Genomic DNA, 72,089 nt, shown 5'->3' with positions numbered 1-72,089 from the left:
CGGTTTTCAGCCTGCGCGTGACTAAGTTTGTCATGTCCGAATAGGTGGCCGTCATCGCGTGTCAAGGCACGTCCTCGTGATCCGTAGATTGATCTAGTATGTCCAACTTTATTGTTCAGGTTCTGCCGGAGGTCATACGTATGGCCGTGGGCTAATTTACCTCTACCTGTGCGATGAGGCAGGGCGGGCTGGTGTTCGGCGTGAGTTGCCGTTTTGTCCCGACTACATGGTGGTCGGTCAGTCGCATTGTACAATGGTGGTATGTATTCCGACGCCTCCTCGTCAAACTGAGGTAGCAATTTGCGCTTTGGGTAGCTTTTGGTTGGGCGCTTGAGGCCGTATTCTTCGGCTGCTAGGACATCAGTCCATTTATCATTGAGCAGATCTTGGTCAGCTTGAAGCTGCTGCTGCTTATTTTTCAGGCTCCTTGCAGTGGCTATTAGCTGGCGTTTGAAGCGCTCCTGCTCAAGAGGTTCCTCGGGCATGATGAAATCGTCGGTGCCGAGGCTCACCTCATCCTCGGAGAGCGAAAGATAACTTCCGTCCTCCGAATCTTCGTGTGTGGCCTGTTTACCAGGGCTAACCTGCCCATCTTCCCGTTCATCTTGTTCATTAGTTGTTTCAACGGGGTCTTCGTTGTCTTCGATACCTTCTAGAGTGTTATATTCGCCTGTGCGGGTGTTCTGTCTTTACTGCGGTGTGACTTAGAGCGGCGCCGCTGACGCTGGCGCTTGGATTGTATTTCAGAAGGTTTAACCTCAGCTGGATCTTCCTTGTCATCGCCGCTGTTCTCCTTTGGTGCATCAACCATGTATACATCATACGACGAAGTGGCCGTCCAGCGTCCGGTGAACGGCAGATTTTGGGCCTCTTCTTCTCCAGCATCGTTGTCCATACCGTCGATGTCCTCGGAGTCATAATCAAGTGTGTCGGTCAAATCCTCGACTGTGGCTATGAGGTGTGTGGCGGGTGGGAAGAAAAATTCTCCACCGTCAGCCCCTAGTTCGGACCGGATAGAGTTCGGCTGTGAGTCCTCCGTCAAGGACAGGTTTTTAATGAGTTTAGCATGTCGCCCAAAGGCGTATGCTGAAAGATGTCTGCGGCGCTGAATTCGAAGATCGATAAACAATCAAGTTCGGCGTCCGCGGGCTCACATGGTTCGGAACTTACGGTCAGAGACGAGTCCGGAGTTCCGGTGGCACAGGTATCGTGTGAGATCAAGTCTATGTGCGGCTCCAACATCGGGGAATCTGTGGCCTCCGTGGTGGGGTTCAGCTTCCCGTCCTTGGATGGCGCAGTCTGCTCCGGATCTAAGGCCAGAGCGGTTACGGGAGCTGTCTCCTAGATGCTGTCCGATGACATAATTAGGCCATGTCTCTCGGGGTGACTAGGAGTGGTAGCCGCTGTCTCGAATCTGGCGAAGATCAAGTCTCCACGGATGTCCACAACGTAGTTCAAGCTCCCAAATCTGACCTGATGGCCAGGGACGTAGCTTTCGATCTGCTCTAGATGGCCAAACCAATTGGCCCGCAGTGCGAAGCCGCCGAACACAAATATTTGTCCGGGGAGGAAAGTTTCTCCTTGGACAGCGTCATTATTGACGATTGAAGGGTCCATCAAACCTTTTGGCGACAGCACAGTGGAACTCTCAATGAAAGCACCAATGTCGGTGTCAAAACTGGCGGATCTCGGGTAGGGGCCCCCAACTGTGCGTCTAAGGTCGATGGTAACAGGAGACAGGGGACAAAATGTTTTACCCAGGTTCGTGCCCTCTCTATGGAGGTAATACCCTACGTCCTGCTTGATTGATCTTGATGAATATGAGTATTAAAAGAGTTGATATACCACGGGATCGTAATAGCTAAACCCTAGAGGTCTAGCTTCTATGGTATGGTAATGTATCTATCCTCCGGACTAAGTCCTCCGATTTATATAGACACCGGGAGAATCTAGGGTTACACAAGGTCGGTTACAAAGAAAGGAATCTACATATTTGGTCGCCAAGCTTGCCTTCCACGCCATGGAGAGTCCCATCCGGACACGGGTGCAGTCTTCAGTCTTCGTATCTTCACAACCCATCAGTCCGGCCCATGGGTAACAGGTCGGACGCCCGAGGACCCCTTAGTCCAGGACTCCCTCACACTCCTTGAACTCAACCTGAAGCTCCACTCGGATGAGGCCTGCCTGGAGTTCCATGATTCAATTCATGCACCTTTTTCTGCAGTTCACCTGAAATGAAGCAAATACTGCATCATTCGAAGTACTTCCTCTCGTGAGCCGGCAGGTTCTTCTTTAGTAGTTGCACTAAAATTGAGGAACATTATGGTTGGCTGTTTGGCTCGTGTAAGGTGCAACTATAATTTGCTTATCCTTTTGTGCAATTCCACTAAAATAAAGTGACATTGTGGGGACAGTGACGGCTCATCTTGCAAAGGCTAGTAAAATGTTGCACGAGATTACCAATAGAATTTAACAGAGATTTTGGAAACTCCAATCACCATTTTGTGCAGTTCCACCAAAATTGAAGATGTTGCCCACGTGACATTTTAGTTGAACTGCACAAGACACTCATTCCAAAAAAAAGTGTTTTGTGCAGTTCACCAAAAGGTCACAATAGCAACAAGGTGAAATGGATATCCCTATCTGCACAAAAAGATATAAAGTAAACACTTGCTGGTCAATAAGAATATACGAAACATACATGAAATGAAAAGAAGCATCTTAATTATGTTCATGGCAATCACGCAAGGACAGTAGTAATTTTAAAACGTCAGCAATGCTTCGTGTTGCCGGAAGCATTACAATCAACAATGACATTGGGATTACTTTAATGGTGCCCTTGCTTGTTTACCAGATACAGTAAATCAACAGCAGCTAAAGAGTTAGTTTAAGGGCATGGGACCGTGGGGACACCAGGACACTCAGCAACGTAAAGGAGTAACTTACTAATCATACTGGGGAAAACAGCAGGAGTACCATTTCTAACACAGTTTAATTGCATCATATCACTGGAGGCATTAGATTAACAATAACACTGGTTAGACATGTCCTTAAGTTAACAGTGTGATCGCTTCATTTTACATGCTCCCTTACATTAACAACAGCAAAAGGTTGGTATAAGGACATGCGACAGTGGACGCATCAGCACAATGTACCTACAAGGAGGCATAAAGTGGTGATGGCGAGTTTGTTCATGCTCTGTGAGGGCAACAAATCTAGTCCTGGAGACCTTTTACTATGTGAGGGCAGCAAATCTAATCCTAGAGACCTTTTACTATGTGAGGGCAGCAAATCTAATCCTGGAGACCTTTTACTATGTGAGGGCAGCAAATCTAATACTGGAGACCTTTTAATATGTGAGGGCAGCAAATCTAATCCTGGAGACCTTTTACTATGTGAGGGCAACAATTCTAATCCTGGAGACCTTTTACTATGCGAGGGTAGCAATTCTAATCCTGGAGACCTTTTACTATGTGAGAGCAACAAATCTAATCCTAGACATACTCTGTTGACTTGTCCACCACCCGCCACTTTCTTTCCTTTTTTCAACCAATAATAGATCTATTCCTTATCCAGTTTGTACCGTGTTTTCCAATTATTTCCCTTTTCAACCAAGAGACCGATTGGGTATCCAGTCTCTACTACTTTCACCATATTATTTCCTCTTTGAATCAAGTCCTAGATTCATGCTACAACTTTCACCCCTTTCTTCGTTGTTTGAACCAAGTCCTAGATTCGAATGCATGAAGTAGCTTTACCTCTAATAATACAAAAAATTTAGGTGGCTTTGGAAGAGCTGTTGGGAGTAGAAAAAGATGCACATGTAGACACATGCAGAGCTGGGGTAGTAGAGCAAGGCCGCTTTTGAAGAACTTATACCTGAGGGTCGTCAGGATGTCGGCGGCGGCAGGTCGGATCTGTGCACAATACGGCAGGGAGGAAGAAGGGTCGGAGGACCTCCCGAGCCGGCGCTGTGTCGGAGAGAACGACACGGGCATAGGATCAGGCCCCTTCGGCAGCTGTGGATTTCCTCCCTCGCCGGCGATGACCGCGTGAATGATGCACATAGTCCTCTACACACACCAGCCGAAGGGATCCGGCCGGATCTGAGACCAGCGGTGAGCAGAGAGAAAATCTCGCTACCGCCGTCTTGTTTAGATCTGGAGAGGATGAGGGAATGAAGAGAGCAACCCTAGTAAAGAAAGCACTCAGGCCCCCGCCTACATATATAGTGGAGTGATTATCTTTTTCTCTCCACAACAAGTGTTTTAATTTGTGTACGTGGCAATCCATGGATACAGAATTAGTATATTGTACTATTTAAAAGTCGAGGGCGGGGCTTTTCCTATGCGGTAGGTGAGGGAGTCCTGGACTCGGGGGTCCTCGGGTGTCCAATCTATTGGATATGGGCCGGACTTATGGGCTGTAAGGATACAAAGACCGAAGACTCCACTCGTGTCCGGATAGGACTCTCCTTGGCGTGGAAGGCAAGCTTGGCGACAAACTATGAAGATTCCTTTCTCTGTAACCAACCTTGTGTAACTCTAGATCCCTCCCATGTCTATATACACCGGAGGGCTAGGTCCGTAGAGAGGGCGAATCCTCATAATCATAGCCAGACTAAACTTTTAGGGTTTAGTCATTACGATCTCGAGGTAGATCAACTCTTGTAATACTCATATTCATCAAAATCAATCAAGCATGGCGTAGGGGATTACCTCCATAGAGAGGGCCCGAACCTGGGTAAACATCGTGTCCCCTGTCTCCTATTACCATCGACCTTAGACGCACAATTCGGGACCCCCTACTCGAGATCCGCCGGTTTTGACACTGATATTGGTGCTTTCATTGAGAGTTCCACTGTGACGTCCTCAAAAGGTTTGATGGCCCCTTCAATCATCAACAATGATACTGTCCAAGGTGAGACCTTCCTCCATGGACAGATCTTCGTGTTTGGCAGCTTCGCACTACGGGCCAACTCGCTTGGCCATCTGGAGCAGATCGATATCTACGCCCCTGGCCACCAGGTCAGATTTGAGAGCTTGAACTATGTTGCGGACATCCGTGGAGGCTTGATCTTCGCTGGGTTTGAGACCGCGGCAACCACTCCTGGTCACCCCGATGGACATGACCTAAATCTGTCATCGGACCGCATCCAGGAGATAGCTCCTGTAACCACTTTGGCCTTAGATTCGGAGCATACTGCGCCATCCAAGGACCGGAGGCTCAACCCCACCACAGAGGCCACAGATTCCCCTGGCGTTGGAGCCGCACATAGACTTAACCTCACACGATATCTATGTCACCGAAACTCCGGACTCGTCTCCGGCAATAAGTTCCGAACCGTGTGAGTTCGCGGACGCCGAACTGGATCGTTTATCGATCTTTGAATTCAGCACCGCAGACATCTTCCAGCACTCTCCTTTGGGCGACGTGCTAAACTCATTAAAGAACCTGTCCTTGGCGGGGGACTCATAGCCAAACTATGTCCAGTTCGAACTAGAAGCTGATGACAGGGAATTCCGCTCCCCACCCGCCACCCACTTTATAGCCACTGTCGAAGACTTAACTGACATGCTCGATTACGGCTCCGATGACATCGACGGTATGGACGACGATGCCGGAGAAGAAGAGGCCCAGGACCCGCCGTTCACCAGACGTTGGACGGCCACTTCCTCGTACGATGTGTACATGGTGGATGCACCAAAGGAGAACAGTGGCGATGACAAAGAAGATCCAGTTGAGGATAAACATCCCGAGATACAATCGAAACGCCGGCGTCAGCGGGGCCGCTCTAAGTCATGCCGCAGTAAAGATAGCAACACCGACACAGGAGAAGATAACACTCCGGAAGGTGCCGAAGACAACGAAGACCCCGTTGACGCAACTACCGAACAGGATGACCGGGAAGATGGGCATGTTAGCCCTGGTAAACAGGCCACACACGAGGATTTGGAGGACAGAATTATCTTCCGCTCTCCGAGGATGAGGCGAGCCTCGGCACCGAGGATTTCATCGTGCCTCAGGAACCTCTTGAGCATGAGGGCTTCAAGCGCCAGCTAATAGCAACTGCAAGGAGCCTAAAAAAGAAGCAGCAGCAGCAGCTTCAAGCTGACCAAGATCTGCGCAATGATGAATGGACCGACGTCCTAGCAGCCGAAGAATACGGCCTTAAGCGCCCGGCCAAAAGCTACCAGAAGCGAAAATTACTACCTCAGTTAAATGACGAGGTGCCGGAACACATACCACCATCGCGCAATGCGGCTGACCGACCATCACGTGGCCGGGACAAAGCGGCAACTCAAGCCAAACACCAGCCCGCCCCGCCTCATCACAAAGGCAGACGTAATTTAGCTCACGGTCATACATATATGACCTTCGACATGACCTAAACAATAAAGCAGGACATACCAAATCAACCTACGCATCGCGAGTGAGGGAGTCCTGGATTAGGGGGTGTCCGGACGGCCAGACTATATCCTTTGGCCGGACTGTCGGACTATGAAGATACAAGATTGATGACTTCGTCCCGTGTCCGGATGGGACTCTCCTTGGCGTGGAAGGCAAGCTTAGCAATACGGATATGTAGATCTCCTTCCTTGTAACTGACTCTATGTAACCCTAGCCCCCTACGGTGTCTATATAAGCCGGAGGGTTTAGTCCGTAGAACGACAACAATCATACCATAGGCTAGCTTCTAGGGTTTAGCCTCTCTGATCTCATGGTAGATCAACTCTTGTAATACTCATATCATCAAGAAGAATCAAGCAGGACGTAGGGTTTTACCTCCATCAAGAGGGCCCGAACCTGGGTGAACATCGTGTCCCCTGCCTCCTGTTACCATCCGCCTTAGACGCACAGTTCGGGACCCCCTACCCGAGATCCGCCAGTTTTGACACCGACATTGGTGCTTTCATTGAGAGTTCCACTGTGCCGACGCCGTAAGGAAGGATGCCTCGTCTCGTTGTTAAAAACAACATTACCGCCGGAGGAGCCCTGGCTGTCGGCCAAACTCTCCGGCTAGGCAGTTTCATCATGACCGTCCGTTCAGCTGCTGCACTGACGATGACTTCTCGGGTCATCGAAAATAGCCTCCACGTCGGCTCGGAATTTGCCGAGCAGATAGATCCAATGGAGCTCTCATCCCTAAACGAGCTCTTGGATCGCATCGCCGCCTCGGGAGTCGCTACGGACTATGATCGGATTGGGCTTAAACCCGATCAAAGGGAGATTAACTCTCCACCGGTCACCCATCATATTGCGGTGGTGGAGGAACAATGCGGCGATTCTTCCTCTATCTTGAGGACTAACTATGTCCGGATTCCTGAGCTCTCCGAGCCGGATACCCGTTTGCAAGAGGACATCACCCAAGCCCTGAACCTAGAGTAAGGCGGCGGGCCAGACTTATTGGGCAACATCCCGGAACCCGAACTTCCAAGATTGGAAACTCCTCGGCCCCTGGATCTCAGATCGGGTAAGGGCTCGGACTCAAATCCACCCACCCACCCAAGCATAAACGATCTTTCCCACATCAGGCAAGCGCCCCAGGAAACAGTACATCATTATTGGGCCACATTCCTCCTTGTGATGAACAAGGTTAAGGACTGTCGCGAGGAAGACACAGTCTCATTTTTCCGCAATAATTTCACGGACAAGGGAATCCTTAACGCCATAAGTCGCCGTGACATATCACGCTTCGCTGACTTGGCATCCATAGTACGAAAGTACTGTGCAATGGAAAGCGCCTGGAAAACTGAAACGAAATTTTGGGATAATCCGGCTCCAAATATACACCCAGTCCGAAGTAAAAGGGTGCACTATCATAAGACACCCGAGTTAATTACAAAGAAGCAAAAACCCTCTACAGGGCGTGGAACCGTATCAGAGGGATGGCTCAACGGGCCCTGCAAAATTCATGGTACAGCGGATACCATACCAACACACAGCCTTAGAGCATGTTGGGTACTCCGGCAGGTGGCCAAAAGTGGTGAGGATCTTCTCATCCCAGATGCCACAGAGCACCATCCCGTGGATAACAATACGGTATTAACAGTCTTTGAGACCTTCGCATCAAATAATAGGCGCAAGTGAACACTCCACAGCCTTGCCGAAATCTGCCACGTGGCAGCAATAAACCCATGAAGTGACACAACTATTACCTTCAATGCCAATGACGAACCTAAATTCCGAACAGCCCGAGCACCAGCTGCACTGGTCCTCAGTCCAATTGTGGACGGCTTTCGACTCACCAAAGTACTCATGGACGGCGGCAGTGGATTAAACCTCATCTATGAGGAAACTCTTCAAAAAATGGAAATAGACTAGAACCGCATTGAGCAAAGCAGCACAACCTTCAGAGGAATCATCCCCAGTCGGGAAGCATGCTGTGCTGGGAAAATCACACTAGATGTGGTATTCGGCACGCTGGAGAACTATAGGTCCGAAGAAATTACATTCCAAGTGGCCCCGTTCAGTAGCGGATACCATGCCCTTTTAGGGTGGGAGGCGTTCACGATCTTCCAAGCCATACCCCATTACGGGTACATGAAGCTCAAAATGCCTGGGCCCAACGGAATCATCACTCTCGCTAGTGATCCGGACACAGCACTCCGCGCCGAAAATAAAACAGCCGCATTGGCCCTCGAGGGATTATCCAAAGCCCTCTCGGCCGAGGAATTAACTGTGCTACGCTCCAAAGTGGACAGGGACGATGTGATACTTGACAAGAGATCCAAGTCCACCTCTTTCAAACCAGCAGACGAAATAGTCAAATTCCAAGTCCACCTAACGGACCCTACAAAAACAGCCTCCATCGGGGCACAGTTAAACCCCGCCATGGATGCCTCACTACGAGAGTTCCTGTGCGAAAACTGGGACATATTCGCCTGGCACCCCTCAGACATGCCAGGAATCCCACGCAGGCTGGCCGAGCACAGCCTCAATATTCTAAAGGGATTCAAGCCGGTCAAGCAGACTCTTCGGCGTTTCTCCGAACCTAAGAGACAAGCTATGGGAGAGGAACTAGCCAAGTTATTGGAGGCCGGATTCATTAGAGAAATAAAACACCCGGACTGGCTAGCAAACCTGGTGATGGTACCAAAGAAGGACAAATCCTGGTGCCTATGTGTCGATTTCAAGGACCTCAACAAGGCCTGGCCAAAGGGTCCCTTCCCCCTCCCCCGCATCGATCAAATTATCGATGCTACCGCTGAACACGATTCATTGTGTTTCCTCGACGCATACTCCGGCTACCACCAAATCAAGATGGCGAGTCCTATCAAGCCGCAACGGCATTTATCACACCATACGGCACCTTCTGTTTCAACACAATGCCTTTTGGGCTGAAAAACGCCGGCGCAACATATGAGCGCATGATTCAGACATGTCTGGAGAAACAGATCAGCAAAACAGTAGAGGCATACGTAGATGATGTGGTCGTCAAAACCAAACACGTCGACTCTATAATAGACGACTTGAGGCTCACATTCGACAACCTCCGAACATACGACATCAAACTCAATCCGGAAAAGTGCGTTTTCGGTGTACCAGCCGGAAAGCTCCTGGGTTTCATTGTCTCCAGTAGAGGAATTGAAGCAAATCCGGCCAAAATCCGAGCTCTGTCACAGTTGGCTATCCCAATGGACCTCAAACAAATCCAGAAATTAACCGGATGTATGGCGGCTCTAAGCCGCTTTATCTCCCGCTTAGGAGAAAAGGCATTACCCCTTTATCGCCTCCTTCGGCGCACCGAGCACTTTGAGTGGACGGACGCTGCCACAGCCGGATTGGAAGAAATAAAAGCTATACTGGCAACCAACCCAATCATGGCCGCACCAAACATCGGCGAACCAATGTTGTTGTACACTGCGGCAACTCATCAGGTCGTAAGTGCAGTGCTCGTCGTCAAACGAGAAATGGACGGACATAAATTCCCCCTTCAAAAGCTAGTATATTATGTATCCACTGTCCTCACTCCATGCAAATCACGGTACCCACATTATCAAAAGATAGCCTATGCGGTATTCATGGCATCCCGGAAGCTGCGACACTACTTTCAAGAGTGTTCGATTACAGTAGCCTCGGAAGTGCCACTTAATGATATTATAAACAACCGCGACGCCATGGGCCGGATTGCCAAATGGGCCATTGTGTTCCTCCCGTTCGACATAACATACAAACCCCGGCGAGCCATTAAATCGCAAGTATTGGCCGACTTTGTCGCCGAATGGACGGAAGCCGAACTCCCTAAAGAGTACGAAACATACTCCAATTGGATCATGCACTTCAACGGCTCCAAAATGCTGGCTGGTCTGGGGGCTGGCATCGTCCTGACGTCCCCAACCGGAGATACAGTTCAATATGTACTACAGATACTGTATACAGACTCCAACAACGCAGCCGAATACGAAGCCCTGTTACATGGTCTTCAGATGGCAGTCTCCATGGGCATTCAACGCCTAGAGGTGCGTGGGGATTCGAACCTCGCAATATCCCAAATAAATGGAGACTTCGATGCCAAGGATCCGAAGATGGCGGCCTATCGCAACGCCATCCTAAAGATGTCAGCTCGGTTCGAGGGGCTCGAATTTCACCATGTGGCTCGGGAAAACAATCAGGCGGCGGATATCCTCGCCCGCATCGGTGCAAAACGCGATGCGGTCCCCCCCCAACATCTTTTTGGAGAGGTTGTTTAAGCCATCCGTGGTATGGGAAGGGGACACCGGTAACAATAGTCCGGACCCAGCCAAAATGCCCGATACCGAACACTCTGACATAATCGGAGGCTCTGCCACCGAAATAACACCTTCAGCCCACGTAATAATGGCCATCATCGCCCCGTGGACAGAACCATTCCTTGCCTACCTAACTAGGCAGGAACTTCCCGAGGACCAAAATGAGGCACGCTGCATAGTGTGGCGATCTAAAGCCTACATGGTCCACGAGGGAGAGCTATATAAAAAAAGTACTACCGGAGTCCTTCAAAGGTGCATCTCCGAAGAGGAAGGGTGGAAGCTTTTGGCAGAAATTCACGCCAGACTCGGCGGCCACCATGCCGCAGTCCGGGCCCTTGGAAGCAAGGCCTTCCGTACAGGTTTTTATTGGCCGACGGCCCGGGTAGATGCACAGGACTTGGTCCAACACTGCGTCGGCTGCCAGCTTTTCGCAAACCAAAGCCACATGCCACCCACCGCCCTCCAAACAATCCCCATTACCTGGCCCTTCGTGGTCTGGGGGCTTGACATGGTTGGACCCCGTAAAGGGGGAACCCATAAGAAAAAATAGTTACTGGTCATGGTGGATAAATTCACCAAATGGATAGAGGCCAAACCTGTTAAAACGGCCGAATCCGGACCGGTGATAGACTCCATATCCGGGGTTGTATACCGTTATGGCGTCCCCCACAACATCATCACTGAAAACGGCATGAACTTCACGGCCGACGAGGTAAAACTCTGGTGCAGCAACATGGGCATTAAGCTCGATTATGCCTCTGTCTATCACCCACAAACTAATGGCCAAGTTGAGCGAGCAAATGGTCTTATCATGAGCGGCATCAAACCCAGATTAGTGTGGTCCTTAAAGGAGTCTAACACACACTGGGTAGAGGATCTCGACTTCATACTCTGGGGGCTGCGGACCACACCGAATTGTACTACCGGATACACACCCTTCTTTATGGTGTACGGCGCAGAGGCGGTTCTGCCCTGCGAAATAATTCATGACTCACCTTGAGTGCGCATGTACGAAGAAAGAGAAGCCGAGCTCAATCGACAGGACAGTCTGGACACCCTGGAGGAGGAGCGCGACGTGGCAAAAGCCCGTTCCGCATTCTATCAGCAACAGGCTCGCAGATACCAAAGCAGAGAAGTACGGGCCAAAACTTATAACGTTGGCGAGCTAGTTCTACGCCTGCCGGAGAAGAAAAAGACCAAGCTCGAGCCCAAATGGGAAGGTCCCTTCATTATTGATCAAGTTCTGACCGGTTGAGCGTACCGTCTGCGAGATGCATCGAATAATCGACTTGAGCCGAATCCATGGAACACAGACAGGCTCCGAAGATTCTACGCCTAGTGCCAGACTCTATGTTCGTCTCCTTCCTCTGTCCATTTTTTGCATATACATTATCTGTCTTTTTTCTATCTTTCTTTCTTTTATTCTTTCTCAAGGCCTTCAAGGGCCAACTTGTGCCTTGCTTGCACACTATTGACGTGCTAACCACGCTCATTATACCTGGGGGCTTCTTATACAGAAGCTTAATTATTTATCTGGGCTTCATGCCCCGCACATGTGTTATTCTTCCGCATGTACCTTTTCTTCACCACTATATGCATCGATATGACTTAAGTTTTGGCCAAGCTGGGTTGCCTGGCTCTTGTATTTATCCCCTACGTTCCCGTTAATTCGGCTAGGGCATAAGGGGAGCACCTCTGTGATTGTTACTACTGGGTCAGCCGGATGTGTACCTCAGACTGGGTGAAGCCGAAAGCTGGCGTTCTTAAGGGAATATTCGGTCGGTGAACAAAAGATGATTTTTTTATTTTATTCTCCATATGTGCCCCTGGATGTTTTTGCCGGCGTCTCCTCTCGCAGTCCGGACATGCACTTTAGGGCATGCGTACCCAGGGAAAGGAACCCTTAACGGAACTATTCTCCCTGGAAGATGTTTCTTACTACCCATGTAATATAACATAACTAGTTGGGTACTTGTCTGTTCAAGCACTAATGACCCCTACGCCTGGTTTCCACGCATACCCCGGTTCTTATATAACCGAGCGGGTATTCGGATACACTCCGGACTATCGGGTCCCGAGGTTGAAGCGAAAAGGTTCGCCATGACAAATGATTTACAATCCGGCTAGAAGGCATTATACATGTCACTTTAATTACATACTCATGTAGACTGACTAAATTCCTCTTCTATACCATCCAACAGGCTGTCTAGCCTACAATCCTGTTGGGAATACTTTGCGGCTAATTCTACTTGCCCATACACTAAGCTAACGGGGATTTCTTTCCCATCGGGCCTCACGGGTCCGACCTCGGCCATGTGGTTTGGGTCAGCCTTGGTATATCGCGTCTTCACCATGGCCCAGGCTTCCCTGGCACCTTGACGGCATGCCGATATCTTCCATAATCAGAAGCGCCGCCGTGCTCCCTTGAGCTTCTCTACAAGCTCTCCAATGCCTGCTGGCAGGGAGACGGATGGCCATAAGGACTGGGCAATACCCTAGATCACCTGCCAAACTTGTTCGTGCAGTTGTGAGAGCTTGGGTAGAAGATCACCCGCAGACTCAGGCATCTCCTCCGCAGAACGACCCGTCAGCATACCTGCAGATATAACTCTGTTAGCCGGCTTCTCTGCCGCACCCTTTTAAGGGTTCGTTCAAGCACTTACTGAAAATGCCGCGTCGAAGCCGCTTATTCTCCTTTTTGGAGTCCGCAAGCTGGGCTCGAACATCTTTCAGTTCCACACTCAGCTTGGTATTGGCGTCTTGGATATTGTTTTTCTCCTGCCTGACCTTAGTCAGCACGCGTTCGCCAGCCTTTAGCTGTCTTACGACATGCTGGTCCTCCAGATTCTCTCCGGAGCCATCTGCAATATCTATTGTTAGATCTGCAGCCATGCCGCACACTATATGGTACCTATCATTCTTTGAAACAAATGTTACCAGCTGGGGACTTTTCAGGTTCCTTCAATGCGGCAACGGCGGCCCGAAGTTGGGTCTTGCATTCCTCCAGCTCCTGTGACAGTCGAGTATTCTTCTCTGTAAGAACCTGCACAATAAATGATCCTTAAATCAGTTGTGCCAACTGTTTCAAGTCTCAGGGGCTACTGATGTATATACTCATCAAATTTTCTTACCCATACATCCTTTACATACTGGTCCGTGGCTCTGGCTAAACCATTTTGAGCAGCACGGATGTACGCATCTCCTGAGTTGAACGCATCAAACGCCTCTCGGGAGAAACAAGTGTCACAGAGTACGGCTCGGCGACGCCTGTGATTCATGGCGCTCTCCACTTCGGAATTCGTAGCGGATATCTTATCCGCATCCTCTGTAGAAGGAGCATCCGGCGTGTACCTCGTGTTAGCTTCCGCCTCTGTGTCCGGCCCTGGAGCCCGACTGGTAGAGGCGTGATCGGCGACCTCTCCAGATGTTGTCCGGCGAGCGTTCTTCCTTATAGGAAACACGGGTGTTATTATGTTTTTGAAGACGACAACCAAGGAGTGAGATGTTGCATCATACCTCTGCACCGACGTCTCCATCCGGACCGCCTTCCTTTTTAGCCTGTCCGACTTTGAAACCCCTTGTTGGCGAGTCACCGCGGGCTCGGCATGGCGTCCTGAGGGCCTTCCCTATAAAACACCGTTTGTATACGGTAGGTGAAGTGCATAAAAGGAAATCATTTTCAAAGGTTGGGACTCCGGTCTCATTTACCTGCGAGGCTGGGAGTAGCCCAGGGTAGTCAGCTATAATGGCCACCATGGCGTCATCACAGCTTAGTTGATAGAAAATCCTATCAATCAGCTCCACGAATATGTCCGAATCCTCTTTCAGGACGGGGTCGAGGACCCGCTCAGGATCCTCCGGTTGTGGAGGTGGGCTATTGATCTCCCCTACCGCCTTACGCAGTTCCTGTGATGAAACGGCAAGGTAATATTTATCACAAAAACAAGGGTAGGATGGAAGTAAAAAGAGCGGAAGCTCACCCAGCTTCGAGTGTTGCTCATGGAGAATCCATCCCGTGGCTTGATGCGGAGGAACTCCTCTTCTTCCCCCTTATAGAGATCGGATAGAATTTTTGCTAGAGCAGCAACTGAGTCCGGTCCCTTGCGCCCGCAGCGAGTGGCATCATCTTCCCCGTTGAAGTGCCACATGGGGTGGCCTCGATATTGAAGTGGCTGCAGCCCCGCATAATGCATATTGCCATAACCTCGGTTATGGTCAGTCCTGATTTGGCCAGCAACTTTATCTGGCCCATCAGATAAATTACATCTCTATCATCTTCCTCCTGTGGGCTCCGTGGGCGCCAGCTTAGGCATTTCTTCAAAGGGGCGTTCTCGAACTCAGGAAGACCAATCCGTATAGGATCCGGTAGAGGGACATCCTCCATATAAAACCACTCCGAAGGCCAGTCCTCGGACGTCTTCTTCGGGGTACCGGATAGGTATCCCGTCCCGGCGATGCGCCATACTTCGGCTCCGCCCACTTGATATATTGACCCCCTCTGTGTACGGGGCACAAGGCAGAACAACTTCTTCCAGAGCGCGAAATGAGCTTCGCAACCTAGGAACAACTCGCAAAGGGCTACGTAACCAGTGATGTGCAGTATGGAGGCAGGGGTGAGGTCATGCAACTGGAGGCCGTAGAACTCCAGGAGCCCTCGGAGAAATGGATGGATTGGAAATCCGAGTCCCCTTAACAAATAAGGGACAAGGCATGCCCGCTCTCCCTTAGAGGGGATGGGAAAGCTCTCCGCTTGCTCCCCACCATTATAGGTGGCGAGCCCGGCTCGAACCGGGACCATATACGCTGGAGGGAGGAATCCCTGGGTCTGTAGCTTCACTAATTGGTTGTGCGGGACGGAACACTTCTCCCAGTCTCCGGGCTTGGGGCTGCGGGAGCGAGAGGAGGAGCTGCGCTGGCCGGCCATGTTGGGATGGATTTTTTTGGGCGCGCTCCAATGAATGCTCGCTGAGGGAGGATGGTGTCGTTCGGATCTGAGGATCCTCGTCTCTTTAATAGACAGTTCATTCATATAGATGGGGTGGTAAATGTAAAAACTCCCTGGCTCCTCACATTCGCTTGACACGTGGAAGATGGCCATTATTGGACGCAGAAGCCAAGAAGCACAACGTTTACGTGAAGCCGGACACTATTTAGCAGGTACTCAGAGTTTGAAGAAGAACCAATGCCGAAGACAATCTGCGCGCCGGACTCACCGTCATTGAAGCCTGGTTCGGGGTCTACTGAGGGAGTCCTGGATTAGGGGGTATCCGGACGGCCGGACTATATCCTTTGGCCAGACTGTCTGACTATGAAGATACAAGATTGACGACTTCGTCCCGTGTCCGGATGGGACTCTCCTTGGCGTGGAAGGCAAGCTTGGCAATACGGATATGTAGATCTCCTTCCTTGTAACCGACTCTGTGTAACCCTAGCCCCCTCTGGTGTCTATATAAACTGGAGGGTTTAGTCCGTAGAACGACAGCAATCATACCATAGGCTAGCTTCTAGGGTTTAGCCTCTCTGATCTCGTGGTAGATCAACTCTTGTAATACTCATATCATCAAGAACAATCAAGCACGACGTAGGGTTTTACCTCCATCAAGAGGGCCCGAACCTGGGTAAACATCGTGTCCCTTGCCTCCTGTTACCATCCGCCTTAGACGCACAGTTCGGGACCCCCTACCCGAGATCCGCCGGTTTTGACACCGACAGCGAGGACGTGCCCCGACACGCGACGACGACCACTTGTTTGGACATGACAAACCTAGTCATGCGCGGGCGGAAAGCCGCAGACGGACCCCATCAGAGCTACGTCGCGATACAACCCGATATAGAGGCGCCGCACACTCTCATTGCTTCACTGATGAAGTCATGGAACATGAATTCCCAGAAGGGTTCAAATCCGTGAATATAGAATCATATGATAGCACCACAGACCCCACGGTATGGATCGAAGACTTCATTCTCCACATTCATATGGCCCGCAGCGATGACCTTCATGCCATTAAGTACCTCCCCCTGAAACTCAAAGGACCAGCACGGCACTGGTTGAACGGCCTGCCTGAAAACTCCATCGGCAGCTGGGAGGACTTCGAAGAAGCCTTCCTGGATAACTTTCAAGGTACATACATTCGGCCTCCGGACGCCGATGACTTAAGCCATATAGTTCAACATTGTAACACCCACGATGCGGCTATATCTCCCACATGTCGGAGCACGACTTAGAGGCATAACCGCATGGTAGGCATGTCGCAAGAGGGGTAATCTTTACACATCCCATGTACTGAATAAGAAAGGGATAAAGAGTTGGCTTACAATCGCCACTTCACACAAATACATGTTAAACATAAATCATCCAGAATACAATCAAGGTCCGACTACGGAACCAAAATAAAGAAAGACCACCCCAAATGCTAGATCCCTGATCGACCCCAACTGGGCTCCGCTACTGATCAACTAGAAACGAAACAACACAACGAACACGATCTTCATCAAGCTCCCACTTGAGCTTAGTTTCGTCATCTGCACTGGTATCATCGGCACCTGCAACTGTTTGGAAGTATCTGTGAGCCACGAGGACTCAGCAATCTCACACCCGCGAGATCAAGACTATTTAAGCTTATGGGTAGGAAAGGGTAGTGAGGTGGAGCTGCAGCAAGCACTAAGCATATATGGTGGCTAACATACGCAAATAAGAGCGAGAAGGGAAGCAAAGCAGCGGTCGTGAACTAGAAGTGATCCTGAAACTACTTACATTCAAGCATAACACAAGAACCGTGTTCACTTCCCAGACTCTGCCGAGAAGAGACCATCACGGCTACACACACGGTTGATTCATTTTAATTAAGTTAAGTGTCAAGTTCTCTACAACCGGACATTAACAAATTCCCATCTACCCATAACCGCGGGCATGGCTTTCGAAAGTTCAAAACCCTGCAGGGGTGTCCCAACTTAGCCCATCACAAGCTCTCACGGTCAACGAAGGATATTCCTTCTCCCAGGAAGACCCGATCAGACTCGGAATCCCGGTTACAAGACATTTCGACAATGGTAAATTAAGACCGAAAAAGCCGCCCGGATGTGCCGACAAATCCCGATAGGAGTTGCACATATCTCGTTCTCAGGGCACACCGGTTGAGCCAGACGTCGGGTTGGCATAGACCCTGGTTGCCCAGGGGGCGCCGGACATCGCTCAGGTTGGACCAACACTTAGAGAAGCACTGGCCCAGGGGTTTAAAATAAAGATGAACCTTGAGTCTGCAGAACCCAAGGGAAAAAGGCTTAGGTGGCAAATGGTAAAACCAAGGTTGGGCCTTGCTGGAGGAGTTTTATTCAAAGCGAACTGTCAAGGGGTTCCCATAACACCCAACCGCGTAAGGAACGCAAAATAAAGGAACATAACACCGGTATGACGGAAACTAGGGCGGCAAGACTGGAACAAAACACCAGGAATAAGGTTGAGCCTTCCACCCTTTACCAAGTATATAGGCGCATTAATTAAATAAGAGATATTATGATATCCCACATAACCATGTTCCAACATGGAACTAACTTCATCTTCACCTGCAACTAACAACGCTATAAGAGGGGCTGAGCAAAAGCGGTAACATAGCCAAACAACGGTTTGCTAGGAAAGGTGGGTTAGAGGCTTGACATGGCAATATGGGAGGCATGATATAGCAAGTGGTAGGTATCGCGGCATAGCAATAGAGCGAGCAACTAGCAAGCAAAGATAGAAATGATTTCGAGGGTATGGTCATCTTGCCTGAGATCCCGCAAGGAAGAAGAACGAGTCCATGAAGAAGACAAACGGACGTAGTCAAACGGATCCTCACAACTCCGGAACAAAACCGAAGCTAACGAAGGAAGCAACCCGGAAAGAAGCAAACAACATAGTAAACAACCATCACATAACATGGCATGATGCGCAAACAATTATGATGCATGTCCGATTTAAAGAGGCATGACATGGCAAAGTGCACAAACAATACTACAAATTAAGTGGAGCTTAATATGCAACGAGTTGCGTATTGACGAAATACCACGTCAATTATTTAGTTCCTCTCGTTTATGTACCCAACAATGTTAAATGTTATTAAGCATGGCAAGAGGTAAAGCATAAACAAACTAACTATCTAAGCAATTTAAATGGGGCCGAATACAACAACCAACAAATCCGGGAAATCCCCATATGCATTAGCAATTTGGTGCAACAACAATTTTAAAACATTTTTGATGTTGTTATCATGATGCGGATGACATGTTCAAGTTTTATGCATTTTTTATGAAAAACATGTTGATAAGAGCATGTTACGAAGCATTCGTCATCGTGGCAAAAATGAAAGAGGTGCCACGATAATGATAACGGAAATGGTGCCACGCCAACATTTCGGTTCCGGTAGCTCAGGGAGATACCGGTGCAAAAGGAAAAGTGACGGGAGCGTGCCATGCAAGGATGGTGGGGTGCTCCCGGATACTAGGTTCCCACATGTCGGTGACAAGGCAAAAGAGGGGCACGTGCACCGACAATTCGGACTCGAGGCGGACAAGGGTGCTTCTCATACAACATGCATTCATTCGTTCACGGGCGTCGTCTCGGAGTTATACCTTCGAAGCGTGCAAAACGGGATGGTTCGGGTTCGGTGCAAGTAGAGGAAGTAGATGTTCTCAGGGCGTTGTGGGAAGAAGTGGTTCACGCGACGGTAGTAGAACTTGGCGCTTGCGTTACATGGGTCTTTTGTGACGGTAGTCGTACATGGTTCGGAGTCCTACTTGCGTCTTCGGACTTGCCGGTGTCGATTCTTGCGACGGTAGCGGTACATGTAGTCATAGTGTTCGGGTCATCGGTAGAGGTACTAAACGGATCATCGGGTGTAGTCATACACGAGGGTCTTGACGAATCTACGTAGTCGTACACGTTCAAGAAGAAATTTATGCGGCGTCGTGGCACTTGGCGCATGCACAGGGTACTTGACGATTTCGGAGACATCGAAAGACAAACTTGGCGGTCCTCCTTGACCTGGTACTTGGCGTGCATCAATCTGTTGACCAACGATGTAAATAGGCGACAGAGAAGTCTCTTGCAGTCTTCCGGTCATCGTGAACAGGAGGCTAAGGCAGGGCACAGCTACTGCAAGAGGAGCCAGGGTTCCTGCCTGCCATGACGGCTTTGCGAGAGGATGACGAAGCAGCGGTGGTCAACGCCCATGGCGGTTCAGGGCGCGGTGCAGGGCTGCAGGCCGACACTGCTGGCGATCTGGGGACGCTGGGACCCCAAGCAGAGGAGCAGGTGCTGCTCCGGCGACGCATCGGTGCAGGGAATGAAATGAAAAGCACGGGCAGGAGCAAGGCCATGGCAGACGAGGGGCTTGAGCAGCAGCAAGAGGAGAGGCGGATGCGAAGCAGGGAGGCGGAGCTCCTGCAAAACGGCGGCAGCGCGGCTGATTGCTGGTGGTGGAGAGCCCCGGCAACGATGAGCTGCAGGAGGCCGGCCTTGAAGCGCCGTTGCTCGAGGCGAGGAGCAGGGGACGATGCCGACGAAGGGGAGGCCGGAGGTGGCGCTGGCCCGCGGCAGCCGCAAGGCAACGATATTGGCGCGCCGGAGGTGGGGACGGGACCCTGACGGCGGTGTCCGACCGGGACCGGGCAAGGGCGGCGGAGGCGGCCTGAACTGGAGGTGTAGGTGAGCGAGACAGCGCGGCGGCGGCCTCGCGCAAGGAGGATGACGGCGGATCGAGAGGTCCTCCTGATCGGGACGAGGAGGAGGGGGCACATCGCGAGGAGGACGAGGGGGTCGAGGGAGAGAAGGGTGCTGCGAGGGAGGAAAGATGGGATCGAGGGAGATGGCTTCGGGCGTGGGCGCTCCTTTCGAGTGCGATGCGTGTGAGTGGCGGCGGTGTGGGAGGACGAGAGGGAGAGGATGAGATGGGATCGGGCATCCCCTTGGGCCGGCTAGGTTTAGGCAACGGACGGCTGGGCCTTGGCCTTGGGCCGCACTAGTCGTTGGGAGGCCCGGGTGGGCTGGCTCTCCTCTCTCCATTCTTTTCCTTTTTAAAACAAAACAGAGAGAGAGAAGGAAAAGAAAGAGAAGGTAGGGGCGGAATCTAGGCACAAGGACAATTTTCCCGGACTCATAAAAATATGAGGAATTTAAATAAAATGGTGAAAGGAATTTTAGAGAGAATAAAGTTCACACAAAGGAACATGTTTGAATTTAATTCAAACTTGCATGAATTTATAACCTAACCAAACTGAATCCAAATGGGCTTAAATTTTATCGGATGACCCTACATAATAAATATGATTTATGGCAAAAGATGAACATTTATTTGAGCAATTCTATTTGCAACTCAAATAAATAGAGAAAAGGGAAAGAAAGAAGTGGCATAGGGATTTGAAACTTGGGTGAAACCAAGTTGGAAGTGAGCATGGGGTTGATGGAAAGATCAAGAGAATAAAAGAAGTTGCAATGCACATGAGCAACTAAATTAAACAAACACAACAATGGTATGGAGAAGATGCATGATGCAATGCACATGATGCAATGATGAATGCAACAAACAAAACAAATCACACGACGAAACTCGAAAAACATGGAACGCGTTTGAAGCTCCGGTCTTGGGGCGTTACAACACTCCACCACTACAAGAGGATCTCGTCCCGAGATCTAGGATGGCACCGGAGGGAAAGCGGAAGAGGAAGAGAAGAGGTAAAACTAAGTTGCTTCTTTGACAAACGAGTGAAACCAAAGAACCTTGAAAGGTTAAACCATTTCGAGAAAAAATAAAACAACGGAGATGAACAAAGTTGAAAACACTCTATTAGAAAAGAGGAACAAGGAAGAACCAATTTGGACAGCACTCCGGTTGAAAAGTGATATGAAACTTGATAAGATGAAAAGAACTTGAAGAGATGACACTACACTTCGGTTAAATGGATAATCATGAAAAGAACATGATCTTTGACAAAACAAGATGATGGGTGAATATAGCAACAATACAATGTCTCCGGAACGAATGTAAGAATGGAATCAAAAGAACGGAGGGGGGAACAACATCTTCTGCCTCAAATGAGCTTGAAAACATCTTTAGGAGAAGGGTCGAACGGAGTTGTTGGAAAACCATCAACGAAAAGATTAAGCTTGTTGTGGGCTTATGGAAAACATCTCGAAATCTATGAGGTGAAATTTTGCCACCAAAAAGAATGATTGATAGGAAACAATGAAGAGATGAAAAGAATCCTTGACGAACCACCATGCGGAACCTCCATGAAGAACTCCGGTAATAAAAGAATGATCAAACGAAAGGGAAAGTAGAAAAGGACTCCAGGAGAAGCCTTGCAGTGATTAGAAGAAGCTTCACGATGATATAATTGAGAGATCTTGGAACTCCGGGGAAGAAAAGATGAAGCATATCGAACCGAGAAATGTGACATGTTGAACCACTCCTGAAAGAAGAAACTAGATCATTTGGGTGAAACAATAATAAGAATTACGTTATGTGTATCCTTCACCAATTAAATTGATGACAAGCAATGGATTGCATACAACTTATTCTCGTAGAAAGGATTAAGAGAGATATAGCGCAAACTTGCAAAGGTCTTCATGGAACCACCGGTAGGACTGAAACAACGAATAAATTAATATCATAAAGAAGGAAGAGAAAATATTGAATGAACCACTGTAAGAATTAAAAACGATCAAGGAAAAGATAGCGAAACACCGGGAAGAATTAGCACATGAACGAAGATGCTTGATTAGAGAATATTTGGATGATGCACCGGTATGATTTGGAGAACGAGAGCTGAAAGCTGGAATGAATAAATCTGAGATGATGGGCTCCGAATGATCAAACTGAAAAGACTCCTGAATTGCTCCGGATAGGTGGAAAGAATTCTCACAATCGGAAATAATTATGAGAGGATGGCACGAAGCTAGAGCCATGAATCTTGAAGAGAATGGAGCAAGATTGAGAGATAAAAATCTCCTTCGGTCTTTAGATCCGAGAATGACGACGAGAAACACCTTCATGAATTGTTGAGATACTCCGGGATGACAAATAGAAAGGTTGAGCCAACGATGAAAAGAATTTGAAAGCGATATTGGAGACGGCAATTGACTAATGACAAAACATTCTTATGTCAAACTTGGAAAAGAATTTGTGAATAGGTCCGAGGAAAAATTAGAAGAGTCAGGTAAGATCCTGGAAAAAGACCTGTGGGTTAGGGCCCACTCAAAACATACACCGTTGAACGATTTTAAAGATAGATTGCGCCGCTTGAGTTAAATGGCTTGAATGAGACAACATCCTCAAAAGAACTTGAACGAATGCAGAGTGGAAACACGAATCTTGGAGATATCCTCAGCACTCCGGAACAATTGAAAAGCAAGCGGGGAATGATTATGAGGTGCACCGGCATGGGAAAGCATTTGGAACGAGGAAAAGGATATTGTCGGTGTCAAAACCGGCGGATCTCGGGTAGGGGGTCCCGAACTGTGCGTCTAGGCCGGATGGTAACAGGAGGCAAGGGACACGAAGTTTTACCCAGGTTCGGGCCGTCTTGATGGAGGAAAAACCCTACGTCCTGCTTGATTAATATTGATGATATGGGTAGTACAAGAGTAGATCTACCACGAGATCGGAGAGGCTAAACCCTATAAGCTAGCCTAAGATATGATTGTTGTTCTATATGTTGTCCTACGGACTAAAACCCTCCGGTTTATATAGACACCGGAGAGGGTTAGAGTTACACAAAGTCGGTTACAATGGTAGGAGATCTATATATCAGTATCGCCAAGCTTTCCTTCCACGCCAAGGAAAGTCCCTTCCGGACACGGGACGAAGTCTTCAATCTTGTATCTTCATAGTCCAGGAGTCTGGCTGAAGGTATAGTCCGGCCATCCGGACACCCCCTAATCCAGGACTCCCTCAGTAGCCCCTGAACCAGGCTTCAATGACGACGAGTCCGGCGCGTAGTTTGTCTTCGGCATTGCAAGGCGGGTTCCTCCTCCAAGTACTTCATAGAAGATTTTGAACACAAAGATAGTGTCCGGCTCTGCAAAATAAGTTTCCACACATTGCCATAGAGAGAATAATATTTACACAAATCTAATCTGCTGACGTATTCCGTAGTGTGACGCACCACGGCCAAGTCTTTATTCGAATCGTTTTATTATCCCACCTCAGCGCGTCATGCGAGGCGGTTTCCTTGGCACGTCTTGTCGAAGCAGAGATCGTGTCCCCTTATTTCGGGATTCTCATCAATACGGGCGTGGGTAACCCAACCGCGCCATTGATTACGACGCTTGGGGATAAGCGAGTTTTACCAGGCTGGTGGGGACACATAGTTGCGTCACCCATATAAGGGGGTAAGGATCCACCTTTTCACCTACGCCTTCTTCCTCCTTTGCCTATCCATTCTTGCGCACTCGAGCTCCAGCGCCCAAGTCCGCACTCCCCACCTCAACCTTCTCCAGCCATGTCTGGAGCGGGAGGCAAGTGGATGGTCTCCTCCGTCACGGAGGGACACATCAAAAGACTAAGGAAGGCCGGATACTTGTCTAACGACATTGCGCACCGGCTTCCTGAAGAGGGGCAGCTCATCCCCACCCCTAGGCCCCATGAGAGGGTGGTGTTCCTCCCTCATTTCCTCCGCGGACTAGGCTTCCCTCTCCACCCATTTGTCCGGGGGCTCATGTTCTACTATGGCCTGGATTTCCACGATCTGGCCCCAAACTTTGTCCTCAACATCTCGGCGTTTATCGTCGTGTGCGAGGCTTTCCTCCGCATCCGCCCCCGTTTCGGCCTATGGCTCAAGACTTTCAATGTCAAGCCGAAGGTGGTGCACGGCAACCAGGCGGAGTGCGGAGGCGCCATGGTGGGCAAGATGCCCAACGTCTTATGGCTCTAGGGCTCCTTTGTGGAGACCCTGAAAGGGGTGGCAATCGGGGTGGTTTTACATCACCGAGCCGCGCGACCCTGAATGGGTCGCAACCCCCGAGTTCCGATCAGGACCCCCTACGCGGCTCACCTCCTGGAAGGAGACGGGCCTGTCGTGGGGTAAAAAAGGAGAGCTGACCGGACTCCAAACATGCGTCCAAACCCTGGTGGACAAGAAGCTCAAACTTGTCAACGTAGTCCAGATTATGCTCATCTGCCGGATCCTCCCGTGTCAACAACGGGCTTTCAACCTGTGGGAGTTTGACCCAGCGCGGCACCGAACTCTGAGCAGGCTCTTCGACACGACGTACGAAGATGCCTGGAAGGTGCTTTTCAAGGGCACCGAAGCCCCCGCATCCGCTATCGAGGATCGCAGATTCAGTACGCAGCGTCACGCTCATGCAGTAAGCTGTTTTTACCTTTTACAAGGTATCAGTTTTTCATAGTTTGACTCCATGCGGGATCTAAGCTCCCTTACCTTTTACAGGATTGGCAGGAGACGTCCGGACGGATCAACTGTCTGGCTCCTTTGCCCGAAGGCCCAGCGGACGCTCGTTTGGCGAAGCTGCTGGTTCCGGCACCCCATGTGGTGCCGGAGAAGAAGGCCAAGAAGAAGGCCACGGGGACTTGAAAGAGTGCCCGGCGCCTAGAGGTGTCGGATCCCTCATCCGACGACTCCAAGACGCACTCCTCCCATGAAGACGAGGAGGAGGAAGAAGAGACCCCTCCCCCTCCAGCGGGGGAAGGGAAGAAAAGGAAGGCCGCCCCAACTGGGGAGGCTGATGGGTCCAAGAAGGGGAAACCCCTTCCTCCGGACTACTCCACCGACGCCGACGACGGCGGAGAGGAGTGGCCGCTCAGGGCCAAGCCCCTAGCTAAATCGTAAGTATCCGGATACCAGAGTAATTCATAGTATTCCTTTATTGCACAGCTTTCCCTTATGTCGAATATGTTTATGCAGCCCACCCGAAGACCGGCTCGACGTGTCATCGAGCGGTTCACTGGGCTCATCGGATGTGAATTCGCTTCCGACGGCTTCCTCCCCCCGCCCTACGGACGACACCGAAGTGTTGTCCCGACAGGTTCCAAGCCGGGAGGAGGTGGTCCTGGAGGCGCCGCAAGGCGACCTCCCGGACTCCAGGATTAAAGGGGATAAAACCCCCCAGGGCTCCAAGTCCGGCCCAAGGCCGGACACCGCTCCGGAACCTTCAAAGGTTCCAGAGTCCGGCGGGCGACCTCCTTCCAAGAGGAGCAAGTCCACCGTGCCGGTGACCCCTGTCCAACCGGAGGCGCCGGACAATCTGTTGGAGGTGCTCAAAGGCGCCTCCATCGACGAGGAGCACCGCACCATTATGAGTGCGGTGGTCCAGAAGGTTCAGTCCGCCAAGAGCGAACTGACTGAAGCTTGTACTAGCCTTTTAACATGCTTTGAGGTAAGTAAAGAATGTGTAAATAATATTGCCGCATAGACAGTAGCCCCTGATGCTCTGTTTGGCGTTCGGGAAGAAAAGCCGAATAGAGGATCAAAATGAAATTCGCAAGAGTCTAACAAAAAGGAGTCAATATGCGTATGCAGGCTTCTCTGCTGGCGTCCGCCGTACTGACTGCGGAAGTGGACACGCTAAAGCAGAACCTCGAGCAGTCCGAGCAAGAGCTCGGGCGTGCCAAGAAGAAGCTCGAGGAGAAGGAAGGTAAGAAATACCTTGTTTTAAATATATATAAAAAAAGTGCAATTGCAAAAAATGACACGATCATCATGGCTATTGTAGGGGCCACATCTGAGGTGGCGACCCTTAAGCAAGCGCTGGTCGAGGCCGAGAAGAGGGCGGCCACGGAGCGCACCGAGCGGGAGAAGTATGAGGCCGAGGTTGGCAAGGTGCGGCAAGAGCTCCAGGCTCTCATGGAAAAACCTGAGAGTTTGGAGCTTGACTCAAAGACGCGAGCGTCCGAGCTCGCGGTGGCTATTGAAAATGCCAACTCTGCCAAGGCCGAATCCCAGAAGACCCTCCAGGAGTTGGATGAGGTGAAAAAGATAGCGGCGGGTAAGGCATTCTTTATGCAAAGCAAACACATAAACGTAAGTTACTTGTTACTTACCCGAATCCGGAGCTCTCCAGGAGCATTCGCAGATCTTCCCCGTAGCGTGTCCGATGCCGCCGCATTCTATCGAGCCGAGGAGGGCAGCTCGACGGAGAAGGTGTTCTGGTCTCAGTATGCTGAGGCCGGACACCCCGTGCCCCTGAGCGACCAGCTGAAGCAACTGGTCGAGCTCCACAAGGCGGCCGAACAGGCCATGAAGGGCCTCATAGTTCGGCTGTGGCATGGAGAGGCTCTGCCTGGGAGCTATTTCGGGCTGGTGCGGCGGCTGGTGGGGGCCTTTCCAAGGCTCGAAGTCATCAAGCGCTCCGTCTGCATTGAAGGTGCCCATAGGGCCCTTGCCCGTGCTAAGGTGCACTGGGGCAAGCTGGATGCTGAGAAGTTTGTGAAGGACGGGCCACCGCCGGGGAAGGAGCATCGCAAGCCCGAGAATTATTATAAGGATGTTCTGAAGGGTGCCTGCCTTATGGCGGATGAGTGTTCCAGGGATGTAAATTTTGAGTAAAACTCGCTCGTTTTGTCCTATGCGCTGAAAACTTGTTCATATGCGCTAAGCAATGCTGTTGGAATTTAAAATATTACCTTCTGTGCGGCTGTTTATCAATTCTGAGAGATGGCGAGTCGTCGGCTTCTGCCCCCATGCCGCTAGTGCTGGGGTGTTCGGGGATAAACCTGAGCGCTCCTTTTCCCATGTTTGGGTCCTTCGAGGGAGGCGCTCAGCACAACGAACAAGGTAGTCGGACTATAATGCTTGAACACTCTCACTTAGCCATAGAATTCTATAATTTTAAATTTCGGCGAAGCCCCTGGTATTCGGAAGACCGAGTTCGGGGCTCTATCCACGCCTTGGCCGGACAGAGCCGACTCCTCGCTCTAAGCGGCATAAGTCTTTAAGGACTCGAAGAACCTCTCGAACAGCGACCAGCTCTCGCTTCATCATGACAGTCAGTTTTAGCTTTCTCTACTGAGGTGCTCGACCCAGCTCAACTGGGGCACAATCGCAGTAGTTCTCCTAGTGCTACCTTAGCCGATATAGCGGAACATAAGGCACCAAAACATAGGAGCCGGGCAAACCCAACTATTGACCCAAGACATGATTCGGAGCCGATGCATATAGTGCTATAAGTTCGGGGTGCCGCACTTGTTAAAGTGTTCGGACTTCTCACACCATATTGATGGGTACTAAAGCCCCTGGCGTATTTTGGCCGTACCAAAGTGTACGGGTGCAACATGTCGTTAAGGAACATATATTTGTAAAAAAAGAGTAATGCAAAAATAGACAAAGGCTATGCATTGTTTATTAAAAAGGGCTGCGATCAAAGCAGAACGATACAAATAATGCGATAAGCAAAAGGTTGGACTATTTAACATGTCTGTTCCAGGGGTAGGCTGCGGAATGGTAAGCGAAACAGGTATACTGCTCATCATAGAGACCACCTGGGAGTTCCGTAATGTGGCATGGCTTGTCTGCTTCCTTGGTTCTTGCATCGTTTGTGCAGCAATTGAACTGCCGAACAGGCCTTCCGAAGACTAGAGTCCTGAAAGTAAGAGAAAATTAAAAAATCAGCAGCCCCTGGTACGGTTTAAGCCGTGTTTCGGGCGTGGCGTGATGGTGCCCCTCCCCCTGTACCCCTGGTATTTCTAGAGCGTAGTTATGTACGCGAAGTACTGGTGTCGCATTTTTGCGAGGGCTGGGGTTGGGGCCGCATTGCTACGCCTGCTCGAAACGTGCCAGGAGGTCTTGTTGTAGGTTACTCCGGGCGCGCTTGACGGTGTCCGGGCGTTTAATGGCCGGACTGGAGAACTGCCTGGAGAGGCTGCTTTGTACTTCCGCTGCAAGGGCCGCCGTGTGCTCCTCCGTTCGGAGGGAGTGCTCGGTGTTTCCATTGACCGTAATTACTCCTCGAGGGCCTGGCATCTTGAGCTTAAGGTATGCGTAGTGCGGTACCGCATTGAACTTGGCGAATGCGGTTCATCCGAGCAGTGCGTGATAGCCACTGCGGAATGGGACTACGTCGAAGATTAACTCCTCGCTTCGGAAATTATCCGGAGATCTGAAGACCACTTCAAGTGTGACTGAGCCTGTACAGTTGGCCTCTACACCTGGTATTACGCCTTTAAAGGTCGTTTTGGTGGGCTTAATCCTTGAGGGATCTATGTCCATTTTCCGCACTGTATCCTGGTAAAGTAGGTTCAAGCTACTGCCGCCGTCCATAAGGACTCTAGTGAGATGAAATCCGTCAATAATTGGGTCTAGAACCAATGCGGCGAATCCGCCATGACGGGTGCTAGTGGTATGGTCCCTTCGATCAAAGGTGATCGGGCAGGAGGACCATGGTTTGAACTTTGGGGCGACTGGCTCTATTGCGTATACGTCCCTTAATGCGCGCTTCCGCTCCCTCTTGGGGATGTGGGTTACGTAGTGGGTGTGCGGCGCCTCTGTACTGGGCTATATCACGATGTAGCTCCAATGAGCTTTGGCTACTGTGTTCGGCCCTACCGGATTTGTGTCCGGCGTGACAGTTACCGTCTCGAGTCATGTTTGCCTTGCCTTGTCCTCCAGCATATCTCGCAGGTCTGGCGCACTTTCCCGTGCCTTGGTACGGGGTGCGGCTTGAGTGGAGGGCCGAGAGGCCTCTCTGTCGCGGCCACAAGGTGGCCGGTCGGCCGTATCAAGTGCTGGTGATGTAGGTTTAAGTGCTTCCTCCTCTAATCGGGGTAGCAACCTGCGCTTTGGGTAGCTCTTGGAGGGGCGTTCGAGTTTATGCTCTTCGGCCACAAGGACTTCAGTCCATCTGTCGACTAGCAAATCTTGATCAGCTCTAAGCTATTGCTGTTTTTTCTTGAGGCTTCTTGCCGTGGCCATAAGCCTGCGTTGAAAACGCTCTTGCTCGGCGGGATCCTCTAGCACGACGAATTCGTCATCATCGAGGCTTGCCTCGTCTTCGGGGGAGGCGTATAATTATCGTCCTCGACCTCTCTGTCTGCCGCTCTCTCATGAGGGATGGCTTCTCCATCCTCCTGTGCTGAATCTTGCTGGAGGGGGTTTTCTTCGGCACTCTCTGGAGTATTATTATCTCCCGTGCTGGAGTCACCGTATTTGCTTTGGCGGGATTTTGAGCGGCGCCGCTGATGCCGGCGCTTAGGCTGTTTCTTGGAGGGGTCATCCTCCGCTGTTCCATCGCTATCTCCTTCTTTTGGGGTGTCCACCATGTATATGTCATACGACGAGGTGTCTTTCCAGGGCCTAATAGACGCTGGTTCTTCATCGTCTCCTGCATCGGTGTCCATACCGTCGATGTCTTCGGAGTCGAAGTCAAGCATGTCGGTTAAATCGTCGACAGTGGCTACAAAGTGGGTGGTGGGTGGGCTTTGAATTTCTTCATCGTCCGCATCCCAACCTTGCTGGCCGTAGTCCGGCCAGGGCTTTCCTGATAAAGAGAGAGACTTTAGTGTCTTCAGAATATCGCCGAAAGGCGAGTGCTAAAAGATGTCCGCGGCAGTAAACTCCATGATCGGCGCCCAATCGAATTCGATCGGCAGGGGCGCGGAGGGCTTGGAGTCCGGAGAGAAGTCCGGCTCCTTGGAGTCATGAGTATCGCGGAGTGCGGGGCTGGCGTTCGGCTCGATCGCCGTTGGGATTGCAGCCCCTGAGGCGGCGTCCAACCACCCATCCTCGATCGGCGCAGTTGGCTCCGAATTAAGGGTCGAAGCCGATGCGGGTGCGGCCTCCAGGGCACTGTTCCGTGGCAGAGCTAGATCATGCTCGTCGTGATAGTGCGGCGCGCTCGGCAGTGGCTCGAATCCGTCGAGGATTAAGTCCCCGCGGATGTCAGCCGTGTAGTTTAAACTTCCAAATCTGACCTGACGGCCAAGGGCACAGCTTTCGATCTGCTCCAGATGGCCAAGTGAATTGGCCCGCAGTGCGAAGCCGCCGAAGACGAAGATCTGTCCGGGGAGGAAGGTCTCACCCTGGACTGCATCGCTATTGATGATCGTAGGAGCCATCAAGCCTAACGGCGACGACACAGAGGTACTCTCAATGAAAGCACCAATGTCGGTGTCAAAACCGGCGGATCTCGGGTAGGGGGTCCCGAACTGTGCGTCTAGGCCGGATGGTAACAGGAGGCAAGGGACACGAAGTTTTACCCAGGTTCGGGCCCTCTTGATGGAGGTAAAACCCTACGTCTTGCTTGATTAATATTGATGATATGGGTAGTACAAGAGTAGATCTACCATGAGATCGGAGAGGCTAAACCCTAGAAGCTAGCCTATGATATGATTGTTATTCTATATGTTGTCCTACGGACTAAAACCCTCAGGTTTATATAGACACCGGAGAGGGTTAGGGTTACACAAAGTCAGTTACAATGGTAGGAGATCTATATATCCGTATCGCCAAGCTTTCCTTCCACGCCAAGGAAAGTCCCTTCCGGACACGGGACGAAGTCTTCAATCTTGTATCTTCATAGTCCAGGAGTCCGACTGAAGGTATAGTCCGGCCATCCAAACACCCCCTAATCCAGGACTCCCTTAGATATGATCAACAAAGCTTGAATTGAATCCACCAGAGAAGAAAAGAATGGAGAATTATGAACTTGAAGCTCCGTTAGTATCTTCATGAGAAAACACCGGGTAAAACATTGACGAAAGAATGAAGAAACTTCACACCCAAAAGATGGATACTTGATTCAGAAATCTGAGTCCTTGAAGAAAAAGGGTGGGAGGGCGGGAAAAACAAAGACAACTTTGGACGGATGAAACAAACACCGTTGAGAAACTTAGAATTGATCTTGCGGATGTTGAAATGATCGGATCCACTTGAAGAGAAACACGCCGGTTGAAAAGGATTGACATGACAATCTCGATTATCATGAAGGATCGATATTCACATAGGAGTATGAGAACACTGCTTCGGAAAGGTATGGAATCAACACTTGACTTTGAAGCAACTCGAATACCACAACTCAAAACAAAACAAAGGATTGGCTTGCAAAATAAGCCGGAAACAAACATATGATAGACCCCATATCATATCATGTGTCTGTTGGAAAAATTATTCTAGGAGCTACTTGAATTCGCACTTATAAACTCCCGAAACTTTCTGGTTATGCAATCAGGTGTTGGGGATATAGGGGAAGCATAATATCTCACCCAAAACTAGAAAATCCTACATCCAGCTGTATCCATCCTTCAACACATAACCAAGAAACCTTCGGAAATCATTTACCTCAACCTTCGAAAAGCATCCGTTATACAAGTTATGGCAATACTCCCAAACTCCCGCCCCAGTACTGGGTGGCGTCGAGGTTATCTCACCAACAACTGCATAAAAGAGATTTTCGATGTCGGCGAACTCAGGTATTCCAGAACTGCAACGATAAAATTGTGACGACAACACCTCGGAGCTCAACTCCCCGGGAGACTTCCACAACCCCTAAATGTCAGGAGGCACCAATAACAATGTTCTCGTCACAAAACCATCGGAACGATTCCAATATACCCGCTTGATCCTAAATTTATTTTAGTGAAATTTGAGGAGAGAAGAGTCAAAACTCTACATCAGGATGCCTCACCAGAGTGACGAAGGGACTGAGGAGTAAAAATAATCCTACTCTCCGATATATATAATCCTAAGGCTCAAAACATTTTGTTCTAGACTCAACAACGTCAGTGATTCGATCAAGCAGGGGGCTCCTAAGTCGGGGATGGCTCTGATTACCAAGTTGTAGCACCCACGATGCGGCTATATCTCCCACATGTCGGAGCACGACTTAGAGGCGTAACCGCATGGTAGGCATGTCGCAAGAGGGGTAATCTTTACACATCCCATGGACTGAATAAGAAAGGGATAAAGAGTTGGCTTACAATCGCCACTTCACACAAATACAAGTTAAACATACATCATCCAGAATACAATCAAGGACTGACTATGGAACCAAAATAAAGAAAGACCACCCCAAATGCTAGATCCCCGATCGACCCCAACTGTGCTCCGCTATTGATCAACTGGAAACGAAACAACACAACGAACACGATCTTCATCGAGCTCCCACTTGAGCTTAGTTGCGTCATCTGCACTGGTATCATCGGCACCTGCAACTGTTTGGAAGTGTCTGTGAGCCACAAGGACTCAGCAATCTCACACCCGCGAGATCAAGACTATTTAAGCTTATGGGTAGGAAAGGGTAGTGAGGTGGAGCTGCAGCAAGCACTAAGCATATATGGTGGCTAACATACGCAAATAAGAGCGAGAAGGGAAGCAAAGCAGCGGTCGTGAACTAGAAGTGATCCTGAAACTACTTACATTCAAGCATAACACAAGAACCGTGTTCACTTCCCAGACTCTGCCGAGAAGAGACCATCACGGCTACACACACGGTTGATTCATTTTAATTAAGTTAAGTGTCAAGTTCTCTACAACCGGACATTAACAAATTCCCATCTACCCATAACCGCGGGCATGGCTTTCGAAAGTTCAAAACCCTGCAGGGGTGTCCCAACTTAGCCCATCACAAGCTCTCACGGTCAACGAAGGATATTCCTTCTCCCAGGAAGACCCGATCAGACTCGGAATCCCGGTTACAAGACATTTCGACAATGGTAAATTAAGACCGGAAAAGCCGCCCGGATGTGCCGACAAATCCCGATAGGAGCTGCACATATCTCGTTCTCAGGGCACACCGGTTGAGCCAGACGTCGGGTTGGCATAGACCCTGGTTGCCCAGGGGGCGCCGGACATCGCTCAGGTTGGACCAACACTTAGAGAAGCACTGGCCCAGGGGTTTAAAATAAAGATGAACCTTGAGTCTGCAGAACCCAAGGGAAAAAGGCTTAGGTGGCAAATGGTAAAACCAAGGTTGGGCCTTGCTGGAGGAGTTTTATTCAAAGCGAACTGTCAAGGGGTTCCCATAACACCCAACCGCGTAAGGAACGCAAAATCAAGGAACATAACACTGGTATGACATAAACTAGGGCGGCAAGAGTGGAACAAAACACCAGGCATAAGGCCGAGCCTTCCACCCTTTACCAAGTATATAGGTGCATTAATTAAATAAGAGATATTGTGATATCTCAACATAACCATGTTCCAATATGGATCAAACTTCATCTTCACCTGCAACTAACAATGCTATAAGAGGGACTGAGCAAAAGCGGTAACATAGCCAAACAACGGTTTGCTAGGAAAGGTGGGTTAGAGGCTTGACATGGCAATAAGGGAGGCATGATATAGCAAGTGGTAGGTATCGCGGCATAGCAATAGAGCGAGCAACTAGCAAGCAAAGATAGAAGTGATTTCGAGGGTATGGTCATCTTGCCTGAGATCCCGCAAGGAAGAAGAACGTGTCCATGAAGAAGACAAACGGACGTAGTCGAACAGTTCCTCATAACTCCGGAACGAAACCGAAGCTAATAAGGGAAGCAACCCGGAAAGAAGCAAACAACATAGTAAACAACCATCACATAACATGGCATGATGCGCAAACAATTATGATGCATGTCCGGTTTAAAGAGGCATGTCATGGCAAAGTGCACAAACAATACTAAAAATTAAGTGGAGCTCAATATGCAACGAGTTGCGTATTGACGAAACACCACGTCAATTATTTAGTTCCTCTCGTTTATGTACCCAACAATGTTAAATGTTATTAAGCATGGCAAGAGGTAAAGCATAAACAAACTAACTATCTAAGCAATTTAAATGGGGCCGGATACAACAACCAACAAATCCGGGAAATCCCCATATGCATTAGCAATTTGGTGCAACAACAATTTTAAAACATTCTTGATGTTGTTATCATGATGCGGATGACATGTTCAAGTTTTATGCAAGTTTATGAAAAACATGTCGATAAGAGCATGTTATGAAGCATTCGTCATCGTGGCAAAAACGAAAGAGGTGCCATGATAATGACAACGGATGTGGTGCCATGGCAACATTTCGGTTTCGGTAGCTCCGGGAGATACCGGTGCAAAAGGAAAAGTGACGGGAGCGTGCCATGCAAGGATGGTGGGGTGCTCCCGGATACCGGGTTCCCACATGTCGGTGACAAGGCAAAAGAGGGGCACGTGCACCGACAATTCGGACTCGAGGCGGACAAGGGTGCTTCTCATACAACATGCATTCATTCGTTCACGGGCGTCGTCTCGGGGTTATACCTTCGAAGCGTGCAAAACGGGAAGGTTCGGGTTCGCTGCAAGTAGAGGAAGTAGACATTCTTGGGGCGTTGTGGGAAGTAGTGGTTCACGCGACGGTAGTAGAACTTAGCGCTTGCGTTACATGGGTCTTCGGCGATGGTAGTCGTACATGGTTCAGAGTGCTACTTGCGTCTTCGGACTTGCCGGTGTCGATTCTTGCGACGGTAGCGGTACATTTAGTCATAGTGTTCGGGTCATCAGTAGAGGTACTAGATGCATCATCAGGTGTAGTCGTACACGAGGGTCTTGACGAATCCACGTAGTCGTACACGTTCAAGGAGAAATTTATGCGGTATCGTGGCAGTTGGCGCATCCACAGGGTACTTGATGTCGTGGTACTTGACGATTTCGGAGACATCGAAAGACGAACTTGGCGGTCCTCCTTGACCTGGTACTTGGCGTGCATCAATCTGTTGACCAACGATGTAAATAGGCGACATAGAAGTCTCTTGCGGTCTTCCGGTCATCGTGAATAGGAGGCCAAGGCAGGGCACATCTACTGTAAGAGGAGCCAGGGTTCCTGCCTGCCATGACGGCTTTGCGAGAGGATGACAAAGCAACGGTGGTCAACGCCCATGGCAGTTCAGGGCACGGTGCAGGGCTGCAGGCCGACGCTGCTGGCGATCTGGGGACGCCGGGACCCCAAGCAGAGGAGCAGGTGCTGCTCCGGCGACGCATCGGTGCAGGGAACGAAATGAGAAGCACGGGCAGGAGGAACCTAATTATCTGTTCCAAGAAATTCAATCTTCTAGCTAGCTTTGGGAGACAGGGCCCTGACGGCGGTGTCCGGCCGGGACCGGGCAAGGGCGGCGGAGGCGGCCTGAACTGGAGGTGTAGGTGAGCGAGACAGCGCGGCGGCGGCCTCGCGCAAGGAGGATGACGGCGGATCGAGAGGTCCTCCTGATCGGGACGAGGAGGAGGGGGCACATCATGAGGAGGACGAGGGGGTCGAGGGAGAGAAGGGTGCTGCAAGGGAGGGAAGATGGGATCGAGGGAGATGGCTTCGGGCGCGGGCGCTCCTTTCGAGTGCGATGCGTGTGAGTGGCGGCGGTGTGGGAGGACGAGAGGGAGAGGATGAGATGGGATCGGGCATCCCCTTGGGCCGGCTAGGTTTAGGCAACGGACGGCTGGGCCTTGGCCTTGGGCCACACTAGTCATTGGGAGGCCCAGGTGGGCTGGCTCTCCTCTCTCCATTCTTTTCCTTTTTAAAACAAAATAGAGAAAGAGAAGGAAAATAAAGAGAAGGTAGGGGCGGAATCTGGGCACGAGGACAATTTTCCCGGACTCAGAAAAACATGAGGAATTTAAATAAAATGGTGAAAGGAATTTTAGAGAGAATAAAGTTCACACAAAGGAACATGTTTGAATTTAATTCAAACTTGCATGAATTTATAACCTAACCTAACTGAATCCAAATGGGCTTAAATTTTATAGGATGACCCTACATAATAAATATGATTTATGGGCAAAAGATGAACATTTATTTGAGAAATTCTATTTGCAACTCAAATAAATAGAGAAAAGGGAAAGAAAGAAGTGGCATAGGGATTTGAAACTTGGGTGAAACCAAGTTGGAAGTGAGCATGGGGTTGATGGAAAGATCAAGAGAGGAAAAGAAGTTGCAATGCACACGAGCAACTAAATTAAACAAACACAACAATGGTATGGAGAAGATGCATGATGCAATGCACATCATGCAATGATGAATGCAACAGACAAAACAAATCACACAACGAAACTCGGAAAACATGGAACGCGTCTGAAGCTCCGGTCTTGGGGCGTTACAAACATCTTGGAGAATCCGCCAGGAAATTCTGGACTAGGTTCCTAACTAAAAAGAACCAGATAGTCAACTGTCCGGATGCAGAAGCCCTAGCGGACTTTTAACACAGCATCCGCGACGAATGGCTCGCCCGCCAGCTCGGCCAAGAGAAGCCAAAATCCATGGCGGCCCTCACGACACTCATGACCCGCTTTTGCGCGAGCGAAGATAGTTGGCTGGCCCGTACCAAAAACAATGCAAGCGACGTTGGGGCTCCTCGGCATTGCTGGCATTGTTTTTGCTACGGGCCAGCCAACTATCCTTGCCCGTAGCAAAAACAATGCAAGTCCGATCACTCATGACCCTGAAGCTAAACATAGCAACGACAAGTCTCGACGCAACAAGTACAAACGCTGAAATAACAATGACAACACCGAGGATACGGCGGTCAATGCTAGATTCAGTGGTTCTAAGCCTGGTCAGCGGAAGAAGCCTTTCAAAAAGAACAATTCGGGCCCATCCAGCCTGGACTGCATACTCGATCGTCCGTGCCAGATTCATGGCACCCTAGACAAACCACCCAATCATACAAATAGAGATTGTTGGGTGTTTAAACAGGCCGACAAGTTAAATGCCGAAAACAAGGATGAGGGATCGCAAAGCAATGACGACGACGAGGAGCCCCGGCCGCCGAACACAGGGGGACAAAAGAAGTTCCCTCCTCAGGTCAAAACGGTAAACATGATATATGCTACCCATATTCCCAAGAGGGAGCGCAAGCGCGCGCTCAGGGACGTCTACGCGGTAGAGCCAGTCGCCCCAAAATTTAATCCATGGTCGTCATGCCCGATCACTTTTGATCACCTGGATCATCCGACCAGTATCCATCACGGTGGTTCAGCCGCACTGGTCCTGGACCCAATAATTGATAGGTTCCACCTGACGCGAGTCCTGATGGACGGTGGCAACAGCCTCAACTTGCTCTATCAGGATACAGTGCGCAAAATGGGCATTAATCCATCACGGATCAAGCCCACAAAGACTACCTTTAAGGGAGTCATACCAGGTGTAGAGGCCCGCTGTACGGGCTCAATCACGCTAGAGGTTGTCTTCGGATCTCCGGACAACTTCCGAAGTGAGGAGTTAATATTCGATATCGTCCCCTTTCGCAGCGGCTATCACGCACTGCTCGGACGAACCGCATTTGCTCGATTCAATGCGGTGCCACACTACGCTTATCTCAAGCTTAAGATGCCCGGACCACGCGGCATCATAACAGTCAATGGAAATACGGAACGCTCCCTCCACACCAAGGAGCACACCGCTGCCTTAGCGGCAGAGGTACAGGGCGGCCTTGCCAAGCAGAACCTCAAGTCGGCGGCCGACCCCTCGGACACTGTCAAGAGAGTCCGAAACATTCTGCAGAAGGACAGCTCGGCTCGTCAGGAGCTCGACTAGCAATTTGGCCCCCGTCCCCATCCAGACCAAGTGGCGGCCATCGTACCGCGCGTACATAATTACGCACTAAAAATACCATGGACCCGGATGGAGGCATAATCAGCTTGTGATCCGGAATACGGTTCGACCGCCCTGAACACTTATACTTTCACTATTCCCCTTTTTATTTTGTTTTTCCTTTTTTACAGGCCTTTTCTGGCGGCTGGACCATCGATTCTTTTCGAAGGATAAAAACACCAAGACAACAAGAAGCATGGATGTACGGGGAAACTCTTAGGTGGTCTCTTTAACGATCCCTTTACCTATCTTCAGGACCCACACGCAGCTCTCTCTTGGTGAAGGCATAGTAAATAGCCTTTCTGCTTATTGCATTACTTGTATAAATGCGCTTCAACGCACCAATGAAATTATAATAGAAATAGTTTGCGGCCCAAATTTTCACGGCTCTAGCTTACCACTATTTCTTCCTTTTTCTTTCTTTTCGCATTTTCCTTTCTGGTAATTCTATCAGATAACACATGTACACTCAGGTGCGTTTCAATTTGCCAGGGGCTTCATAGCGCCCCACAACATGGGAACAAAAGTCCGAACACTTTTACAGTATAGTTCGGCACCCCGAATTTAGCACTATATGCATTGGCTCCGAATCATGTCTTTGGTCAATAGTTGGATTGCCCGTCTCTTGTGCTTGCTACCTTATGTTCCGCTATATCGGCTAAGGTAGTAAAGGGAGAACTACTGCGATTGTGCCTTGGTTTATCCAAAGGAGCACCTCAGTAGACAAAACCGAAAACTGACTGTCATGATGTGGCGAGAGCCGGTCAGCTGTTCGGAGGTTGCAAATCGTCGGAGATTTCTTCCGCATTACGCGAAGGATCGGTACTTCCCGATCAGACGCTTATAGCACTCTGGTTCAGATACTAGGGGTTGCACCCATCTTTTATTGTCAAACTCCTATGGCTAAGTGAGGGCGAGCCGCATAGTCTGATTGCCTGGTTCGTTGCACTAAACAACTCCTTCAAGGACCATAAAATTGGATCAAGATTGTTTAGATTCCATCCCTAACACCTCCGTACTACCTACGTGGGGGCAGAAGCCGACGACTGGCCAACCCTTAGATTTCATACAACACGGCCGCACTGGAGGAAAAATTTAAAACATAACAAGCATTATATTACATAAAAGTTTTGTTTCATCATACAAGGCAAAGACAACATGAATGTATTCATTCAAAAATAATGTCTTGCCCGCACTGCGTTGCTACAATGCGAGACCCCTCTAGGACATCTGCAAAATAGCGCTCGGGGGTGCGGTGCTCCTTGCCCTCTGGCGGCCCCTTGGCCAGCTCGACGGCGTCCATCCTCGCCCACCACATCTTGCAGCAGGCGAAGGCCATGCATGCACAATATAGGCTGATCGCTTGACGACGTCCAACCGAGGACAGGCGTTCTCCAGCCGCTTCACGAGTCCGAAGTAGCTGCCGGGCATAGCTTTGGCTGGCCATAGCCGGATTATCAAATCCTTCATGGCTAGTTCGGCCACCCTATGCAGCTCCACCAGCTGTTTCAGCTGATCGGTGCAGGGCACGGGATGCTCTGGCGCAAGATACTGCGACCAGAACAATTTCTCTGTGGAGCCCCCTTCTTCGGCTCGGAAAAACTCCGCGGCGTCAGACACACTGCGCGGCAGATCTGCGAAGGCTCCTGGAGAACTCCGAATCCGGGTTAGTAAGAAATACTTCTTCTTCATATACTTACTTTGCATGCTAAACGCCTTACCTGCCGCGATCTTCCTGGCCTCTTGGATCTCCTGGAGGGCACCCTAGGCTTCAACCCGGGCAGCTTCTGCGCTTTGACGAGCCTTGGAGAGTTCGGTCTCTCGAGAAGAAACATCGCACTCCAGGGTCTGGTACTTCTTCACCGCGTCCTGGAGCTCTTGCTGGACCTCGTTCAGCCGGGCCTTCAGCTTCTTGCAAGCGGCCTGCTCCTTGACAGCTTTCCCCTCGGCTTTGGCCAGGGCCTTTTTCAGGGCCTCAACCTCGGTCGTCGCCCTACACATATAATAACACTATGGTCAGTATACATTATTCACTCTTTCCGAATACATAGCGAGCCATTGCATACCTTGTTGGTCTTCCAGCTGCTTCCTCGCCTGGCCAAGCTCTTCTTCGGCCCGCTCCAGTTTCTGCTTCAGTCTAGAGACTTCAGGAGTGTGAGAAGTCGTGGCCAGCAGCGACGCCTGCTTATTCACATCAGACAAAGTTTGGTTAGTTTCCTGCGAAATTTAATTGATCCTCTATCCAGCTTTTCTTTCCGAACACCGGACTGTGTCTCAGGGGCTACTGTCTATGTGGGGATTTTCTCGGTTAAGCGTCGCTTACCTCAAAACCTTTTAGCAGGCTGCTGCAGGCTCTGGTCAGTCCGCTTTTAACATACTGAACCTTCTCAATCACCGTACTCATAAGGGTATGGTGTTCTTCCACAATGGAAGCGCCCCGTAGCGCTTCCAATAGATTTTCTGGCGCCTCTGGTTGGATAGAGGTCGCTGGCGGGATGGGCACGCTTCCTTCTCTTAAAGGAAGCTGCTTGTCAGACTCCGGGGCCGTATGGGCTCCGGATCCGAGCTCATATGGGGGCCGAATTGAGCACGGCCCCCATCGTCAGTCTCCATGGGGGTCTGTTCCCCCAGGTGTCTGGCGGCCGAGGTGTTGCCCTCCGGCGCCGCCACGACGGACTCCTGAACCTCCCCCTAGCCTAGGAAGGTCCTTTGGGAGAGAACCTCGTCATCTTCCTTGGACTTGGGAGAGTAAGTGGCCGGCGATGTCTCGCTGGCCATCTCCTTTGAGTCCAACGAGCCTCTTGATGAGGATCACTGAGAGCTGTCATGGGCCGGACTACATTAACATGATTAAATCATATAACATATCATAAGGCGGAAAAGCCAGATAAATGGACGTGTACGGGTTCTGAGCACTCACGATGCGGCCAGGGGCTTGTTCCGGGGGCGCCGCTCCGGACTGCTTTCTACGTCCCACGCGGAGCTGCCCTCGAGAGTGCCTTTCCCCTTCTTGGATGCCTCCGCCTCAAGAATTGTGGAGTCCGCCCTCTTCTTCCTCCCCCCATCAGAGGGAGAATCGCTTTCCACCTCCTCCTCCCCCTCCTCGTCTTCGGGGGTAGAGGAGCAGGTCTTGTCTTCGGACGTCGCGTCCGAAGCGCCCTTGCGGCGGGGGCCACTCCGGACCCCCTTGGCCTTCCCCGTGGCCTTCTTCGCCGGCGCCGCATAGGGCGCCGGCACTAGCATCTTCGCTAAACGTGGGATGGCTAGTTCTTCAGGCAGCAGAGCCAGACACTCGATCCGCTCCGCCCTCTTCATCCAATCCTGAAAAAGCAATGATAATAAAAGTTCAGATATCCTCCTTGAAACAAACAAGTAGAGGATGCATTGAAAACTTACCTCGCTGGCGGGGTGGTTAATGTCGTGTCCACGGTCCGAATCCGTGGCTGGCGATATCTCGTTGCCCTTGAAGAGCAACTTCCAGGCATCTTCATGAGTTGTTTCGAAGAGCCTCTCCAGGGTTTGGTGCCTCTTCGGATTGAACTCCCAAAGGGGGCGTTTTCGGCTTTGGCAGGGGAGGAACCGGCGAACCAGCATCACTTGGATTACGTCAGCGAGCTTGACGTCCTTGTCCACCATGCTTTGAACACGCGTCTGCAGCGCTATCAGCTCATCTGGCGAACACCAGTTCGGGCTCTTCTCGACCCAGGAGGTGAGTCGCATGGGAGCGCCGGAGTTAAATTTGGCAGCTGCGGCCCAATTTGTGCCACAGGGTTCTGTGATGTAGAACTATTGTTTCTGCCATTCCTTGATAGTCTCCACGAAAGTGACTTTCGGCCAGGAGACATTGGTCAGCTTGCTCACCATGGTGCCCCCGCACTCCGCGTGCTGGCCATCCACCACCTTCGGCTTCACGTTGAAGACCTTGAGCCACAGCCCGAAGTGGGGTTGGATGCGGAGGAAGGCCTCACACACGATGATGAACGCCGAGATGTTGAGGAAAGAGTTCGGGGATAGATCATGGAAGTCTATCCCGTAATAATACATCATCCCGCAGACGAAAGGGTGGAGTGGAAACCCTAGCCCGCGGAGGAAATGAGGGATGAATACCACCCTCTCGTTGGGCTTCAGCGTGGGGACGATTTGCCCCTGGGCTAGAAGATGGTGGGCGATTTCCTTCACCAAGTACCCGGCCACCCGAAGCTCAGTAATGTCCTTCTCCTTGACGGAGGAGATCTCCACTTGCCTTGGCCTCCGGATCTAGACATGGCTGAGTGCTATCTTGAGTGGGAAGAAGATGAGAACTTGGGCGCTGGAGCTCAAGAGTGGAAGGGCAGAGGAAGACAGAAGGCGTGGGAGAAGAAGGGGGATCCTTATCCCCTTATAAAGGCAGTGAATATCGAACGCGTCCCCGCTCGCCCTAAAACTCGCCTATTCCCAAGGGCTGTGTAAATGGCACGGTTGGGTTACCCATGCCTGCATTGATGAAAATCCCACAATAAGGGGACACGATCTCTGCTTTGAGAAGACATGCCAATGGAAACCGCATCTCGAAGCGCGGAACGACGGACAAAAATGGTTTGATATAGTGACCGAACAGATGTGATGCCATCTTGCGAAAATTTGTCAGTAGATGGGACTCGTGAAATATTATATTCCTTGCGGTCGTGTGTGGTACTTGTGTTGCAGATCTGGACACCTTCATTTCATCCGAAGACTGTCCTGGAGTATTCGGAAAGTAGAACCTGCCTTGCAATGCCGAAGACAATCTGCGCGCCAAACACATCATCATTGAAGCCTGGTTCAGGGGCTACTGAGGGAGTCTTGGACTCGGGGGTCCTCGGGTGTCCGATCTATTGGATATGGGCCGGACTGATGGGTCGTAAGAATACAAAGACTGAAGACTCCACTCGTGTCCGGATAGGACTCTCCTTGGCATGGAAGGCAAGCTTGGCAACCAACTATGAAGATTTCTTTCTCTGTAACCGACCTTGTGTAACCCCAGATCCCTCCGGTGTCTATATAAACCAGAGGGCGAATCCTCATAATCATAGCCAGACTAGCCTTTTAGGGTTTAGTCATTACGGTCTCGTGGTAGATCAACTCTTGTAATACTCATATTCATCAAAATCAATCAAGCAGGATGTAGGGTATTACCTCCATAGAGAGGGCCAAAACCTGGGTAAACATCGTGTCCCCTATCTCGTGTTACCATCGACCTTAGACGCACAGTTCGGGACCCCCTACCCGAGATCCGCCGGTTTTGACACCGACAGTAGGCGGGGTAGTTCCGCCTAGTCAGTTCGATAGAGGCACGAGAAGATGAGAGAGTAGGCTGCTGCAAACATAGGGCTGTGTGATTTGACAACAAGTTACTGCTGGATAGGTGGGGCCCGGTGATTTCACTTGCCATTTATCATTTTAACTGCGGCGCTACGACCGGCGTGAGTCTCCCGATTCCTGACCACCTCCATACAAGTGCCTCTCCCGATGCTCCACCATGTAGAGGCTGGCTCTTGCATGAGAGCCCACTCCTCCACTTTTTCCTTGCCTCTTTCCCCCACATATGTAAAAATGCCATGTAAAGCGGGCTTATGGCCCACTATTGTACTTGATCCTATAGGTGCTAAGCCTGCCACATAGGCATAACGTCTGATGTGGAAAGTTAATTAAGAAGAGAGAGACTAGTTTCATGACACCAGGAAGAAACGGTGCTAAGCGCGTGTACCTAGATGAAGCAAAGTTAGCAACAAAAAACTAAGCACCCATGCATTGGGGACTTGAGTTGCTAAGCCATTTAATGCCCATAGAACCTCATCTAAGCACCATTTCATTGGAAGAGGTCACTCCTTGGCAAATGCAATAAATACTATGCAGAAAGAGATAGAGAGAAGTAAACAAAAAATACTCTTATAGCCAACCTTATAGCTAACCTTGTTGTAGTATGAGTGACTAAGTGATGACTCTATATGACATGCCAACATCAGATAGCCTAACGCACCGTGTTAAGCTGTTTGGTTTGTGACTAAATTAGCCAAAGATTGCCACAACTAAGATTAGGAAAGTTTGACCAACTTAGGTGAGTTTTTGGTTCAAGCCACACTTCACTACAAAAAAAGACACATCCGTGACATTTTGGGCCGAACGCATTTTTTCTGTCATACATATGACACTTCTATGACGATAATTGTGACAAAACCCGGTATCATCATAGATGTGGTGGGCTCCTACTTCTATGACAAAAAATCATGACAGAAAATGGGCTTTTCGTCCTGGGCGGGCCGGAGACGCAGCTGCATGACATTCTTTGGGCCGTCCATGACGGAAAAAACCGTGGTAGAAGCGAGGGGGAGGAAAATTTCAGGGAGTTCCCAGTTACGGTGGGAGGTCGGGGGCCGAGCGATGCGCGTTTCTCTCGTACACGTACGCGCGTGTGTGCGAGGCGTTGGCTCTAACTAAACCCGAGTGAGGCGTTGGGCTCTAACTGAACCCGAGCGATTGCACTGCAGGCTACGTGTTACTAAAACCGAGCGATCGATTGATGGCTGTTAACTGAACCCGATCGAGCGATTCCTTCGCTACTGCTGCTAATTGAAGTCGATCGATGCTACCTCTAGGATGAATAGTGAGTGTTGCGGGGGGGGGGGGGGTGGATGAATAGTTCCCGGTGGGGGTGGATGAACAGGACCCCGTGGTGTTGCCTCTGGATGAACAAGACCCCGATCGATCGAGCCGGTTTGGGCTGGATGAACAGGACCCCGTGGAGGGCTGGATGAATAGGACCACCCTGTGGAGGACAGGATGAACAGTAGACGGTGGAGGGCAGGATGAACAGTAGCCCGTGGAGGGGTGGTTGAACAGTAGCCCGTGGAGAGGGCTGGTTGAACAGTAGTCGGTGGAGTAGCACGCGGTGGAGGCTAGATGAACAGGAGCCCGTGGATGAACAGTCGCAGGTGGAGGCCGGAGAAGGTCGACGGTGGATGAACAGTAGCTCGTGGAGGCTGGAGGGGGTCGACGGTGGAGATGAACAGTATCCCGTGGAGTCCCGTTTTGCGGTACGCCACACCCCTCCCGATGAACAGGACCCCTGTTTCGACCGTAGCGCTCCAACACAAGTTCGTTTCGTCCGTTTTGTGGTACGCCACACCCCTCCCAATCAACAGGACCCCCGTTTCGACCGTAGGAGGTCCGTTTCCTCTGTTTTGCGGTACGCCAGACCCCTCCCGATGAACAGGATCCCGTTTCGAACGTGGCCGGTTGAACACAAGGCCGTTTCCTCCGTTCCGCGGTACGCCAGGCCTCGTTTCCATCGCCTGTTCTGTCCACACTAGTAGAAAACGAAGCTTTAAAACCGGTTCGTAAGGGCCTTTAGTGCCGGTTCCATAACCGGCACTAATTGGTGGGCACTAAATGCGCCCCTTTAGTACCGGTTCGGCACGAACCGGCGCTAAAGTGCCACCACGTGGCGTGAGCTCGCGCCCTGGTATGGGGGACCTTTAGTACCGGTTGGTGTTACCAACCAGTACTAAAGGTTTTTTTTTGAATTTTTTTTGAAAATTTTGGAATTTTTTTGTTTTTTTAATTTTTATGAATTATTTGGTGATTTAGTCTCTAATCACCTCTCTTAACTGCTCAAGTGTGGATCACTCATTCCAAATCATCTAACTTCTCGACCGGTCACCCATCCCTCTCACTACTCCAGCCCGAGCACGCTTAACTTTCGGGTTGTATTCTCCTTTGTTTCCAAGTCTGCACTTGTTGTTTTCCTGACAATAGTAAGATGCCAATCCTATTAACCCTCAGAAGTTTAGCTTGAGCATGAAGTCACACATTTCACTATTTGAGTTTGAAACTATTATTCTAAAAAACAGTAATTATTTAGTAACGCTAATATTTCTTGAATAAGTTTGACCATAGTTTGACCAAAATTCAAAAAATTGAAATAATTATTTAGTAACACTAATATTCTTGAATAATTATGTAGTAACATTAATACTTCTTGAATAAGTAGTTTGACCAGATTTAACAAAAAAAATTTAAAAAAACTTAAATTTGACCATATCTTTTTTTCCTTTTGGAATTTGAGGATTCTAAAAAATTGCAAACAGGCCGTAGGCAGTCGCCATCGGATGCGGATTTTCGTGCTGAATTTTTTTGATATATTATACGTTTTTTTCCGACATCGTATGCAAAAGTTATAGCCGTTTTACATTTTTCCTACATTTTTTACAAAACATGTCCAAATTTAAGTTTTCAAATTTTCCTAACTAGTAGATGTAGTAATATAACTACCTCTCGAAGGATTTTATTTTTTGAAGTTTTTATCATTTTCTTTTGATTTTTTCAGAACTGAAATGGCGACACACGGGGGGGGGGGGGGGGGGTAGAGTTTGAAAATTGCCCTATAGTGCCGGTTTGTGTCACAAACCGGTACTATAGGTCAGACCCCTTTAGTACCGGTTCGTGGCACAAACCGGTACTAAAGGGCCCTTTAGTACCGGTTTGTGCCACGAACCGATACTAAAGGTGATCGTGGGGCCCCAGCCTGACGCCAGCCTGCCATCACCCCTTTAGTACCGGTTCGTGGCACGAACCGGTACTAAAGGTTCAACACGAACCGGCATTAATGCATAGTCGTTCGAACCGGCACTAATGGTACCATTAGTGCCGGCTCAAATTCAAACCGACACTAATGTGCTTCACGTTTGACCCTTTTTCTACTAGTGCCAAGCCCTCCTGATGAACACGACGCATTCCGTTCCCTCCCCATGAACACGACGCATTCCGTTGCCTCCCCATGAACACGACGACGACGCTGTTTCTCCGTTCCGACCTAGCCATGTACATGAGCCCTGGCCGTACGTATGCGCGATTAGGCGTTCGAGACCCCGCCCGTATGTACACATACGTGACCGTATTTTCTTTCTTGCACCCTGGCCGTTGTACGTACGTGTACATGCTACGTGCGCGCCTCTACTACGACACGTGCGCGCCTCTACATCGACCAGTATGTACGTACACGTTCGTGACCAGAATGACAACGCTACATACGCTTCGACCAGCTGGGTCCCGACTGTCAGGCACTTCCTTGCCTGCGAAGATGTAGCTGGTGGGTCCTAACAGTCAGGGGGAGAATCGTTTTTTTTTGCCCGGACGCACTTCCTTGCATGCGAAGATGTAGCTGGTGGGTCCCAGCAGTCAGGGGGAAATATTTTTTCGCGAAATATAGTGGCCCGTCCGGTGGGTCCCAGCTGTCAGGTGGAGGAATCATTATTTTCCACGTAATAAGGAGGCACTTCCTTGCTGCGGCCGTGGACCCAGCTGTCAGCCTCTCCACGTACAGTCCTTGTCCGATCGAAGTCGTTCCTTGACCACGTTGACCACGCCGCGCCGAGAGCACCAGGGCGGTGGACGACGGCGAGGCCTAGGAAGGGGAAGACTCGGCAGTTGTTTCCCACGCGGAGGGGAGTACGACTGTACGAGGGTTTACTGGTTCGTCTGCCGTCACCGGAGAATAACAACAGGTGTGGGTGAGTAGAGGGATGGCTAGGCCAGCGGTGGGAGTACAATTGGGCGGTGAGGCCTGTGCAGCAGCACAGCCGGCCGCGAGGAGGAGGGAGCAGGCAGTCCCGCCGGCGCTTGTTTGAGCGGCTGGAGCAGGAAGAGCAGAGATTGAAGAAGCACGACGGTCGTTGGATGGACATCCAAGAGTCAGTGCTTGTGCATCAACCTTTTTTAGGAAAGCATCAAATCTGTGGAAAACAGCATATAGCCCATCTGCCATTATTTCTAATAATTTATAGCCCATATGCTAATTCTTAAGGTTTTTTTGGAGCCCATATTCTTTTTGTTAGCATTACAGCCCATATTGTGGCAACGGTTAAAAAATAATACGAAATTTTGCATATTTCGGTGCGGTCCAAACTGTTTTTAATCCCGAAATTTCGACTCACATTTAAACTGATTTTAAAAATAAATGTATATCAATATAAAATCCAACAAATTCTCCACGCATAAAAATTAATGTAATTTAAAATCTTGAAATGAAAAAAAGATATTTAAAACTAATTGCCGGTTTGATGTGTTTTAAAAATGTACAGCCCATTTCTCATTACTGATGGGCCATTTTGTCGGTCAACCGAATGAAAGCTCTCCTCGTCTTGAAAGATTTGCTGCCCAACAGGCCTGACAAAATGACTTACTTGCCAAATCACAAAAAAACTGTGCTGTGGCTGTGGACCTAGTTGTCAGCCTCTCCACGTACAGTACTCTTCCGATGGAAGTCGTTCCTTGACCACGTTGACCACGCCGCGCGGAGAGCACCACGGCGGTGGATGACGGCGAGGCCTAGGAAGGGGACGACGTGGCAGTGGAAGCCCGCGCGGAGAGGGCTACGAGGGTTCACTGGTTCGGCTGCGGTGTGAGGCTGCCGTCGCCGCAGGGCCTGGCTAGCGGTGGGAATAGTAGGGGCGATGAGGCCTCTGCGGCAGCACAGCCGTCCACGGAAGGCAGGAGCATGCGGCACGACCGGCGCTGCTTTGGGCGGCTGGAGCAAGAAGACCAGAGGTTGAAGAAGCACTACGGCCGTTGGATGGACATCGTACGGTCACTAGAGCTCGAATCGTTCATATTGACTAAGTTGACAAAGCCCTTCATCCCCGTCAACTTAGTAGGCCCACAAGTCAGCCTCCTAGCAAGGTGGGTCCCAGCTAGCCGGGGGAGTATTCATTTTTTTGTGTGTAACAAGGAGGCACTTCCGGTGGGTCTGAGCTGACAGCGGGGGGAACATTTTTTTTTTGCGAAATACGGTGGCCCGTCCGGTGGGTCCCAGCAGTCATGGGAAACGATTTTTTTCGCAAAATACTGGTGGCCCGTCTGGTGGGTCCCTGCTGTCAGGTGGAGGAATCATTATTTTCCGCGTAATAAGGAGGCAGTTCCTTGCTGCCGCCGTGGACCTAGCTGTCAGCCTCTCCACGTACAGTCCATGCCTGATGGAAGTCGTTCCTTCCACGTTGACCACGCCGCGCCGAGAGCACCAGGGCGGTGGACGACGGCGAGGCCTAGGAAGGGGACGACGCGGAGCCGGTGAAGACGCGGCAGTGGATGCCCACGCGGAGAGGAGTATGAGGGTTCATTCGTTCGGCTGTGGTGTGAGGCTGCCGTCGCCGTAGGGCCTGGCCAGCGGTGGGAATAGTAGGGGCGGTGAGGCCTCCACGGCAGCACAGCCGGCCACGGGAGGCAGGAGCAGGCGGCACGACCGGCGCTGCTTTGGGCGGCTGGAGCAAGAAGACCAGAGGTTGAAGAAGCACTACGGCCGTTGGATGGACATCGTACGGTCACTGCAGCTAGAATCGTTTATATTGACTAAGTTGACAAAGCCCTTGGTACGTCAACTTAGTAGGCCCACAGGTCAGCTTCTGAAACGGTGCGCCCCAGATGTCAGGGGGAGGAATCATTTTTTGGGCGGGTGAAGCTAGAATATTCGAGATTTAAGAAGAAGCACGGCATCCGTTGGATGGACATCCAACGGCCACTTCTGCTAGAACCATGTGTTGACTATAAGTTGACAAAGCCTTGCATACGCGTCAACTCTATTTTTTAGGGCACACATCAACTTAGTAAGGCCAGAAGTGTGTGGCAGAAAACTTATAGCCCATTTGAGATTTGTAAGAATGTGTAGCCCATTTTTGAATTCTAATGGAATTTCCTACAGCCCATTTACAGTTTGTTAAAAGTACAGCCCATTTCAACTAACTGTTCAAAACAGAATTCAATAAAATTTCCCACATTTTGATGGGATTCAAAATATTTTTATCCCGAAATTTCTAGTCAGATTAAATACAATTTCAATATAAATTTATATTATGTGAAAATCCAACGAAACATTGCGCTCGCAACAATTAATGAAATTAAAATTTTCAATATCCAAAAATAATATTTTATAAAGTAATCACGTGTTTGGTGCATTTTTTTATAGTTACTGCCCAATTTTTATAATTACATCCAATTATTATTTCTTAATGCCCATTTTCTTGTTAAGCCTAATGCATCCCTCCTAGGAAAGATTTGTAGCCCAGCGGGGCGGAGAATAACAACTTGACCTTGCCTGGGTATTCCTAAAAAAAGTATAGCTGGGCTAGCCATTTTCAGCTTGAAAAAAATTAATATCTGGGCTGGATATCTGGCCTGGGCTAGACGGACCACAGCCCGCCCAGTTAATACTTGCAGCGATGTTTTCGTTGTTGTTTGGAGGAGAAAAATTAATATCTGGGCTAAACATCGAAAAAACTCTGCAGTGCTCACACCTCAAAAACACAAATACTGCTCGAGCTGCTTGGTCCCAGCTGTCGGCCGCTTCTTGTGCAATTCTCTCGTTTATTGACTAGTACTACATAGGTTGACAATGGTGTGGGACCGTGATGTCAGGAAACCAGGGGGAAGCAAAATAAATAACTCCAGCGAGCGATTCCACCTCTGCCTCGTTGTCTCCCGTGGAAACCCCTTTCCTCCCTTTTTTTCCTCGGGCAAGGACCAATGCATGCAGCACGTCCATGCGGTTATTAGGCAAGAAATAAAAGCACTTTGCATGCTATGAATTACGATGGCCTGCATGGGTAGCTAATAAGGCATCCTCTTAACTGTTGTGATTAAATGTTGTGTTTAGAAGAGAGAAATATTCTTCTTTTCCACCAATCTGCTTGCACCTAGGTCGTGATGCACCTTCTAATATGACTTATTCACCTAGACGGAGGGAGTATAGTTTTATACATATATATATATAATAAGGAGGCACTTGCGTACGTGAGGCTATGGACCTGGTGGGTCCCCATTGTCATCCTCTCCAAGTAAAGTCATTTCCTCGCCCGCGCACGCTTTCCGCCTGAAACAGTTAGCGCCGCCCGCCCTGCTTCCCGGTGCAGGCGATTGCTCCGCCTTCAAACGACACAAGTGCCGTCCGTCTGTCCATCTGCCACCCACATTAATGACACACGGTTGCCGAGGCAGCTACTCCGGCGCCACACGTCCGTCCCTCCGCCCGCCCACCATTGCTATATAAACTGTTGCGCCGGCCATAGACGCAGTCATCCGCATCCGTTCCCTTTCTCCTGTCCACACCACTACTGCCCACCATGGCTTCCTCGCACTCCAGCGCTCTTTGGGACGGGCGGACGATGGACCACAAGGGGATGGCAGCCATTGCTGCCGACCGGCTGGCCGGCGGGCAGCCGGAGGACGACGACGTCCCAATGGAGAACATGGTAGTCGATGGTCCGGTGCCAACCCCCTCCTCCGCGCCATCCTTGCCGGTGCATTGCACCATGACCATCGGCGAGGCCCGTGCCCAATATATGGACAGTGTGAGGCAGATGCGTCAGGAGCAGTTCTGGGAGGCGCAGGCCGACGCCGCCTACAACCACCATCTCCTCCAGGAGCATCTGCAGGCGGAGGAGTAGGTCACCGCGGAGCGGGCGGAGCAGGAGGCGCTGCTCGACTCGTACCGCTCGACCCGCAAGGGCCGCCTCGAGCGCTGGCGGCAGCGCATGCGGGTGGTGGAGGCTGCGGCTGAAGGAAATATGCCCTAGAGGCAATAATAAAGTTATTATTGATTTCCTTATAATCATGATAAATGTTTATTATTCATGCTAGAATTGTATTAAACGGAAACATAATACATGTGTGAATACATAGACAAATAAAGTGTCACTAGTATGCCTCTACTTGACTAGCTCGTTAATCAAAGATGGTTATGTTTCCTGACCATGAACAATGAGTTGTTATTTGATTAACGAGGTCACATCATTAGTTGAATGATCTGATTGACATGACCCATTCCATTAGCTTAGCACCCGATCGTTTAGTATGTTGCTATTGCTTTCTTCATGACATATACATGTTCCTATGACTATGAGATTATGCAACTCCCGTTTGCCGGAGGAACACTTTGGGTGCTACCAAACGTCACAACGTAACTGGGTGATTATAAAGGAGCATTACAGGTGTCTCCAAAGGTAGATGTTGGGTTGGCGTATTTCGATATTAGGATTTGTCACTCCGATTGTCGGGGAGGTATCTCTGGGCCCTCTCGGTAATACACATCACATAAGCCTTGCAAGCATTACAACTAATATGTTAGTTGTGAGATGATGTATTACGGAACGAGTAAAGAGACTTGCCGGTAAGAGATTGAACTAGGTATTGGATACCGACGATCGAATCTCGGGCAAGTAACATACCGATGACAAAGGGAACAACGTATGTTGTTATGCGGTCTGATCGATAAAGATCTTCGTAGAATATGTAGGAGCCAATATGGGCATCCAGGTCCCGCTATAGGTTATTGACCGGAGACGTGTCTCGGTCATGTCTACATTGTTCTCGAACCCGTAGGGTCCGCACGCTTAAGGTTACGATGACAGTTATATTATGAGTTTATGCATTTTGATGTACCGAAGGTTGTTTGGAGTCCCGGATGTGATCACGGACATGACGAGGAGTCTTGAAATGGTCGATACATAAAGATTGATATATTGGAAGCCTGTGTTTGGACATCGGAAGTGTTCCGGGTGAAATCGGGATTTTACCGGGTTACCGGGAGGTTATCGGAACCCCCCCCGGGAGCCATATGGGCCTTTATGGGCCTTAGTGGAAAGGAGAAAGGGGCAGCCCAAGGGGGCTGCGCACCTCCCCCCTCCCCTAGTCCTATTAGGACTAGGAGAAGGTGGCCGGCCCCCCTCTCTCTCTCTTTCCCCCCTTGGGAATCCTAGTTGGAATAGGATTGGGGGGGGGAGTCCTACTCCCGGAAGGAGTAGGACTCCTCCTGCGCCCTCCTCCTTGGCCGGCGCCCCCCTCCCCCTTGGCTCCTTTATATACTGAGGCAGAGGCACCCCAGAAACACACAAGTTGATCCACGTGATCTATTCCTTAGCCGTGTGCGGTGCCCCGTGCCACCATATTCCTCGATAATATTGTAGCGGAGTTTATGCGAAGCCCTGCTGCTGTAGTTCATCAAGATCGTCACCACGCCATCGTGCTGACGGAACTCTTCCCCGACACTTTGCTGGATCGGAGTCCGGGGATCGTCATCGAGCTGAACGTGTGCTCGAACTCGGAGGTGCCGTAGTTTCGGTGCTTGATCGGTTGGATCGTGAAGACGTACGACTACTTCCTCTACGTCGTGTCAGCGCTTCCGCAGTTGGTCTGCGTTGGGTACGTAGACAACACTCTCCCCTCTCGTTGCTATGCATCACATGATCTTGCGTGTGCGTAGGAAATTTTGAAATTACTACGAAACCCAACAGTGGTATCAGAGCCTAGGTTATTTATGTTGATGTTATATGCACGAGTAGAACACAAGTGAGTTGTGGGCGATATAAGTCATACTGCCTACCAGCATGTCATACTTTGGTTCGGCGGCATTGTTGGACGAGACGACCCGGACCAACCTTACGCGTACGCTTACGCGAGACCGGTTCCCTCGACGTGCTTTGCACATAGATGGCTTGCGGGCGACTGTCTCTCCAACTTTAGTTGAACCAAGTGTGGCTACACCCGGTCCTTGCGAAGGTTAAAACGGAGTCTATTTGACAAACTATCGTTGTGGTTTTGATGCGTAGGTGAGATTGGTTCTTACTTAAGCCCGTAGCAGCCACGTAAAACTTGCAACAACAAAGTAGAGGACGTCTAACTTGTTTTTGCAGGGCATGTTGTGATGTGATATGGTCAAGGCATGATGCTGAATTTTATTGTATGAGATGATCATGTTTTGTAACCGAGTTATCGGCAACTGGCAGGAGCCATATGGTTGTCGCTTTATTGTATGCAATGCAATCGCGATGTAATGCTTTACTTTATTACTAAACGGTAGTGATAGTCGTGGAAGCATAAGATTGGCGAGACGACAACGATGCTACGATGGAGATCAAGGTGTCGCGCCGGTGACGATGGTGATCATAATGGTGCTTCGGAGATGGAGATCACAAGCACAAGATGATGATGGCCATATCATATCACTTATATTGATTGCATGTGATGTTTATCTTTTATGCATCTTATCTTGCTTTGATTGACGGTAGCATTATAAGATGATCTCTCACTAAATTATCAAGATGTGTTCTCCCTGAGTATGCACCGTTGCCAAAGTTCGTCGTGCCCAAACACCACGTGATGATCGGGTGTGATAAGCTCTACGTCCATCTACAACGGGTGCAAGCCAATTTTGCACACGCAGAATACTCAGGTTAAACTTGACGAGCCTAGCATATGCAGATATGGCCTCGGAACACGGAGACCGAAAGGTCGAGCGTGAATCATATAGTAGATATGATCAACATAAATGATGTTCACCATTGAAAACTACTCCATCTCACGTGATGATCGGTTATGGTTTAGTTGATTTGGATCACGTAATCACTTAGAAGATTAGAGGGATGTCTATCTAAGTGGGAGTTCTTTAGTAATATGATTAATTGAACTTAAATTTATCATGAACTTAGTCCCTGATAGTATCTTTCTTGTTTATGTTGATTGTAGATAGATGGCTCGTGCTGTTGTTCCGTTGAATTTTAATGCGTTCCTTGAGAAAGCAAAGTTGAAAGATGATGGTAGCAGTTACACGGACTGGGTCCGTAACTTGAGGATTATCCTCATTGCTGCTCAGAAGAATTACGTCCTGGAAGCACCGCTGGGTGCCAGGCCTGCTGCTGGAGCAACACCAGATGTTATGAACGTCTGGCAGAGCAAAGCTGATGACTACTCGATAGTTCAGTGTGCCATGCTTTACGGCTTAGAATCGGGACTTCAACGACGTTTTGAACGTCATGGAGCATATGAGATGTTCCAGGAGTTGAAGTTAATATTTCAAGCAAATGCCCGGATTGAAAGATATGAAGTCTCCAATAAGTTCTATAGCTGCAAGATGGAGGAGAACAGTTCTGTCAGTGAGCATATACTCAAAATGTCTGGGTATAATAATCACTTGATTCAATTGGGAGTTAATCTTCCGGATGATTGCGTCATTGACAGAATTCTCCAATCACTGCCACCAAGCTACAAGAGCTTCATGATGAACTATAATATGCAAGGGATGAACAAGACTATTCCCGAGCTCTTCGCAATGCTGAAAGCTGCGGAGGTAGAAATCAAGAAGGAGCATCAAGTGTTGATGGTTAACAAGACCACTAGTTTCAAGAAAAAGGGCAAAGGGAAGAAGAAGGGGAACTTCAAGAAGAACGGCAAGCAAGTTGCTGCTCAGGAGAAGAAACCCAAGTCTGGACCTAAGCCTGAAACTGAGTGCTTCTACTGCAAGCAGACTGGTCACTGGAAGCGGAACTGCCCCAAGTATTTGGCGGATAAGAAGGATGGCAAGGTGAACAAAGGTATATGTGATATACATGTTATTGTTGTGTACCTTACTAGAGCTCGCAGTAGCACCTGGGTATTTGATACTGGTTCTGTTGCTAATATTTGCAACTCGAAACAGGGACTACGGAATAAGCGGGCACTGGCTAAGGACGAGGTGACGATGCGCGTGGGAAATGGTTCCAAAGTCGATGTGATCCCAGTCGGCACGCTACCTCTACATCTACATTCGGGATTAATATTAGACCTAAATAATTGTTATTTGGTGCCAGCGTTGAGCATGAACATTATATCTGGATCTTGTTTAATGCGAGACGGTTATTCATTTAAATCAGAGAATAATGGTTGTTCTATTTATATGAGTAATATCTTTTATGGTCATGCACCCTTGAAGAGTGGTCTATTTTTATTGAATCTCGATAGTAGTAAAACACATATTCATAATGTTGAAGCCAAAAGATGCAGAGTTGATAATGAAAGTGCAACTTATTTGTGGCACTGTCGTTTAGGTCATATCGGTGTAAAGCGCATGAAGAAACTCCATACTGATGGACTTTTGGAACCACTTGATTATGAATCACTTGGTACTTGTGAACCGTGCCTCATGGGCAAGATGACTAAAACACCGTTCTCCGGTACTATGGAGAGAGCAACAGATTTGCTGGGAATCATACATACCGATGTATGTGGTCTGATGAATATTGAGGCTCGTGGCGGATATCGTTATTTTCTCACTTCACAGATGATTTAAGCATATATGGATATATCTACTTAATGAAACATAAGTCTGAAACATTTGAAAAGTTCAAAGAATTTCAGAGTGAAGTTGAAAATCATCGTAACAAGAAAATAAAGTTTCTACGATCTGATCGTGGAGGAGAATATTTGAGTTACGAGTTTGGTGTACATTTGAAAAACTGTGGAATAGTTTCGCAACTCACGCCACCCGGAACACCACAGCGTAATGGTGTGTCCGAACGTCATAATCGTACTTTACTAGATATGGTGCGATCTATGATGTCTCTTACTGATTTACCACTATCGTTTTGGGGTTATGCTCTAGAGATGGCTGCATTCACGTTAAATAGGGCACCATCAAAATCCGTTGAGACGACGCCTTATGAACTGTGGTTTGGCAAGAAACCAAAGTTGTCGTTTCTTAAAGTTTGGGGCTGCGATGCTTATGTGAAAAAGCTTCAACCTGATAAGCTCGAACCCAAATCGGAGAAATATGTCTTCATAGGATACCCAAAGGAAACTGTTGGGTACACCTTCTATCACAGATCCGAAGGCAAGACATTCGTTGCCAAGAATGGATCCTTTCCAGAGAAGGATTTTCTCTCGAAAGAAGTGAGTGGGAGGAAAGTAGAACTTGACGAGGTAACTGTACCTGCTCCCTTACTGGAAAGTAGTACATCACAGAAAACAGTTTCAGTGACACCTACACCAGTTAGTGAGGAAGCCAATGATAATGATCATGAAACTTCATATCAAGATACTATTGAACCTCGTAGATCAACCAGAGTAAGATCCGCACCAGAGTGGTACGGTAATCCTGTTCTGGAAGTCATGCTACTAGATCATGATGAACCTACGAACTATGAAGAAGCAATGGTGAGCCCAGATTGCGCAAAGTGGCTTGAAGCCATGAAATCTGAGATGGGATCCATGTATGAGAACAAAGTATGGACTTTGGTTGACTTGCCCGATGATCGGCAAGCAATTGAGAATAAATGGATCTTTAATAAGAAGACTGACGCTGATGGTAATGTTACTGTCTACAAAGCTCGACTTGTCGCAAAAGGTTTTCGGCAAGTTCAAGGGATTGACTACGATGAGACCTTCTCACCCGTAGCTATGCTTAAGTCCGTCCGAATCATGTTAGCGATTGCCGCATTTTATGATTATGAAATTTGGCAGATGGATGTCAAAACTGCATTCCTGAATGGATTTCTGGAAGAAGAGTTGTATATGATGCAACCGGAAGGTTTTATCGATCCAAAGGGAGCTAACAAAGTGTGCAAGCTCCAGCGATCCATTTATGGACTGGTGCAAGCCTCTCGGAGTTGGAATAAACGTTTTGATAGTGTGATCAAAGCATTTGGCTTTATACAGACTTTCGGAGAAGCCTGTATTTACAAGAAAGTGAGTGGGAGCTCTGTAGCATTTCTGATATTATATGTGGATGACATATTGCTGATTGGAAATGATATAGAATTTCTGGATAGCATAAAGGGATACTTGAATAAAAGTTTTTCAATGAAAGACCTCGGTGAAGCTGCTTACATATTAGGCATTAAGATCTATAGAGATAGATCAAGACGCTTAATTGGACTTTCACAAAGCACATACCTTGACAAAATTTTGAAGAAGTTCAAAATGGATCAAGCAAAGAAAGGGTTCTTGCCTGTGTTACAAGGTGTGAAGTTGAGCAAGACTCAATGCCCGACCACTGCAGAAGATAGAGAGAATATGAAAGATGTTCCCTATGCATCAGCCATAGGATCTATCATGTATGCAATGCTGTGTACCAGACCTGATGTGTGCCTTGCTATAAGTTTAGCAGGGAGGTACCAAAGTAATCCAGGAGTGGATCACTGGACAGCGGTCAAGAACATCCTGAAATACCTGAAAAGGACTAAGGATATGTTTCTCGTATATGGAGGTGACAAAGAGCTCACCGTAAAAGGTTACGTTGATGCAAGCTTTGACACTGATCCGGACGATTCTAAATCGCAAACCGGATACGTGTTTACATTAAACGGTGGAGCTGTCAGTTGGTGCAGTTCTAAACAAAGCGTCGTAGCGGGATCTACATGTGAAGCGGAGTACATAGCTGCTTCGGAAGCAGCGAACGAAGGAGTCTGGATGAAGGAGTTCATATCCGATCTAGGTGTCATACCTAATGCATCGGGTCCAATGAAAATCTTTTGTGACAATACTGGTGCAATTGCCTTGGCAAAGGAATCTAGATTTCACAAAAGGACCAAACACATCAAGAGACGCTTCAACTCCATCCGGGATCTAGTCCAGGTGGGAGACATAGAGATTTGCAAGATACATACGGATCTGAATGTTGCAGACTCGTTGACTAAGCCTCTTCCACGAGCAAAACATGATCAGCACCAAGGCTCCATGGGTGTTAGAATCATTACAGTGTAATCTAGATTATAGACTCTAGTGCAAGTGGGAGACTGAAGGAAATATTCCCTAGAGGCAATAATAAAGTTATTATTTATTTCCTTATAATCATGATAAATGTTTATTATTCATGCTAGAATTGTATTAACTGGAAACATAATACATCTGTGAATACATAGACAAACAAAGTGTCACTAGTATGCCTCTACTTGACTAGCTCGTTAATCAAAGATGGTTATGTTTCCTGACCATGAACAATGAGTTGTTATTTGATTAACGAGGTCACATCATTAGTTGAATGATCTGATTGACATGACCCATTCCATTAGCTTAGCACCCGATCGTTTAGTATGGTGCTATTGCTTTCTTCATGACATATACATGTTCCTATGACTATGAGATTATGCAACTCCCGTTTGCCGGAGGAACACTTTGGGTGCTACCAAACGTCACAACGTAACTGGGTGATTATAAAGGAGCATTACAGGTGTCTCCAAAGGTAGATGTTGGGTTGGCGTATTTCGAGATTAGGATTTCTCACTCCGATTGTCGGGGAGGTATCTCTGGGCCCTCTCGGTAATACACATCACATAAGCCTTGCAAGCATTACAACTAATATGTTAGTTGTGAGATGATGTATTACGGAACGAGTAAAGAGACTTGCCGGTAACGAGATTGAACTAGGTATTGGATACCGACGATCGAATCTCGGGCAAGTAACATACCTATGACAAAGGGAACAACGTATGTTGTTATGCGGTCTGACCGATAAAGATCTTCGTAGAATATGTAGGAGCCAATATGGGCATCCAGGTCCCACTATTGGTTATTGACCGGAGACGTGTCTCGGTCATGTCTACATTGTTCTCGAACCCGTAGGGTCCGCACGCTTAAGGTTACGAGGACAGTTATATTATGAGTTTATGCATTTTGATGTACCGAAGGTTGTTCGGAGTCCCGGATGTGATCACGAACATGACGAGGAGTCTCGAAATGGTCGAGACGTAAAGATTGATATATTGGAAGCCTATGTTTGGACATCGGAAGTGTTCCGGGTGAAATCGGGATTTTACCGGGTTACCGGGAGGTTACCGGAACCCCCCCGGGAGCCATATGGGCCTTCATGGGCCTTAGTGGAAAGGAGAAAGGGGCAGCCCAAGGGGGCTGCGCACCTCCCCCCTCCCCTAGTCCTATTAGGACTAGGAGAAGGTGGCTGGCCCCCCTCTCTCTCTTTCCCCCCTTGGGAATCCTAGTTGGAATAGGATTGGGGGGGGAGTCCTACTCCCGGAAGGAGTAGGACTCCTCCTGCGCCCTCCTGCTTGGCCGGCGCCCCCCTCCCCCTTGGCTCCTTTATATACTGAGGCAGAGGCACCCCAGAAACACACAAGTTGATCCACGTGATCTATTCCTTAGCCGTGTGCGGTGCCTCCTGCCACCATATTCCTCGATAATACTGTAGCGGAGTTTATGCGAAGCCCTGCTGCTGTAGTTCATCAAGATCGTCACCACGCCGTCGTGCTGACGGAACTCTTCCCCGACACTTTGTTGGATCGGAGTCCGGGGATCGTCATCAAGCTGAACGTGTGCTCGAACTCGGAGGTGCCGTAGTTTCGGTGCTTGATCGGTTGGATCGTGAAGACGTACGACTACTTCCTCTACGTCGTGTCAGCGCTTCCGCAGTCGGTCTGCGTTGGGTACGTAGACAACACTCTCCCCTCTCGTTGCTATGCATCACATGATCTTGCGTGTGCGTAGGAAATTTTGAAATTACTACGAAACCCAACAGCGGCCGCCTACAAAGAGGCTAGCAAAGAGGGCGATGAAGCGGGCGAGGCGCTGTTTGGCGAGACCGAGGACGAGGCAGAGGAAAATGCCGGCTCCGATGAGTCCCCGCTCCGCTGGCGTCGACGAGGCCCTGCTCTGCCGAGGCCCCGCGGCGCCAACAACGAGGCAGAGGACACCGCTGGCTCCACCGAGGCCCCGCCCCGCCAACAACGAGGCAGAGGACATCGCCGGCTCAACCGAGGCCCCACCCTGCCGGCAACGCGGGGGAGGATTTCCACCGCTCCGCTGAGGCCCGCCCGCCGGCAACGAGATAGAGGACATCGCCGGCTCCGCCGAGGCCCCGCCCCGCTGCCACCGAGGCCGTGCCACACAGAAAACGAGGAAGAGTAGAACACGGTAGGTCGCCGCTGCTCGGGTCCAAGTAAGGCCACTGCTGCTTCCCTCCTGTTGAATCCAAGCTAGGCGGGTTGACCATTGATGGCCGGTTAGCTTCTTGGCAGCGACGTGGAGTCGGGGAGTTCTGCTGGAGAGTAACGCTGCTTCTACTTAACTGCTGGTGCAGTTGGCTGACTGACATGTGGGCCCAACAGGCCACATGTCAGTTACGCAACTGCACCTGCAGTTAAGTCACTTAAGCTTCTGTTTGGCTCAGCGGGACATAGAGGTAGCTTCGGTTAATTAATTATACCTCCAGCGCGCCCCTTTTTAGTTCAAGAATGTATGAAATGTAGTGAAATCTGGCATGTTTATATGAAATCCGACCGTGTATGAATGAACTTATTTCGATTAGTTCGAATTCCTGTATCACTGGCATTGGATGAACATGCAAAACAATATGTACTCCCTCCGGTCCTTTTTACTCTGCATATTAGAATTCTCTAAAGTCAAACTTCACAAAGTTTGACCATATTTATATGAAAAAAGATCAACATCTGCCATGCTAAAGTTATACAATATGGAACTTTAAGTCATGACACATCTATTGATATTGATTTCAAATTGTGAATGTTGGTACTTTTTTCTATAAAGTTGGTCAAACTTTATGAGGCTTGACTTCAGTCAAATCTTATATGCGAACTAAAAAGGACCGGAGGGAGTACCAGCATTATTCCCAGGGTGATCACCTCGTTTGCAACAGTTTCACATGTACTCCCTCCGGTCCTTTCTAGTCTGCATACAAGTTTTGTCTGCAGTCAAAGTATCTCTACTTTGACCAATCTTATACAAAAAAGTATGCACTTTCACAATGTGCGAAGTAAAAAGGAACAAAAGGAGGACAAAGAGTTTGAGCAGGTTTTTAGCGTTTCTGTACATTGCAATAAAACACACAGGCCAAGCAATTCATAGAGAACATTCAAAACAATCGATGATTATGCATCTCAACGACTCACATGTCAGAGGCAATATTTACTTCACAACTAAAGAATAAAGAAAAAAATGATCGACGCTGCTGACAGCAAGGGCGTCCCATTCGAAAATATCAAATGCATGTCTTGCTAAAATCAATGAGCAAAATTTGACAAGGTTGTCCCATTCCAAAATATCAAATTCCTATGATTGTGGAATGGGCAGGGTTTGCCATCAGTTCGGACATTGACATGGCACCTCGTGCTAAATAAACGAGCTGTTCTTTTTGTGCAGTTCCACCAAAATCAACCAAATTCGTGCGTAGCTTGTATGATTTCGCCCTTATATGTTGCAATGCCTTGAACTTGTCGGCACCTCCTTTCTTGTGGTGGAAATGAATGATTCGATGTATTCATGAACATTTTGTCCAGTTCCCATTGAAATCAAGCTAAGCACCCCTATTTGCACAAATACAAAAAGTGATTAGTATAGAGCAAACTGTACTATGAATTGACAGTTTCAACAGGCACATACATGGTCCATGTAGAGCACACTTTTAGAAAAATGGAACTCACCAGAAAGAATCCTAGAACAACATTGTACTCGCGCATCACAGCAAAAAAATGGAGATTTTGTCAGTCCTTCTGAGCTGAAGTTAGTTTGGTCTTGTGGGGAGTAATGTAACCATCCTTCAACTACTCCTTCTGATGATAAGATAGACAGGGCTTCTTCATCCTGGCATAATCGGAACTAGTCACTTCACGTACTCCATATGATCCTGTTGTGCAAAGACAAGAGGACTACTAAATGTTAGCATCACTGTTTGCTCGAAAAAAAGGAAAGGAATTATTTAAAACATCACAGATGAAGCACTTCTCAAGGACAATACCACTTTTTCATGACAGCACCAGGAGTTGATTTTTGTTTTTCTTCCCCTTGTTCTTCCCCTTCATCACTTGGTTCAATAACAAACAAGCTTCGCCTTCAATGTAAGATTTGGCATGTCAATTAGGGAGCACAAGTATAGTACTAAACTTAATTTTCTGATGAAAGTGGAAAAATACAGGCCGGCAGTTGTGAAATATTCTTATCTTACCTCAATGGAATATTACGATGCACATATAGATTGGAAGTCTTGTCTCCATTTGTGTAGTTCACTAAAATCAAGCAACATTATCGTACAAGTAGCACAACATATGAATGCACACTACAGAATCATGTGAAAGAAGGCTAGTACTGACCTCTCATGATATGGAATTCAAACAACTCACAAGAAGAAGATCTGAACCAAATTCGCCTTAACGGATAGGAAGTAAGATCTCCTCTTGTGCAGTTCCACTAAGATCAAGCAATCAAGCAACGTTGTCGGTGTGAAATTTTGGTTGAACTGCACAAAACACTCTTAAAACAAAAGTGTTTTGTGCAGTGCAACAAAAGGTCACAATGGCAACGAGGTGAAGCAGATAAGCCTGTTTACACAGAGGTGCAAAGGAAACAATTAGTGGTCAATAACGATGGATGACACAAAAGCCAACAAAAAGAAGCATCTACCTTATCTAAATGGGAAAGAAAGAAAGACAGTAGCATTTCTCAAACGGTGGCATTGATTAATATTAACATAGAGATTATATTAACAATAAAATTCGTTAAACATGTAATTTGCTTTTAACTATGGCATTGCATCAATTTTCCAGCGATATTATTAGAGGGTGTTTGTTTACAGGGACATTTTGGTGTAGGGACTAAAAAAACTCCGTGTCAGTCCCATCTAAACCAAAGAGGAGGGATTTTTAGGGACTAAAAGTGGGCATTTGGGACTAAAGAAAGAAGACCCTGAGGGAGTCTTTTTGGGACTTTTTCCAACAGTTGCCCCTGCCACGCATCGCACCTTGTCTCTATTAGTTCATTACTAGGGGTAACATGGCCTTTTAGCATGTCATTTAATAACCTCTAGTCCATGTTTAGTCCCTGGAGCCCAGCAGGTAGGGACTAGGAAGTTTTTAACCAAACAGGGCCTTAGATTAACAACATCTAATGAGTTACACGGGACAGTGGACGCACCAACACCATGTGCATCTACCGATGTACTGTGGTCATGCACAGTCTGTTGCAACAAAGAACAAGCAACCAAGGAGCATATTTGTGTTGATCCCAGTTTTGTTATCTTTAGATGCCTTTCCCTATGTGAGCGCAGCAAATCTAGTCCTACTCAAACTCTACAGCCTTGTCCCTTCCTTTCCTTTTTGAACAAGTACTTTCGCCCCTTCCTTTCCTCTTTGAACCACGTCCTAGATTTATGCGATACAACTTTCCCCACTACTTTCCCCCATTCCTTTCCTCTTTGAACCACGTCCTAGATTAATGCTATACGACTTTCCCCCTTCATTTCCTCTTTGAACCACGTTCTAGATTCATGCTATATACAACTTTTCCCACTACTTTCCCCCACTCCTTTCCTCTTTGAACCACGTCCTAGATTCATGGTATACAGGTAGCTAGAGCAATGCATGTGGAGTAAGTAAATTATACCTTAAGGTTCCTGGGGCGTGGTTCGGTGGGCGACGGGACGACGGCGAAGAAGAAGGGGTCGGAGCCCTCCCGCGCCGCCGTTGGGTGGAAAGTGAACAGCTGCGCCGGTAGTCCCTCGCCGACGGCGACAATGTTAAGCCTCCTTCCCTTCCCGGCGGACAGATCCTGCCGGCTCTTTGAGCAGCAGTGAGAGGAGAGAGAGGCCAACGAAGTCTTGTTTAGATTTGGAGAGGGCAAGAGAGTGTGAAGAGAGAAACTACAAGCGCTGAGGCTCCAGCGGGAGAGGGCGAGAGAGTGAGTGAACAGGCTAACCAGCTACACAACCCTCCCGTTATATTCAACGAGAGGGAAATAACCTTTTATACATTCCTGCATTCGTGCGACAAGCATGCCGTGTTTTTTTTTGTGTGTGTGTGGGAGTCATTGGGATTTCAATCATAATCGTGTCATGTGGCTTTGGTGGTAAGACTATCCACAGTGGTGCAGAAATAATGCAGCCTTAGTCACCTTACCTCTCTCCACGTAGTACGTTGGGTCCCACCAGTCAGAGGGTGAAACAAACAAATTAATAAGACAAATTAAAAGCGCCAGCGGTGTATCTTACCTCACACATCTCACTACTGCTCGGGAACACTATCCAATTGATCCCTCTGTTCGCTCACGTACTATTTTAAGTGAATCCTTATTATAACATGCACACAAATTTTGGCCACTTGTATCTCGTATACTTACTACTCCCTCCGTCTAGGTGTAATAAGTCACGTTAGAAGGTGCAACAGGACCAAGGTGTGTGCGTGTGCGTGCGTGCGTGTGTGTATGTGTGTGTGTGTGTGTTTAACACCATGTGTGTGTTAGAGAGAGTGACAGATCGACCTACTCCTACAGAGAGATGTTGTGTAGTGTACGATTTTAGCCGCGAGAGTCAGTGCATCCTCTCATTTCCGTGCGTGTCCGGTAGGGACATGCGGACAGCTGACACGCTCGCTCCTGACCAGCCTGGCCCACCCAAAGCCCCTCCATCGCCCGCGTGCTTCCCGCCCGAAACGGTCAGCGCCACTCCAAAGAATCGGTGCCGCATTCATGCCCGGGCAGAGCGGACGCGACCTCTCACTGGCGCAAGAGTGATGGTTGCTTCGTCCGTCCAACTTACTGCTGGGTCTATGTGATTTGACGACTCATTGGTCTTTATTACTGAGGTGGTAGGACTGCTGGATGTCCCACGCTTTCGGCGAAAGGAGGTATACTACTACTACTAGATTACAATTTTCTCCATTCTTACAGTGGAGGCGTGCAAGAGCAGTGAAAACACGCAGGCTCAATGATTACATGGCCCACCTCACACTACTATCACCGTGCGACACCTAACTCTTTACATAGTACTCCCTCCGTTCCTAAATATTACTAGATGAGTCCCCGCGCGTTGGCACGAAACAACGGTATATCTCTGTGCGCAAAATTATCGATTTCATAGAACAAAAAAAACTCTATAACCGCATGACAAATGTGGTAGCCAAACTAAATAAACTCCCATCATCATTTAGATCATCCCATGTAAGGAAAAAAGATCAGCCAACTCCTGAACTCCTACTGCATAATGGGATTATATTTTTCTTTTTGACATGTTAATGGGACTTAAAAGCTCACATACATGCATGCTACCTGTGCATGCTTGCATGCAGACATGTTGATGTGATTTAAAACCCACTCACATGCATGTGGCACGGTATTTCTACATGCTTGCATGTGGCTTAGTGCGGAGCCTCTCAACGTCAAGATCAGACGGCTATTATGGACTGATTTACTTCATCTAACGGCTACATCAATTTTGATGACGTGGCTCAAGGAGAGGATGGAGAATTCCTAGTAGTGGGGGCTAGCTATTACTAGTATATATAAGTCTTTGTAGAGATTCCACTATATATGGAACAAAATGAATGAATCTACACTTAAAATGCATCTATATACATCCGCATGTGGTTCATGGTGAAATCTCTACAAAGACTTATATTTAGGAATGGAGGAAGTACTAGTATAGTACGTACTGTAATTTATCAGCGAGATAAATTTGTACAATGCTATGAAGCTTCCAGCTTCTATTACATGTATCTTGCGTCCAAGGTTGCCCGTTGCAACATTTCATCAAATACAAAGGAGACTAACATGCATGCTATTGCATCTCAATGATTGACAGATCATAGCAAATATGTACTCCCTCCGTTCCAAAATAAGTTTCTCAACTTTGTGCAAACTTTAGTACAAAGTTGTACTACTAATAAAGTTGACACTTATTTTGGAACAGAGGCAGCTAAAGAAAAAAACGATCCATGCAGTCCCTAGCCCTTGAACCGTGAACCCTGACCAGGCTTCAATTTTCTGGCAACCTTCGAGCTTCCTAATAAATGAAGTTTGCAACCTTTTGACCATCGGATCATTTTGTGCAGCTTCACCAAAATCGAGATGAGCATCCCTGTGGCAAAGAAATTGAACAAGCGTGATTAGAATAAGGTTACTGGGACTAGTTGATGAGACATAAACTCATCACAAATACAGTACGTAGAAGCCAGTAGAGGTATGTGCGGGGCAAAGAAGTAGAGAAATATCCACAGGGAGTGATGTGGGCAGCTGGAGCAGTGGTGCAAGCCGGCTATAAAGGGAGTTGTACCTGAGGGACGTAGCTGAACCTTGAGGAGGGCGGCGGGAGGCGACAACTTCCCACGTCGCGGCAGTGAGCAAGGGACGAAGGCAACCTCACCGGCTTTGTGAGAGAGAACGGCGTGGAGCCCTGATCGGGACGTGCTGACAGTGGGTTTTCGCCTTCGGCGACGGCCACCGCATCTACACTAAGCATCCACCCCTTCCCCAAGCAGACGTGATCCGCCGGGATGTTAGAGATGTGGCCACAGTCATTTTGTGCGAGAGAGTGTGAAGAGAGCAACCCCAGCAAGCAACCGTGTAGGCTGGCCCGTCCTGACTATGTACTCCTTTTATCTCCATATGAACCTATCATATTGCGTACGTGCCACTGAAGAAAAAAAAACTTTATTTATAAATGATGCGGCACCTACTACTCGCTATCCTATAACCTTGCGCTTGGCATCTCCAAAATATTGACCTTGCGATTGGCTCTTTGCCTCTTCGGGAAGTCGAGCAATAATGGTAGTGCAGTATATATCGTTCTGGCTATATGAGACCGAATGAATTGCTGCACGTCCACCACGTGGGCGAGGGTCGAGGGGCGAGGGAAAGTGCTACATACGGAGCAAAATGAGTGAATCTACACTCTAAAATACGTCTATATACATCAGTGTTTGGAGTATGTACTAGTAGTTCATATTGAAATCTACTAAAGGACATATATATTCCAAACAATATGATATAATCTCTATAACCAAGGTAGTAGGGACGAGGAGTAAACGTAGGGAGTAGTAAATTTTTCTCCTCGTCCTGCGAGCCACCGCGCGCATGGGCGAGGGAGCGGGCGTAAGGCGTAGTAAGCAAGCTTCACCTCATCCTGCGAGCCACCGCGCCCGTGGGCGGGGGAGACGGCGTACTAAGCAAGCTTCTCCTCGTTCCGCGAGTTGATGGGACACATCAAAAGTACTCCAGTGTATAGAGCCTTGCCTCTAAGGTAGGCCCCACATGGTTTGCCTCTTTTTTTAATTTAACATAACGCGTCAAGTCGCAATTTGTTTGTTCACCCGTGGTAGACGATCCTCCCTCCACCAAGTGGACAACCAGTACACGTGCCAAATTACCACGTGGGCTGCCTTTTTCGTACAGAAATGAGCTCCACCGTGTACCCACGCGGGTGTGGTTGGGAAAGAGACGGGAGTACGTGCGCCGTGCATGCACCTCTTCTCTTCGTGCACGTTCCCCACCTACGTGGGTGTGTGTGAGAGATACAAACCGTGTTCGTGAGTATTTTTTGTTTTGGGGTGGGGGTTGACTTCGTGAATTATTTTTGGGAATATGTGTCGATGACATCTCAAACAAAATTTTGCATGCAATGTGTGTGAAATGGAGGCCTATCCATATCATACATAGAGGGTCGGGCAATCCACGAGAAGAGAGGGAGGGGTCATAGCTATCGATAGAGTCGAAGAGAGCATCAAGTGGGTGGGTGCGAGATCGATAAAGAGAGACATCGAAATTGTGTGTGTGTACAAGTCAAAGATATAGGGTGACTGGCCTACCGGAACGTTAGAGGGCACACGTCAAGTTTGTGTGTGGTAGGGAGACATGACTACAGCGCTCGATGTATCGGTGTGTGTGGGGGGCAGGTGGTGGTGGGAGGGGTAGGCAGAGGCCTAACTATAGAGGTAGAACGACTCGTATATGTGCTGAGAAGGAGAGACCCAACTATGTCTTGAGGGAGATCGGTCGACATCCATACATAACTGAAGGACGGGAAATATGATGGGAGAGAGATAGAGGAGAGAGAGAGGGAGGGAGAGGGAGGGAGAGGGGTAGAGTGCTGGATGGGTGATGGAGTTTCTTCTCGAAGATGGTGGGAGAGACCTACTAGACAAACTGAGGGTGGAACTGCAATGTTATCAATAAGAGTGGGGATGTGTTTCTGTGTGTGCCTGTGCGTGATAGATCTGTCGGGACGCATCCATGGATGATGAAGGGGAACCATGTGTTTGGTAAGCAAACCTAACTAGATCGGTAGATCAATTGTTGTTTGTCGGAGGAAGGGAGAGACACAACTAATGAGGTAGATCGATTGACGTGTGGGTAAAAACGAGTTATAAGGACCTAGCTAGCTATATGTATAGCGAGAGATCGGTCAGTGTACGTCCATTTGTTAGAGGCTAATAAGGCCCAGCAAGACGGATAGACAGAGAGAATGGAGCTAGGAGGTGGTGCAAGAGGCCCAACTACTAGCTAGATAGGGGGAGGATTATGCGGTTGTGAGAGAGCGATGAAAAGAGGGGCGAGAGTTTACACATGTGTCTGACCGTATGAGAGACACGAGGCAAGGACACATAAAGGAGGAGATTGAAGGTGTGTTTGTATGTTGTAGGCATGCATCACTGGAGAGGTTTATCGATCGGTGTGTGTCGGAAAGGAGTTGTGGAGACTCTAGGAGAACGACCTAAAGAAAAAAATGAATGTGCCCGGTGGATAGAATGCCGAGGGAGGGGGAGGGCGAGGAGGGCGTGTGCATGCACGAGAGAAAGTTAGTGGTAGCTACAAAGGTTAGAGGATTGTGTGGGTGTAAGAGACTAACAAAGATCATAATTTGATATGAAAGTGGATTCATATATTTGAATAGGAGATCATAGTGTTTTAAACATTGCATGCATGAATATAGCGGTGATACATGTGCTGTGCACATGTTATACCATAATGTGATAATGCATGGTGTTTGCAACTCACAGCTAAATGCCGAGCAATCTAAATCATACTATATATCAAACAATCTCACATTTTATTTGAATTTCTGATAATGTGTGGCGTTTGCAGCTTACAACTAAATATCGAACAATCTAAATAATACTATATATCGAACATTCTCACATTTTATTTGAATTTGTGGTAATGTATGGTGTTTGCAACTCACATCTAAATACTCGTTCGCGTATGGGGCGGGGCACCATACATAATGTGATAAACACATTATACATACGAGACATGGTTTAGATTATGAAGATCTAGCTAGAGCTAGAAATGTAACGTGTTTGAAATAAAAATAAAGTGGATTCAAAAAATCTAGTTCGAGTTCATATAGTACACATAGTTCATATGTAACTCGAGACTAATCATGTGGTGTGCTGTGAACATAATACAAAAACGATGGTTTAACTTGACAATAATGATGATTGTAGATCTTATTAAAACAGAGAAACGAATTCAAATGCTTTGACTTCACAACAATCATTACTGTAGATCTTATTCAAATAGAGAAACAAATTCAAATTTAGTTCATATTGAAGCGGTAGTATATACGTTTGGAATGCACTAAAACGTTCATTTGAGTAGTAGGTTGCATGCATTATACACGTAGCGAAATATTTTAATTGAACATAACATGAATTCAAAGTTTTGAATGACATTTGTAGGGCGCATTGATTTGGTACAATACACGTTAGGCTTGTCCGGAAATTTCAACCCGCGCCTTGTTAGCCCGAAATATTTAAGATATATCTTTGTCTCGTTGTGCTCCTACAACTCCCTCCATCTCAACCCGCGCATTGCTATTCCGAAATTACAACGCGCGCGAAAACTCCCACCTCCTGTGAAATCCCGACACGCAAAATGCCCATGGTACCCCTGAACCGAAAGAACCGCCTCAAATCGGTGGGGGCACTGTCGTAACTGACCCCACATTTTGGACAAGCGCATCTCTAAGCCATGGGCCCCACTGCCATCCCATCCGCCCACCCATTCATACACCAAGGCCACAAAAACCCGCGACGAAACCCCACACCCTGCTCCGTCCGCCACCCAGCCGGAGCCTCTTCCCCGACGACGTCGTCCACAGCAACACCTCGACGTCCCTCATCCACCGTACCAGATGAGGATCCGTCGTCAATCTCATCGTCCCGCCGGTTCAGCCATCCATTCCCACACCGCCGTCTTCACCTGCACCACCGGAAGAGCATCATCATCACTGTTTCCTCGGATGAAGCTGCGGCCTAATCGGCGCCACCAAAGAGGTTGTACACTAATCGCCGCATTTTCTTCTTGATTCGATCTCACGGTGCTGCCGGCGCTCGGCCCCGAGCCGACACGGCGCGGCTCCATCCACGGCGGCGTCGCCGGCCACTTCCTCCACGGCGTCACTCTCTCGGCGGCGACGTCCACATCAGTAGGACCTACTGCTGCTTTAGCTCTCGCTCGCGCTGCTGCTCTGCTCCTGCTCTCGGTCCCCTGCTTGGTCTGCTCTTGCTCGCGCTGCTGCTCTCGCTCTTGCTCTTGCTTGCGACGCTGCTCCGATTTAGCTACACTTCACTTCGATGCCATCGGGGTGAAGGAAGAACCAGCCGCAGCGGGGAGGGGGCCTTGCCAAAGAGGTACCCCACTATCTATCTTAGGGTTCAGGATGGGGGCGGTGGTCGCCGGCGGTGGCGGGGCGTTGGCAGGGCGGTGGCGTGGGGATCGCCGGAGAAAAAGCTCTGCACGAGGGGGCCTAGAGGGATGGCCAGGGTGGCGGCGGACCGGCGGTGGGGAGTGTTTTCGGAGCGGGCGGCGCGGCGCACCGCCGGCCGCAGGGGGCTGCTGTTTGGCCGGCTCAGGGGGGTGGAGGTTGAAGATGAACCGCAGGCCCTTGATTTCGTATCCAACGGCTGCAAAATCGACTGACCAGAGATGAAAAAGTCAGTCGACCGACGTGTAGCCTCACCTTGCTAGTGCGTCCAGTTTCGACAGCAAAATTCAGCTTCGACAGTTAAGTTCAGTTTCGACAGTTAAGTTCAGTTTCGATAGTTAAATTCAGTTTCGACAGTTAAGTTTAGAGATGAGCGGCTGATGTATTTTACATCTAGCACTTTGTGGTTATGTATTTTACGTCATGTATTGGATATGCTATTAGAATTCCACTCAGGATAACGTTGTTCATTGTCTCTCTTGTCCTACTTCAGCCTCGGCGTCGTACAACTCACCGGAGCTGCTCCAACGACGAAACCCTCCATCACAGCGGAGCAGTACCTCGGGCTCCATCTCCAGACACCTAAGATCTTCTTC

Source organism: Triticum urartu, chromosome 2A (genome assembly GCF_056163025.1).
Source record: "Triticum urartu cultivar PI428250 chromosome 2A, HENAU_Tu73, whole genome shotgun sequence".
In the NCBI taxonomy this organism is placed as follows: domain Eukaryota; kingdom Viridiplantae; phylum Streptophyta; class Magnoliopsida; order Poales; family Poaceae; genus Triticum; species Triticum urartu.
This window is presented reverse-complemented; position numbering follows the sequence as displayed.